Genomic DNA, 72,089 nt, shown 5'->3' on the forward strand with positions numbered 1-72,089 from the left:
CCCAGCATAGTGCTGAAGTGATGTGCAGGGTTCCGAAGTGCAAGAAGGCAGTGATGTTCCTTATGGAGAAAATGTGTGTCACAAGCTTCCTTCAAGCATGAGATGTATACACCACAACCTATCAAGTGCTGCTGAAGGGGGGCACTTGGGTGGCTCGTGGGTAGAGCATGTGACTCAATCCCAGGGTCATGAGTTCAGCCCCTATGTTGGGCGTAAAGCCTACTTTAAAAAAAAAAGAGCCGCAGTACTTTTTAAGCAGGGAACTGACTTCAAATTTCCATTTTAGCACTTTGGCTTCAGTGTGGAGAACGGATACGGGCAAGGAGACAGCAGTGGAAACAGAGCAGTAGCAGCAGGACCACTTGAGGACTAGGGACTTGGAGTGGGGCTCAAAGGGGGAGGAGACCAGGCTTACCCTCAGGCTTGTCACTGGTATGAAAAGACAAAAGGATAAAGGATCACATTCGTCAGCATCCCCCAACCAGGTAAGGACACACTGGGGAAGAGAACACTGGGCTGCTCCATTTGACAGCTGCCCAAACACCTTTAGGCTCAAGATGAGCACAACTCATTTGGCAATTTCACTGTAAGATCTAATAATTATCTTGGGGTGCCTGGGTGGCTCAGTCGTTAAGTGGCTGCCTTCAGCTCAAGCATGATCCCAGGGGTCCTGGGGTCAAGTCCTGCATCAGGCTCCCTGCTCAGCGGGAAGCCTGCTTCTCCCTCTCCCACTCCCCCTGCTTGTATTCCCTCTGTTCACTTTGTCTCTGTCAAATAAATAAATAAAATCTTAAAAAAAAATACATACTGTTTAAAAAAAAAAGATCTAAGAATTAACTTAAAAAACCAAGTATATTTGTGGTTTATAAAGCATTTCCATATTGGCAGACTAGGTAATACAAACCAATGCTCCCTCTGAAAACAAAAGGGTTCAAAGTATTAAAAAATCTGCTTGAAGGCACTGGGGAGCTAATAAGGCATGTGAAATTATGGGGCCAAGGCGATGATTTGGAGGAAGACAACCCTGAGAAAAGAGCCCAGTATTTGAGGGTCAGTTTTCCCCAGGGAGTATCTTCAATATGTGGAAAACAGCCACAGGGATGAGGAACTAGAAACAGAGTTGAAAACCTCTTGGAGAAAAAGTGACAAAACCCAGAATTCAGGGCCTTCCAAGGAAGAGGAGCCCTGGTAAACATCCATGTGGGGACTAGGACCCCCAAAGCGTGACCCTGTAACAGTAAGAGAGTATGGGAAGTATAACCTGTGGCCACTGATGCCCACTCCATCTCTGTTTTAACATGATTTGAGACTTCGAGCACCCTTGCTGCCGGCCAGAAGCAAAAGTAAATCCTGTCTGGAAGAAAACACCATCCAGAGCAGGGCTCAACAAACTCTTTCTCTGAAGGACAAGACAGTAAATATTTTAGGCTTTGTTGGCCAGATGGTTTTTGACACAACACAGCTTTGCCATACTGCAAAAGCAGCCTTGGACAAGAAAAATGAAGGCAGCTTGGCTGTGTTCCAGAAAGCTTATGTGCAAATACTGAAATGTGAATTTCATATAATATCCACATGCCAAAAATATTTCTTCTGATTTAAAAAAAAAAACATTTAAAAAGGTAAAAGCCACAGAACAGACACTAGGCTGCTGGCTCATGGGTTATAAAGTTGCTGACCCCTGATCTAGAGTTTCAATTTTTTCTAGAATTTTTCATATAAACCAAAAATACAATCATAACTTTAAAACATCCTATTAAGGGTGCCTGGGTGTCTCAGTGGGTTAAAGCCTCTGCCTTCGGCTCAGGTCATAATCTCAGGGTCCTGGGATCGAGCCCCGCATCAGGCTCTCTGCTCAGCGGGGAGTCTGCTTCCCTTCCTCTCTCTCTGCCTGCCTGTCTGCCTACTTGTGATCTCTGTCAAATGAATAAAGTCTTTAAAAATAAAATTAAAACATCCTATTAAAATATATATTCTAGGGGTGCCTGGCTGGCTCAGTCAGTTAAGCATCCAACTTTTGGTTTTGGCTCAGGTCATGATCTCAGGGTCGTGTGATCCATGCTGAGCTCCATGGTGGAGCCTTAAGATTCTCCCTCTTCATCTCCCCCTCCCGTGCTCACAGGCATGCTCACTCTTAAAAAAAAAAAAAAAAAGAATAAACCTATATATATTCTAAAAGAGCCCATGGGTTAAATAGTAGAAATCACAGTGGAAACTTGAGATATTTTGAACGTAGTGAAAAGAAAAATACCATGTTATCGAAACTGTGGGAAACAGCTAACGCTATGCTCAGAAGAAACGGACAGCCTTCAATGCATCTACTGGAAAAGGAGACAGGCTGGGGGTCTGGGTGACTCGGGAGAGCATGCAACTCTTGATCTTGGGCTTGTAAGTTTGAGCCCCACACTGGGTACAGAGTTTACTTAAAAAAAAAAAAAAAAAAGCTGAAAATCAGTTAACTATATATCCATTTCAAGGAATTAGGAAAAATAACAGCAAATTAAGCCCAAGGAATAAAGCTGGCAGCCAATAAAGGAAAAGGTATCATTCATGAAAAAGAGGCAATCAACAATGCCATGTGAACTGCATAACTAAACGTGAAAGTCAAAACTTCTGGAAAACAGTATAGCAGGTATCTTCATGTATCTGGGTAAATGAAAATTTAATAAAACCCAACATTTAAGAAAAGTACTAACTATAAAAGATTGATAAGGTGGACTAAAGTAAAATTAAGCATTGTGTTCACGACATCATTTATAGTGAAAAAAAAAGCCAGACTGGGAGAAAATAATTGTTAACACACTGGGACTGTATTGTATTCAGAACATGAAACTGCTCCTACAAATCAACAAGAAAAGCACACTCAACCCACAGGAAAACAGGCATATCCACAAAAGATATCCTAATGGCCAATACACATGAAAAGGTGTTCGATCTCATTATCAGTCAGAGCAGTGTGACTAAATCACGTCATAACACCGCACACCCACCCAAATGGTTAGACGAAAATGACTGACACTGAATGTTAGTTGAGGACATAGAGCAACAGGAGCCAGTTAGTAGACTTCTGCTGCGAGAGTAAACTGGAACACTCAGGCTGGAAAACTCTAAGTGGGCTCTATAACCCAGCAACCCCACTGCTAAGTGCATGCCAACCAAACACAGGCACATGTAATCAGACACATCTACTGAAAATCTTCCTATCAGCATAATTTGTAATAACTGGAAACCTGGAAACCACCTCGAGGTCCATCAAGCACCGAATGGACACATAATTCCTGGGCTGGTCATACGCTGGAGTATTATACAGAAATGAGAACAAACGAATTACAGCCACATGCAACACCATGAAAGGATATCAGCAACGTAAACATGCTCCGCAAATGCAGGCAGACACAAAAGAATCTTATTGTATATGCATGGCAGTCAAAAATAGGCAAGACCACACAAGGAAGGGTGTTAGAAGTTTAGACAGTAGTTACCTTCTGGCAGGCAAAGAGCTTCATGACTGGTAGGGAGCTGCCCAGGATCTTGTGAGTGGGGGCAACACTCCAATTCTGGATCTGGTTAGTGGTGATGCAGGTTTGCTTTGTAACAATATATAAGGTTACATTTATGTTTTGTGTCCTTTTCTGTATTTCTGTAATATTTACATAAACTGCAAACAACAAAATCTTTGGAATGCCATTCTCATGTCCCTTTCACATTCCCCAAAATAGAATTTCAAATTAAATCTTCTCAAATTAATGGCAGAATTCAGTTTTTCTGGCTAGTATACATAACTGCATGCAAAGAAGATGTATTTACTTAGTACTAGGTATTCTCTTCATGAAATAAAACACTTTCAGAGTGAAATCAAGAGAACAAAGTACACTGCAAACTTGGGAGATTGGCTATAATTTCCAAATACATGAAATAAATGTGTGATTGTTGGTGAAGACTATCACTGTAACATAAATACTATAAAAATTTAGAACCATAGTTTTTAATAGTTTTTTGGTGACTACCTAAATTTTTTTTTTTTTACCATCTTAGAACAGTGGATGTGAAGTTAGGTTCCTAGGAAAAAACCCCATGTCGCACCATAGTAAATTAATGACGTTACCTCTTAAGTTTTACTCTGTAAAAGAGTAAAACCTTAAAAACATCATCTTAGAATAAACAGTGCAACTTACCTGAACTTACAAAGTATACCCTGAAAGAGGTATAGACACTTAAGACTGTATCATGGTGGGTCCAGAAATCTCTCAGTGGCTTAAAAAACAGTCACTAGAACCTTAAAAGCAAATAAAACTTTCTGCTATGATGTAATAGTTGCTCTAAGCATCCTTGAACTCCGTAGTTGGGAACTCAAATATACTACCATGGGAACTGCTCAGTGATTTATTCCTACAGCATCGTTGTTATTAAACCCTCATAAAAAAAGTTCCTAAACTGATGTTTTAGCAGCGAGTTTTAAAAAGGGTACTTCTTATCACTCATTATGCATGTGAAATGTTGATGTGGACACTAAAAAAAAAAACATTCCATGAGATTCTAAGAGTGTCCAATGCAGCATCATAGCAATTTTACAGAACAAATTAGATGATGTGGGGTTTGAAGAGATGACCAACGATGTAATTATAAGCAAACTCTTTCCCACATAAATGTAATACTTTCGAAGATATAAGTAGCTAATACACCTTCCTTCCAACTTCATTCTAATTCTTAGGCGTGTAAAGCACATAAAAGTTATTATTCTAATTTTTTAGAATGGGAACAAGAAAATACAGTTGACACTTCTTAATTTACGGGAAAAAAAAGAAAATACATTTAAGAGATGGGTACAGGATCAAAACTCAGTTATCTTTAATCCTTTCATTTTTCTCTTCACTATGTCAAGCTAATTCTTCAGGCCTTAAAACATGTAACAGATTGGGAAATTAAAAAAAGATGTTGATTTTTAAGTTTATTACTAATTTATTCATGGAAATAAAGTAGCCATTATCATTAAGAACATTTTTTGGATGGTATACAATCATGTATAGGTTAAGATTTTGGCATTTAAGATAGTAAACATTTTATGAATTAAAATATAATAAATTCCACTTGTGTCTCCACACTTTTATTGGTCATAATACTTCCCACAGTGTGCGTATTTGAATCTGAAGATGAGAAGCACACAAACATCATAATGACCTTTTTTTAAAGTTGTCTAGATATCCATTTTGGACATTGGGTCAATGATTTGAAAACCACTGCATTACACTACATTTATAAGTAAACCAGAAAAATTTTATTTGGAGTAGTAGTGAAGAATGCAGCTTTTCAATGAAGATTGAAAAAAGCAAGGAAATTGTGAGTAACAGCTATTCCTCTGGAAATAATCTTAATAGTTCAAAGTCTTTCATAAAATCTTATTAAGATGGAGGCAACATTAGTTTACCATTTGACAGATATGAAAATAATCCCAATTAGAATCTTGCCTAATAAGTTTAGATCCTGGATTAGTATAATTTCTAGTTGCAGATGTAATCTTCAAAGTATAAATATTAGGTCCAAGTGAACCAAATATATAGTAGTGCTAGAGGATCCCTTACCTTTTTATAAGTTCTTGAAAATGAAAATAGTATCCTTATGATTCCTTCATGAAAGTGTCCCTTAAACCATAACAACTTCAAAGTACCTTGACTTCTATCAGAGAAGAGCATATTCAACTCTTCTCCTTCTATTTTTACTTATCACATGGAAATAATAACAAGAGAATTACAAATTCTGCTTTGAAAAGATGAATACTGTTCTTCCCAACATTCACTTCAAGTTGAATCCCCACTGTCAGCAATACTTAGATTAACCTCCCCGTCAAAGCAATAAAGACTAAAGGCATTAAATTAGTATCTAAAATCAAAGTATAGGTTTACCTATAAAATTGTGTGTTATATCCAGACATAGGACAGCAAAGGCCGTATAAAATATATTCAGAGACTAATGTCATTATGAAAGGAAAAGGTTTTAAAGGTTTCATATATATATATTTCCCCTAACAACTTAAAACTCAATTTTTAAAAACTGGCTTACAATATCAGGCAGGTGTCCAAATGCTTAGTTATAAATTCAGCATTATCTTCTCTCTTCATAAAGATAAGTTGTTATACAAACATTCAAAGTGCAATAAGCTAAAACCACAACAAAGTAAAACACCCTTGGTTTAGTGTAACTAAAATTAATAATTAATAAATAAAGCAGAGCACTAAATGATCTAAGAACTTGGTCACCAGAACAGAGTATCAAACAACAATGAACAAACATTACAGCCCAAAGAAAGCAGCAGAGAAATCTCACAGTTGGGTCGTGTTCCCGTGAATATTTTTTAACACCACTGTTCCCACACTTGATGACCCTATCCTAGACAAAAGTCCATCAATAACAACTTAAGACCAAGAAATTCTGAACTGATATTTAGCAAAATGCAGTTTGGCTGACTGCCCAACGTGGTCAGAAAATAAGTTCAGCAAACACTACAAAGCTTGAGCTAACCTGGAAAACTAAACAAATCTTATTCCGGTTACAGATCAAGAATTCATATTAAAAAAAGAAAGGTTTAGCATTTAATCCATTACATTCTAAAGGTATACGGAAAAGGCCAGTAATGAAAAAGTGATGACTAAGACAGAAGAAGCAACCACAACTGAGATATACTTGTATGAAATAAGAGTCCACAGATTGACAGAAAATATTCTGATTTCAAAAGTCAACTATATTACACCCTATTTGCCATTACTAATTCCATTAAGATTTCTAGGATTTCAAAAATGGCACTGGCAAAAATGATACTTCAGGATTCAATCCAAAAGCCCAAACCAAATAATACAAGAAATTAGATGACATTTAAAGTAGCCTCAACAAATGTGTGATATTTTCCCTTACCATTGATACTTTAGTTTTCTTTCTCAGTTCTTAAAAACAGTAGTTGGAATTTCTAAAGCTTCAAGACCATGCATTTCTTATTTACCTTCTCTTTTGATACAACAAACACTCAACATAACACAACTTAACAGTATCGCCTAAAACACTGTTCTGACACAACCGAGCATCTGCTTCTTGGCTCTTCAAACTGGTGGTGCTATTTTGCTCAACAAATATTTGCTTTTGCGTATGGTCATTTGGTCCTTGGACAACCTATTCACAATGTAGTGGACCGTAGCTCTAAAGTTTACCTCATTTCTCAGCATCATCAGTGATATTTTACCTGAATGTGTAAGAACAAGGAAGAGGGCCTTCCAAGTTCACCTTCCTAATAATCACAGTTTGAAATGGTCTGGAATGGTTGATTACATTTTTAAGATCTAACTCAGCACACTTAGACAGAGGTAGTAGATGCTTTTGGTGAATCACAAGGACTGGCCTAGCACAAGCGTCTCTCAATCTGCTCGCCAAGTCTAATCAGGCCCACCAATGAGAACAAATTTCAAGTTCTGTTTCATAATAAGAAAGTGTACAATCAAGTTTTACAAACAAATTATGAGCTGTACCACCTATATTCTGGAGCAAAGAGAAAAAGTCAAATTTAGGAGCTATGCTCATAGTTCAAAGCTTATAAAAAAAACACATAAAACAAGAACAATGTATCTTGGGTTCAATGTGCAGTGATATCGCAAGTGTTTTGTCAGTATAGGAGCTGAATCAATTTCTATGTCAAGAAAATATACGTGCATACTACCATTTCTCTATCAAATACATATGCATCTCACAGAAACACATCCTCATAGGAAACACTGATTTTACATTGTCTTTTTGAAAACAATTTTGCACTGAATTACAATACAATTACAACTCATTGTTCATATCTTAAATTAGAGATGTTTACACAGAGAACTGTAGTAATATACAAGAGCACTTCATTAAGAACCGGATGAACAATGCTTAAAGTAAAAAGTTTTTATAACCAAGCCGTACGAACATTAGGGGGCTTAGGTCTTAGTAACAGGCCACTGGACGTGTCAAAAACTGGTCGCTCACTCTTACAACTGAGACCACTGGTAGCACTGGATGTTCTAGAAGCTCCTCCTGAAATATATGAAGAAATAATTTTATTTAAACTAAATACATACATCATCACCTGATAAACTTCCTTTCCTAAAGTTCAGAATAAATATTTCTTCCCTCACATGCATTTTTATTAGTCTAATATAATTCTCAAACAGGAATGTACTTCAGAATTCCCTGTGGAAATTAAAAATATATTAATAAACATGCCCAGACTCTATACTAGGGGATACTGATTCAGTAGATTTGAGATGGGGATAAAGGTTTTAAAAAGCTCCTCAAGTGATTCAAGTGAAAAAACAAAAAAACTGTATTAACTATTTATGAATTTATTCAACAATTTATCACATTCAAGGCACAATGCTAAGTATGAATTACTGGAACAAGATCCTCCTATCTTAGTCACTAACTATACCAAGGAAGTGATGCTTGAAGAATGAAATTAATGAATGGAATTACTAGTCATGTGAGTGTTTAAGACTCACATGAGCACTGGGGAGTTGGGACTTTTTAAAAAATTAACATATAATGTATTATTTGCTTCAGGGGTACAGGTCTGTGAATCATCAGGCTTACACAATGCACAGCACTCATCATAGCACATACCCTCCCTGATGTCCATTACCCAGCCACCATATCCTGCCCACCCACCACCCCAGCAACCCTCAGTTTGTTTCCTGAGATTGAGAGTCTCTTATGGTTTGTCTCCCTCCCCAGTCCCATCTTGTTTCATTTTTCCCTCCCTTCCCCCCACCCCCGCCCTATGAGTCCAACTTTCTTCTAACACTCAGTTGTCTTTTTTATAGTTTAGAATGCATACGTGAAGTAACAGCACAGACATCTGTATGTGAGGATGTCCAGCCTTTCCGCGATGTCACACACCCTACCGCTAAGTGGTCACCGGATGCTACATTCTCTGGGATCCACCACCAGCTGGGTGTGTGCTGATCACAAATCAACAATCAGGAGGGATTATATCTGATGACTCTACAGACTAATTCCTGTTTTAGATATCCAGTATTGAAGACAAAATACATATAAAGGCTGGATGTTACTACCAATAATTCTTAACTGGTTAGGGGGAATGTTTCAGCAGCTTTTAAACAGTGTTATCTACTCATTTCTTCCTTTAACAAATGTAATGAAATTCTCTCCGTTATCGAAGACACTACTGGTATTTTCAATTTTTATCTCCCTGTTTCTTTCCTATGCTGCCATTACACGCTGTGCGTGAAGCCTGAAATTAAGTGAACTAACAAAAGACAAGGCATGCCAGTGAAAAATAAGAGTGCATTCCAGAAGTTGGCTTATGTATATGTTATATATAATATACATATGTTATATATATGTTATATATAATATAATAAATGTTATATATTTTGTTATAAAATAAATAATATGTTATATATTTTTAAAAGGATGAAATACACAAACATAAGTACAAAATAATTCTGAATATGCTTACTTAAAGGGCTGTACTGGCCAAGAGTTGATCTCACTCGTCTTGCGGATGGTGATGAGCTGAGATAACCCACGTTGCGATGATAGTCCATCAGCTGGTCAGAACGTTTCATACCAACTGTTGGCTTCACAGCTTCAAGCCTTTTCAATAAAGCCTTCATTTAAAGACAATCAATTTGAAAGTCAATGTTAGATAAGTATCAATAAGCAGTAAGTTATTATAATAACTTAGCAAAACAGCAGTAAGTTTTTAAGAAGGCAAATACTTTTTAAATAATTTTATTTTAATTCCAGTATAGTTAACACAGTGTTACATTAGTTTCAGGTGTACAATATAGGGATTCACCAATTTTATACATTATTCATGTACTCATCATGGTAAGTGTACTCTTGATCCCCATCCCCTATCTCATCCATCCTCCAACCCCCCCACTCTGGTAACCATCAGTTTGTTCTCTATAGTTAAGGGTCTGGTATTTTTGCTTTTTTGTTCTTTGTTTCTTAAATTCCACATGTGAGTGAAATCATGTTGTCTTTCTCTGACTTTTTCGTTTAGCATTATACTCTCTAGATCCATCCATGTTGCAAGTGGCAAGGTTTCATTCCTTTTAATGGCTGAATAATATTCCCTTGTATAACGACATCTTTTTGTCCATTCATCTATCAGTGGACACCTGGGCTGCTTTTGTAGTCTGGCTATCGTGTGATAAACATAGGGGTACAGATATTCCTTCAAATTAGTGTAAAATAGGAAAATACTGGATAGAACCTGACAGTTATGAAATAAAGATTTTAAATCATTTTTGAGACACTATATGGAAAATATATACTTTCAGAAAAATCTAAGGGTCCACCTATCCTGTAAAACCACTATGATTTTAACACCTGATCACAGGTACATCTCTCTTTTATATAGCCTTACTGTCTCAGAAAAGGTGCTATAAGCTGAAATACGCCGAACCACAGAACAGACATAATGGGAGTAAAAAGCCCAGTGTGGTCAACCCTAGAAATTACCATAAACCTATCCAGACTACTATAAATTCTGTATATGATTACTGGGCCCTGGCTTTTAACCTGTTCACTTTCTAGTTGGGCCCCAACATTGGGCACTGAAGAGAGGCCAAGTCAGCAGGGCTCTCAGGTCCCCCACTCCTAGCTTCTACCAGCCCCTCTATGCTTTCTTTCCACATTGCCTGTATTATATACTAAAGATTCTGCATCAAATTTAATTTGGAAAAAATAAAAATAAAAAAATTTTTTATTGGTAAGAAGTCTGAAAACCAACTACTCTAGAGTGTAAAACTTAAAAAAAATATTTTATTTATGTATTTGACAGAGAGATAGAGAGCACAAGTAGGCAGAGCTGCAGGTAGAGGGAGAGGGAGAAGCAGGGTTCCCACTGAGCAAGGAGCCTGATCAAGATCTGAGCTGAAGGCAGACATCTAACTGACTGAGCCACCCAGGTGCCCCTAGAATGTAAGGGCTATATAATATCCAATAATGTGGTATTTTGATATGATTCAGTAACAGAATCTAATGAGTAACATTCCAAATTTTTCTTTCTTCACATATTAGAAGGTGGAAAGAGTTTCTTTTGCTTGATTTTGCCAGGCATTGTTAAGAAAGGAATATTTAAGAAGACCAAATGGATCAAGGAATTGATTTATGATTGTTTATGATCTCTCTACTGAGTTAAACTATCTCTGTAGCAAGATGATCTTTCCTTGAAAAGAGAATGTTGTTCAGCACTCAGATTCAGCCTCCTGAGTTCAGTCATAGGACAAGTTTTCTCACACAATCTGTTTTTTTCCTTCTGCCTCAACTAAGTTTTTCTTTCTTTCATTTTTTTTTTGATGGCAAAATATACATAAAATTTACCATTTTAACCATTTAAAAGCATACAGTTCAGTGGCATTTAGTATATTCGTGTCATTATGAACCATGACCACCAATCAACTCCAGAACTTTTTCTCAACTTTGTGTTTGTTCTTAACAGTCTCCCCCCACCCTTCTATTCCAATCAGTGTTCTGAGTAATTCCAGAGGTAGAACAAGTCAAAATATCCCAGAGAAGAGCTGTTCAGAGAAAGGAGAAGGTTTTACAGAAATGAACTGAGCCTGGAGAAAAATGGCAGAGGTAGAGAGCACAGGAAGCAGCAACCCGACCAACCGAGACATCTCAGCCTGCCAGTTTTGTTTTTGTTTTGTTGTTGTTGTTGTTGTTGTTGTTTGCATGAAATGGCCTTTCTCAGTTCTTAGTCTTTCAAGGTTAGAATAGACCAAACTCCCTCAGGAAGCCAGACCCAACTAGAGTAAGTGGTTTTCTTTGCTGAGCTGAGAGTTATGATTTAAACACGGTTCTGTGTATGGTCTATGGTCTTGCTGCATTATAACATGCTGTCTTTCTCTCGCTGCATACAGAGAAGCTGTATAATTTAGGGGCAAAACCTCCTAAGATTATGCCTTTTCTACCTACAGTTTGTAATTGCTCTGAGCTCTGCAAGACACTGGAAGGAATAGAAAGAAAAAAATAAAAAAAAATATGCCCTGTAAGGTAATTTATAGTTTGGGAAGAGAACACTACTGTGTGCCTGAGTGAGCAAGACATCTACATGAATTCTATGAATTAAAAAACTTCCTATATATCACATTGCCAATGTATTTTACTGGGCAGAGCAACATTTGCTGTGCTGATTATCCTATTAACTACCTATTGAACTGTGGAGGGTGGGACAGACAGGATAGAAAACTTGTTATTTTCAGTTAACTACCAATTTTGATTTTTTGCTGGTATTAGCCTCATTATTTTTTGGATAAACTAATTTCCTAAATTTACTTGGCTAAATGTATTTTTTTTTTAATTTTAAGAAAACTGCAATGCTTATTTATCAGATGTAAAACATATAAAGGAATTATGATCAAAATCAATTCTGAGATAATTTGACAATAAGGCAAAGAATACACCTATTCCGTTGTCCTGATAATGACATTTACCAAGTTTATATGCAGAAACTTTGGGAAATAAGAGAGATATTAATGCTATCCAGACCACATGGAACATATCCCATATTGAGTTTGTACGTCTCATAGGAATATAAGGAGCTAAGCAAAAGCTAAGGGATAGCAAACAGAAATAGCTCGCGCTTATAGAGACTATTAAAATACAAAGCAGTGATTACGGTATAAACCATAAAGTCAATAGTTTAGAACTTCTGGGTACAACTTTAAAATGACAGTTCAAAATATTTTAACATTTGTATTAGTGACCAGAAATGTAAGCTATCTAGTTAGAAAGGCCTGGATTTAAATCCTGGCTCTGATACTGATTATCAACAATATGACTTGATATGGATACTAACAATGAAATAACCTCCAAGAGTCAGTTTCAAGCAGTGAGATAACGCATATAGAATGTTCACAGCAGGGGCGCCTGGGTGGCTCAGTGGGTTAAGGCCTCTGACTTCGGCTCGGGTCATGATCCCAGAGTCCTGGGATCGAGCCCCGCATTGGGCTCTCTGCTCAGCCCTCTCTCTCTGCGGGGCCTCTCTGCCTACTTGTGATCTCTGTCAAATAAATAAATAAAAAAATCTTTAAAAAAAAAAAAAAAAGAATGTTCACAGCAATACCTGGCATACAGTACAGAGTTATTAAATATTAATGCTATTATTAGTACTGTTTTATGTATTTTCTAGTTGTCTGACATAAAAGAGTATTACCTTCTTAGCTACGTTATAAATTATATGGCAGGGCAATATTCCATATTTTAATATTCCTTCCAGTGTCTTACACAGCTCATAGCAGACATTAGGCAAATTTATGTTTCATCAACTGAGAAATGGTAAGATTGGTTACTTAACCAATCTGTAGTTCACAAAATCTTAGAACTGCTACTCTAATCAAATTCTAACAATGAATCCCAAAATAGTTTGTCCAAATATTTATTTTCTCTTTAGAAGTATCATTCTTTTTCAAAAGAAAACTAATCCAGCCTGAATCCTATCCTCTTTAGGAAACAGAAAGTTAAAACAAATGACTATTACGTTAATGTTTCTGCAGTTGTCAGCAGAGGAGAGGTGATTTATCTTTCTGAAGTAATAAAACAAAGACCTTAAAGGACATTAAAGGGTAACAAGCCTCCTACAGTCAGGGAAAACCAGGACTGTTCTTATTTTTCTATAACTGAAGTCAAACTTAGTTATCACAGCTTTTTTTCTTCTATGAAAGGAGACAGACAATAACCAGAGAAGAAGGAAACCCAGACTGATCTTAGAGCAAAGGTACTGATTATTCAACACTCACACTTGAATCCTTACACTAGAGATGAGACTTACTATAAATCTTCATTTTTGTGACATGATCACTCTCCCCTTAATTCTTTTTTTTTAAGAAAGAATTTATTTATTTGAGACAGAGTGCGAGCTTGTGGGAGCATGCACATGTCCAACGGCATGGGAGCATGGGGGAGGGGCATCACTTTTACTTTAAAAATATTTTGGGAGCACCTGGTTGGCTCAGTGTCTGCCATTCAGCTCAGATCATGACCTCTGGGTCCTGGGATGGAGCCACATCAGGCTTCCCACTCAGCAGGGAGTCTGCTTCTCTCTCTCTACCCCCCTATGTCCCTCCCCATGGCTTGTTCTCTCTCAAATAATTAAAATCTTTAAAAAATATATATATATTTTAACAGAGGAACTCCTGAGTGGAAAGACTGTGTTCTACTTTATTGCCTACATATTTTAATTTCTTTAAAATTGTCTAATTACCTACACATGTAATTTATGTGTATATGTATATGTATTCTCAGAAAGTAAAAAAATAAAATTAATAAATTAGCTCCATTTGAACTCTAGGCTCTAATCCTTATGTCTTCCTTCAGGAATCTTACTTCCTTCCCTGATCTGGCTTCCATTACTCCTCACACCCTTTTTTCACAGTTCAGGAAACTGATGTACATTTAAAATAATGAAATAATCTCATTTCTTTTAGATAGTAAAGTGAAATATAAACTAAGTACCCTCACTCACATGCTGTCCTTGCCTTCTGCTAAGATTATTCTGGTGCTCTTTCATGAAAATAGGATTCATATTATATTCAAATGGACATAAGGAAATATGCTTTAATAAGAATATTTAAAAAAAAAGAATATTTCAAAATTCATGTATTAAAAAAATGAGCCCCCCTTTTGGAAATTAACAAATTCTGAGTCTTTATGTAGCAAGCACGCCCTCTATTGGATAAAATTACTTTTTCTTTTTTATTCCTTTTACTTATCTCCCTTGTGAATGAGGAGACAATTATTTGCCTCTTGAAACATATAATGAAGACTGTGAACTTCACCAGAAAGATTAACAGTATGCTTTTAACTATAAAGCATAGCACACTCAGTTTTATACAGTATCTCTGCCCTTCTTTTCTACCTACTCAGCACAGAACAATTTCTTTGCTAATGTGGACCTAAATAAGGATTTAGTGGGTGGCTGATTATAAAATAAATAAAATCAAAAGTTTACAAAAGCAAGCAGTTAGAAAATGTAATAAAATATCTCATGCACAATAGCATAGAGATATATACTTTTGAAGAAAACCACAAAACTTTACTAAGGTAGAATATAAGAACGGTTGAATTAAAAAAGAAGAAGGTAGGTCACCTGGGTGGCTCAGTGGGTTAAGCCTCTGCCTTTGGCTCAGATCATGATCTCGGGGTCCTGGGATTGAACCCCACATCGGGCTCTCTGCTCAGCAGGGAGTTTGCTTCCCCCCACATCCCCGCCTGCCTCTCTGTCTACTTGTGATCTCTCTTTCTGTGTCAAATAAATAAATAAAATCTTTGAAAAAAAATTAAAAAGAAGAAGGCATGAATAAATGGAAGGACACACTACAGGAAGGTAGTATTTTGAAAGTGCCAAATACTTTCCAATTAAAATATAAATTTAACACAATTCCAACAGAAACTATAATAAATTCAGAAGAAAAATTAATCAGTCATTATGAAGAATGACTGTAGAAACAGCCAAGAAGTTTTATTTTGGTTTAGAGAATGAAGAGTTAAACACAAGTGTGAAGATGAGTTCTCCCTGCAGTAACATAATGATATTTTATAATAAAATGTTTATTTTGCTTTTTCAGCTTTAAGTTACTTTTTTCACTTCTGCATGAATTAGTTTTTGATTTAGAGCTGTAATGTCCAAGGTCACTAGCCATATGTGGCTAACACAGCATTTGAAATACGGCCAATCCAAATTGAGATGAGTTCTAAATGTAAAATATACTAAGATTTCAAAGACCGGGTACCCAAAAAAGAAAAAAAGAAGTAAAATAGCTCATCGTTAATTTTTTACACTGGTTACATATTATAACATTTTGAATTTATTCAGTATATAAAATGGTTTATCAGAATTTCACCTGTTTCTTTTGACTGACCCTCTCAATGTGACTACTAGAAAATTTTAAATTATACACGTGGCTCACATTATATTTCTACTGTTTTCAAGTATACCAAAGATCTTACTGTCAAATGGGACAAAAATATTGCTCACATAGGCAAACTACTAAGTATGCCAAGTAAAAAGAACAAAACAGTGGTAGTTCTTCAGTGTATTAAAAGAGCTGAAATGTACAACTGACCTGAGGGATGACAGAAGCCGTAAACAGAAGCTGCTAACAGGGTTCATCCTAATAATATACAGAATAGCCACTACATAGTAATGGTTTCAACTGTTCAAAAGTAAACCCAGATTCCTCAAAAAGATAAGCAGAATTACCATATGATCTGGCAATTCCAGTCTTAAGTATACACTCAAAGGAACTGAAAGCAGGCACAAACAGATACTTAGATATCAATGTTCACTCCAAAATAACTCAAAATAGCCAAAAGGTAGGAATCACCCACATGTCCATGTACAGATGAATGGATATTCAAAATGTAGTGCATAAAGTGGAATACTATTTAGCCAGAAAAAGGAATGAAGCTCTGATACAGACTACTACATGAATGAACCATGAAAACACTATGCTTTGTGAAATAAGCCTAACATAAAACAATGAACATTGTATCACTCCATTTACATGAAATCTAGAATAGGGAAATTCATAGAAACAGAAAGTAGATTAGAGGTTACTTGGGGGGAGAGGGAAAAGAGAGTTATTAATAGGTAAAGGGTTTCCATTCAGGTGATGAAAAAAATTTTGGAAATACTGATGGCACCACTGAACTGACCGCTTCAATCAGTTAAAATAGCAAATTTTACATTCTATATGTTTTACTACAAATTAACAAAATTAAATATATCAGAACCCACTGAATTATACACCTTAAATGGTTATGGTGTGTGTATTATCTCAAAAAGCTGTTAAAAAAAAGTGACCGCAAAGCTGGCAGCCTGCATATGATTGTTACCTTGAGCAAGTCCCTGTGTCCCACTCAGTGTCTCATTTCCTCCACCATGACAACAGTCTCTACATCATTTGGTTGCTATGAGGATTAAATGACCTAAAATTTGTAGACTAGTACGGACTACGCAATTACTTGTTAAATGAAATAAGCACCAGAGTAAACCCAAATGTTCATGACATAATTTCAAATTTTCAAAAATCATGAATCTTGAATGAATCTTGAAAAACTGCTAGTCACGTGCAGAAAGCTATACTGTAGCTCATTACCCATCAACCTCACTTCAACTTGTTTTTCTGGTCCCTACTCGTTACCACATGTAGGGTAAGCCTCCTGAGGGTTTAAGACCTTACTGTTTTCTGTAAATACACCTCTCAGCTCCCCAACTCTTAAAACTAGTGATAGCAAAGAAAAAAAAATTAGTGATGGCAAGAAAACATTTTTACCAGCGTTGGTACAGGTTTAGGTAAGCACGTGGTGAAGCAGGGCTGTACTGGTAATGAAATATCACGAGGATGGGTTCTGCAAACTGTTGCAGTCATTTTAATAGCAGCTTTCTCAATTATTTTAGCTCTGAATTTGTGCACTCATTAGGGTCTAATTTTAGTTTAAGACAATACCTGTGGTTAAAATCTTGGCTCAGCCCTTTACTCATTCGCTCTGTGTCCCCAGGTTAGTTACCTTGTCCCCCTTGGCCTCAGTGATTCTATCAGTAAAAAGGGGATGAAAACAATACCTACCAGAAAGAAATTGCAGGATTCAAAGAGCTAATATTTGGAGACACTTGGAACAATGGCATTTAGTTCAGAGCCCAGGAGACATCGGCAATTATGATGAGTGTAATTTTACGAAGAAAATCACAGGCTACGAAGAATAGCTTTTAATGGGAAGATTTTCAACAGTCCCCATATACCTTAGAACACCGAAGTGTTAACTTTGGGATTTTTAATAATCAATGTCTTTCACACATTCAAGTAGCAGCCCAGCAAGGATATAATACAGTGAAACAGATATGGCTAGTGACTGAACACTTCACAGAAGATATGCGTATCTGATCCTTGGAATACCATTTCCTGTACTACTGTCTGACTTAACACACCTAGCCAAGTAAGAGAGCTTTCAGTATTTTCATTTAACATTCCCTTAAAATACAGCTTGATGATGAAAAATAAAAAGCACTCATAGCTCATTATGTATTTTATACCATACATATCTATACTTACTTTCACATTATTAAAATGTGGCTGTAGCTCGTTTCCTGTTAAGTTGGCCTTACAAATCATTACAATTCATTTTCTTTGATGACTAAAAATTTTTAGTTACTTACCAAATTTTCTCTTTCAATCCTTTGCTGTTCCCTCTGTCTGTTGAGGGCACTATGGTACAACTTAGGGGGATGAACAATCGATCTTCTAGGAATCGTACTTTTGCTTCCTGATTTTTCAGCCTGTCTTGACAGTTCTTTCAAAAGCCTCTGATTTTCCCTATCAATCTGTCTCACCTCCTCTCTTGTGAAAGAGTAGTTTTTCCTTGGTGCTACGGAAGGCTGATCAAAGTGATGTTTTTGTGGTCCTTTTTTATCTAATTGCAGAAAAGCTATAGAAGTGAACAAGAAAAGGAAAAATGACTGAAGGAGCACAGCAACATGGTGGTGTGTATTGATGCTTAACTCTTAAAAATGCAAACTATTAATTCATGGAAAGGTATGTATGAAATAGTGTTAATGACATCCAGACTACAACTATGTTGAAAGAAATTCAGAGGCAGCTTAGAATTTTAAGTTTTGTTGGATTCTTTGGGAATAAAAGTTACATGCTGAATGGTGAAAATATTTTATTAAGAAATGTAAATGTTACGAGTTCTATGGCAGGTATAATTTATAGAAAATGCCCTTGTCGTGTCCATTTTATGTTTCCTTAAGGCAGCTCAGTAGTTGGGGAGGTTAGAAACCTCTGGTTAAGTGCATCAACACACCAATACTTCCAACTTGGACTGTTTTTATTAACTGGAGGGCATACTTAAAATATAAAATGTTCTCAGCAATGACTGATGGAAACAAGGGTTAAAAACTGGCAAAAACAAATCCAGAATATGCTGAAACTTTCAAATTAATCTGAAAATACTTTATGGTTTTTAATATTAACATTGAAACAAATTCTGCTACAGTAAAAGTCAAACATTTTATTCCTAATTAAACATAAACCAAAATAAATACATTATATAAAAAATAAAATATTTTGCATACTATTGTTAGCAAATGAAATTTTATTAACATGCTTAATTTTTAAATTTCTGTAACAATTTTCAGCAAGTCACAATTACTAAACGTTTGTTCAAAATTTCTAAAAATATTAAACTTGCTGAATGTTTCAGCTTAACTCTGTACTAAAAAGGAGTATAACCTATCAGATTAACTGACTGGAACATTTGTTAACAGTATTTTTTTTTAAGAAGTAACTATTATTAGTTTGCACTTGAGTTCCTTTAATTTTTTTACTTGCTTAGCATTTTACACTGTTAAAAGCAGAGGGCTTGAAGGGGAAGAATCCCTCCCCTTAAAAATTGAACCCCAATTTTAAAATGTGACTGTGCAGAAAAGTCAAATCTTTTGAACAAAGTCAAAAGAACTGGAAGTCTACCTCCCTATGTTTAAGCCAAAGACTATCAAAGATTACAGAAACTTAAAAAACTTAAAAAGATTTTTAAAAATGGCTTTCTGATAGGAAAAATGAGAGAATTACTGGTTGGTAATTTGTTGAAAATCATACCAAGTTAATGGCAAAACCTGAAGAACATATTTAGAAAGATCCAGGTGCACTGTACATAATTCAATCATCTTGCTTCCAAGAAATGCACATTTTGTAGAATTTAATAAGGTTCCTGAATTAATTTAGCCACATATGAAAGCCTTTAAAATTAAATTTTAAAGGGATTAAAAGCTATTTTCCTAATGGCATTTAAAAAAAGTTTTTAGAAGCAAAATAAGGCAATAGCAAAAAAAATTAACAAAGGAAGTTCAATCTAATTTATTAAAAAAAATAGTATTCTAACTTTCCACGACAGAAAAAGTATATATGGAGTACTACTTATATACTCAGACCAGATATCACTATTACATTTTTCTAAAGTGGTTATATGCTTTAGTATGAGGCAACCTCAAATACTTGGCTCATTATTTTTTCAATTAAGATCTAAAAAAGTTAAGATCTAAAAAAGTTTAACTTGAATAAACTTTCAGGAATACAAACATTTATATAAATATGTACATACATATTTAAACTCACGTATTTAAGAAATATTGTTTTCCTAATTTTAACAAAACAATTTTGTTCCAACTCTCTATAGTGTTTCAATATCATGCCCATCATCACTAGATCTACTTACTGAGTCAGTCATCTAACACAAATCACTCACTAGTGGTATCAGCTTTACTTTCATCTAAGCTGAGACACAGCATTTAAAAAATTTACATTATGCTATCACCAGAAATTCTATTCCATGCTATATTAAGTCCTTACTAATATGTTAATTCTTAAAAAAAAATCCATTGTAGGCATGTTTATGATCCCTATTTAAAAAAAAAAGACCAAAACCACTACCAATGGTTTATTTTTTAAAGGTTTAAAGAAAAAGTCCAATACTTGTAGTTGGGGGGTCACAATTCAAAGAATAATGATCAAATTTACTAGATTTCTTTGTCTTCTTTATGAACAACTTGTCAGATAAGGAATTCTGTGACATTCTTCCTATCCCCTTCCTTTGAATCTGGGCAGGCTTGTGACTGTGTGGACCAAAATGATACAGCCCAAATTGTGACTTTCAAGGCTAGGGAAGGAGGAGATGCAATACCCCACCACCCTCCCACCTTGTTTGCTGGAATACTTGTGCTTGGGGCCCTGAGCCACCCTCTGTGTCTGACTAGACTGAGGCTGCCACCTTGTGAGGAAATAAAACCACATAAAGGGGCTATGCGCACGCATTATGATCCTAGTCCTCTGAGTCATCCTAGGTTGCTTTACACATCTAAGCTTTGGGTTTTGTTATCAGAGCAACAGTAACTAATACAAAATCTGGTACCAGGAATTAGGGTACTACTGTAACAAAAACCTAAAATACGAGGTATTAGCTTTGAGACCAGGTGACAGTAGAGCTGGAAGGGTCTGGAGGAGATGGTCGATGTAGAAGATGAAGTGGCAGAATTTTAGCAAAACTGTTGGCTGTGGCAACAAGGAAAATGGGGAAAATACCTGCCACTGGTGGATCTGGCTAAGCAGAATCCCATGAAGGATGCTCAAAGGACCAATGGTTTACTTTATCCATACTAATGAAAGGGGAGAGGGATAGGCTTAAAAAAAAAAAAGGAACTGATCAATTATCAGTCAAACTATAAGGAGAATATAAAAGAACCAGGACTTAGGTGACTTGAAAATATATCTACTACTTCCTAATCTCTCCTGGAGGAAGACTGTCCAAATACTCAAAGAGCTATGACTGAGGAACCATGAGTGAGGAGGTTTAGCTGTACTTGGACCAGATTTAGACCCTTGATGTCGAGGTGGGACATGGTAGGGAGTGGGATCTTCAGAAACGGGGAATGTGCTCTCGTATCTGAAGGAATGCAAATCAACGTGTGGCCATAGGTTGAAGAGGTTTTGAAACCTGTCCATAAACTTGACAGTCCTCCCATTAGGATGGAAGGTATGTGTCCCTCCCTCTTAAATTTGGGAAGGCTTATAACTGTTTAATAGAATATGGAAGAAATGATGCTATGCGACTGGCATGGTCACATTCTGAGGCTAGGTCATAAAAGGTGATGAGGTTTTTGCCTTGTCTCTCTAAACACTGTACTTGGAGCCCTGAGCACCATGTTAAGAAATCCAGCTGTACTGAGGCTGCCATATGTGAAGAAGCCAGGACACATGTAAAGCCGCATGTGGGCCCTCTTTCAGCTGTCCTGGTCTTTAAGTCTTACAACCCTAAACACCTGACATGTCAATAAACCAGCACTCAGAGGGCTCCAGTCCCCACTGTCAAGTCACCCAGCTTCTGAGTCTCTCCACACCCCAAGTGTTGGGGTGATTTGATTTTTAGCAATAGTAACTGGCATTTCATCACTTAAAAAAAAATACTGTAGGGGCGCCTGGGTGGCTCAGTCATTAAGCGGCTGCCTTCGGCTCGGGTCGTGATCCCAGGGTCCTGGGATGGAGCCCCACATCAGGCTCTCTGCTCAGCGGGGAGCTTGCTTCCTCCTCTCTCTCTGCCTGCCTCTCTGCCTACTTGTGATCTCTGTCTGTCAAATAAATAAAATCCTTAAAAAAAAATACTGTATAACAGACAAAATACAGCCCATACATAGGCTGTTAATTTTGGTGTGTACAATATAATTATCAATCAGTCTTCCAGAGTGATTATGGTTTTGCTCATCTCATGATCTAGTTCTGATCTACTTTTTATCACAAATTTCAAATCAATGGCTGTTCAATCATTTTTGTAGATTTGGTCAGCTTATTAATGTAAAACACTTCTTTGTCCCTTTTGTGCTTTTCCCATCTTGAATTTTATTTTGTAAACTATTAGGATTGATACTTCCATTTTCTCCTCTTTATTTTCATTCCTCCTATACTACTTAAAATGTCTTTTTAGTTTGGATTTGATTTAAATTCTTAAAGATGCCCTGATGGTATCTTCTGGTAAGTTAAAACCATCTACTTATACTGTTTGAGCTCTTTCTCCAATCTTCCTTTTTTAAAATGCTTTTTTGTTGTTTTTTCCCTTTTTAGGAAGATTAACTATGTTAATTCTTTCTCTAATACACCAGAAATGATTAATTCTAATTCTATCCTCCTAGAAGTTCTTAAATTTCTTGATCTCGGGACCCTCCAAAGAATGTTTATGTGAGTTATATTTATCAATATTTACCATTTTAGAAATAAAAAAAAAACTTTAAAGACATTAATTCAATCACTTCTCGGCCTTTTGGCTAAGATCAAGTGAAGACATTAATTCATCTGAAAATAAACCAATGACAGATAAACATCATTCTTTTATAAAAAACGAAAAGAAATTAGTGAGGAGAGGGGCAGAGTTTAACAGTCTTGCAAATACTAATGCCTGGCTTAAAAGAAGACAACTGGATGCTCATATCTGCTTCTTTGTTCATTGCAGAGTGCTGTCATTGTAGTGTAGACCCGGAAAACCACTATGCACATGTGACAGGAGAACATAAAAGGCAAATCATGCCTTAGTTTTATTAGTGAAAAGAGTGTTGTCCTTGCAGCCTCTCTCTAAAATCACTGAGCTCTGTTTCAAGTTTATGTTCTTCATCTGTGAGTCTGGTGCCTCTCTGCGGATTCTAGCTTTTCTCAAAAGTTGATAAACACTTGGTGTGAGTTGAGAATATCTGACATTTCCTACGCCCCTCTCTGAATCCTGTTTGCTGCAGCCTGTCAATAAAGGGCTAAGATGTGCCACCAGGGAGGATGGGGTAGCAGCCCATCTCAGGACAGGCAGCCTCTTCTTTATGGAGTAAAACAGGATCCAGACCTTTCCCTCGAGTAAGGTACTTCGCTTCATCCATCCTGTGTTGGTGTCAGTTTAGCAGTAAGCTTAACCACTTTCTTTACTCATCAGGGTTTCCTTAATCACATTTCCGCCTCTTATATTACTTTTCCTTTTCAGAATACATCTCTAATGAGCTATCTAATTATTTCATACAGAACCTAGGTGGTAAAATTTGAGGAGGAGCATTTCTAAAATGTGTCTATTTTGCCATCAAGTTTCTTCCTAAATTGACCTGATTTTATCTATACAAAGACTGAAACACACCTTCAGATCTAGTCATGTCAATTTATTTATTGTTCTGCAAATATCACACTCATGTCATAACCCAATATATAAACTTTTGTTTACTCCACTATTTCATTTTTTAAACATTCTCTCTGCCTGCCTAGTCAATGCTTTACAGCTCAAGGCCAAAGAACCAATTCCAACCACACCTTTTCAACATAAATATAGCAAAGACAGGCTTGGGGTGGGGATAGGAAGTCCCCCAAATCAGTCATGTTATTGAGATAAAAGAAGCTGAAATATTTAGAAATTCTACTAAATTTTCAAGATCTACTTTAAAGTCAGCTATCAGATAAATAAAATCAAATATCTAATACTACTAGGCTACACTAATCTTCCCTTCTAACAGTTCTTACAGAACCCCAGAACCCTGAATTTAGAATACACCTTAGCCACCTATCAACTGCCTCATTCTACAAATGAAGAAATTGGGGCACAGAATAGTTACTGCTTGTCTATGGTCACATGGATAACACTCAGAAGCCAAAAGTCTTCTGATTCCACTTCTAGAATTTTCTTCACCTCACTGTTCACTGTAACCAAGTTCAAAACTGTTTCCTATTCTCTGGCCTGTAATTGGGATGCCTGATTTTACATTCCTTGATTAACCTTTGTTTTAGAGGCTTAATATTTTATAGTTCAAATTTACAAACCTGTTAACATGTTATTTTAAACCAATAAATAACATTAATACTGTTGGCTCTATAGGCATCCCTCACCATCTGAACTGTGGCCCAATATTTTAATAATTAAATTTTTTTTTCTCAAAACAATAAAACTATTTCATTGCATCTTTGCATTGAAGCTAGTGACAATGTTTAAATTGAGAGGGTGCAGATTACGCTATGTTCCCACCTCAGCTGTTCTCTGATAGGATCACATCTCCTGCTCATAATTTGTAGGATGTGCTATGCATTATCACTCTTGTCTTCTTCAGGTTAGGTGGAAAAGGTTGTGAAGAAATTAGCTCAGCCAAAGAGGTCTAGAACAGCCCACAGAACAGACGTTGAAAGTGATAAAACATATTGAGAAATAAGTGCACAAAAGGAATAGCTTGGCCATGCACACATCTCCGTCTCACAAGGTCCAACAATTTAGTTTTATGAAAAAAAGAAAACTTAGGAAATTATTCTTGGATCTGAAAAACAGTGGATCAACAGTATGAATCACAACTCTGAAAAACTGAAGTAATACAAAGAAATGCTTTATGCAATAAACTGATAGCTATAATTAGTGTATACAATCTTTTACTATTATAAAAAACCTTTGTGGATTGTTGTATTAAGGACTCCAGTAACAGATGGACCAAGTGGCAAAATGCCACCTTTGTTCCTGTGCCTTTAAAAGCTCTGAGCAGTACTTAGAATCAGGTCACTCAGATCGGGGCTTCCTACCTTGCAGCATTATGAATAAATTTTCCTTCTACATTTAGCTTAGTTCCTGTGCTGAACAGTGTTTCACTACTTCATTTATATTTGGAGAAATTGTTTAGGGATTTTGGGTGGGAATAATTCTTAGGCTTTCCATATCCAACTAAGTTTCAAAAATGAATTAGATAGGAATAGTGAGGGATACATCATTTATTTACAATGAAACCAAATAGATTTTTAATGTCTTGAAACTCAACATTAAGGTCCTTGAATCGGCTTTGGTATCACCTCTGCATTGACTAGAAATGTGGCTCTTTGGGTTTTCTACTCTAGATTTAATGAACCAGAATCTGCTTTAAGAGGCTCTCCAAATGACCTGTATGCATGCTTTTTTTTTTTCCCCCTGGGAGAGAGGGCAAGGGACATAGAGAATCTTAACCAGGCTCCTTGCTCAGGGCAGAGCCAGATGAGGTGCTCAATCTCCCAACCCTTAGATCCTGACCTGAGCCAAAATTAAGAGTCTGTTGCTTAAACCACTGAGCTATCCAGTGCCTGCCCTTGTATGCAATGCATATTAAAGCTTGAGAAACTCTGGCCTTGTGGATAAACACAAGGAGTCTGCTTGTCCCTTTTAGCATACATATTGACTTTCCTCCTAAGTCTTAACAAATCTCCCCGCCTCACTTTTAAAGACACCTACCTACCCCATGAAGCCCTGTCCCTAAGGGAAGGCTGACCTCCCTCCTCCTGATTCCTACTCCTAACTTCAGGGGGAGTCAGGCCCATAATAATCCTATTCTCTCGCTAATGACTGTCTTACAAATAGGAGCATAACCAATTCTGGGCAATGAGACTTCAGTGAGTCAGTTGAAAGCATTCTGAGAGCCAGAGGAAGAGACAGTTTCCCTTTCTCTGGACATTCTCATGTCTAAATGTAAATACTAAAAACTGCTGCAGACATCCCCTACTAGCATAAGAATGAAGCAATTACCACAGCTGGGGGAACACAGTGGTAGAACCTAGGTCTCTAATGACATTTTTGAGCCACTGAATTGGCCAACTCTCAAACCTGGTCTATCTCTGGAATTCTTGTTAGGTAAAAAACATTGTTTCATTAGGAATTTCTGTTTCCTGCATCCAAAATCATCCTAATACAAAGAGATGATCATTGACAGTCCTGAACAAAAAGCTCAGGTATCACAAATTATTTTCCATTAGGTGGCTTTTAAAAATCTGACAATTCCAAAAGTGTGAAGTGTTTTCTTCCTACAAGAACCTTGTTATTGGATGTGTCCCCTCTCTCTCACCCTCTCAGTCCTAGGATAGAGCGGAGTGGTCCTTGTAATTTGTGGAATCGAGAGGCATCTGAGTGGCTTAGTCAGTTAAGCGGCTCCTTCTGCCTTCGGCTCAGGTCATGATCCCAGGGTCCTGGATCAAGCCCTGAGTTGGGTTCCCTGCTCAGTGGGGAGCCTTCTTCTTCTCCCTCTGACCCTCCCCCAGCCCCTCTTATGCGTTCTCTCTCTCTAGCAAATAAATAAATAAAATCTTTAAAAAACACTAGTAATTTGTGGAATCAAAAAGTACTTAAGAAATGGAACAGTGGGCCCTTAAAATGCAAATTATAATTTAGTCAAACAGTATTAAAAAACACAATAAAACCTGCAAGTCATATTATACATTTTAACCAATTTTCTATAACATTGTTTTCAACATCCATTTATACTGTTTTTAACCCAATTTTATTTTATTTTTTAAGATTTTATTTATTTGACAGAGAGAGATAGAGACAGTGAGAGAGGGAACATAAGTAGGGGGAGTGGGAGAAGCAGGCTCCCCACTGAGCAGGGAGCCTGATGCGGAGCTTGATCCCAGGACTTTGGGATCATGACCTGAGATGAAAGCAGACACTTAATGACTGGGCCACCCAGACGCCCCTCAACTTAATTTTAAAGAAAAAAAATTTTTTTTTTTACAAATTTATTTATTTGAGAGAAAGGGAGAGCACACGTGGGTTGGGGGTAGGAGTAGAGAAAGGGACAAGCAGACTCCATACTAAGGGCTCAATCTCATAACCTTGAGATGGTGACCTGATATCAGGAGTGCCCCAAAGACAGTTTTATGAGATACTTTATATGCCAAATGTTAGGCTGCTACTTTTAAAGACATATACATCACATTTGAAATTAAGAACTCAGCACTAGAAATAACACAGAAGAAAAAAAGCAAATATATTAAGATGTACATTATTAATACAAAGCATCAGTGACCAGTCTACATTATCTCATCAGATAAAATTTTTTTTAAGATTTTATTTATTTATTTGACACAGAGAGACAGAGTGAGAGAGGGAACACAAGCAGGGGAAGTGGAAGAGGGAGAAGGAGGCTTCCCACTGAGCAGAGAGCCAGATGCGGGGCTCAATCCCAGGACGCTGGGATCATGACCTGAGCCTAAGGCAGAGGCTTAATGACTGAGCCACCCAGACGCCCCTGATCAGATACATTTTAATGATTTAATTTCAAACACCTTCCAATTTTTATACTGCAGAAATTATTTTTAAAAACAGAAATTCTGTTGCAGTGTCTGGTTGGCTCAGTTGGTAGAGCATGTGACTCGATCTCAGGGTTGAACCCAAGTCCCACATTGGGTGTAGAGATTACTTAAAAAAAAAAAATCTTTAAAAATAAATAAATGAAAATTCTGTCAACTCCAAGGAAAACAACTGACAGTATTTTTTGGTGAAAATAAAATCTGAGTGTTTTAGTATAAATCAGGATTTTTTGCAAACTTGAGTTTGAAAGCTTCCCAAAAGCCTCCTTATGAGATTGGTAGTGATATTAACAACTACAATTTCTATATAGTGTATTATGAAATGTCATTTGTAAGCTCAACGAACCAGTATTTTCCAAATAACCTATAAATTCTGTTATAAAACTATGAAAGGGTAAAAGACACATTCAAAATATAAGATCAATAAGTTATACAATAATACACTATGAATTAGTCTCAAATGTCACATTGTAACTAACATTTAACAAATTAATACCTGTGGAATCTTGCTATCAAAGAATATCTAAAATTAACTGAAGGGGCATTAAAATACTCCTCCATTTTCTAAAGATCTGTGTGAGGCCAGTGTTTCTTCATGTACTTCAACCAAAATATCACAACAGATGTATACAGAAGCCAATACAAGAATCCAGCTATCTTCTATTGCCATGCATCAGAGATTAGCAAAAATTACTCATTTTTTTGAAAGACAGTTATGTTTCATAAAACATCCTTATTACCATTATTGGTTTATTACCATTATTCTTAGATGAATTAATACTGTTTAAATTTCTAATATGATAAGTATTTATAGATATAACCCACACAAAAAAAGGCTCTTTGGGGTCCTCAATAATTTTTAAGAGTGTGAATGTTTTGGTCCAAAGGCCAAAAAGTTTGAAAACTGTTGTGGTAGAGCACTGGGGTGTGCGCTGGCAATCTGGAAGAGTTTAAGACAGGTAAGTCCTCAACTTGATCAATCATCAACCTCATGAATCATACAACTGATCTTATACACTAGAAAGTGGCTGTAAAATTTTTTTTAAAAGTGAAAATTTTTACAGTGGATGGCTTGACAAAGATTTTCCCTAAAAAAGAATATTAATCAAATATATTAGCAATTTTAATTTTGACTACGGCACAGATGTATCCTTTCAGATGCCAATCTAAGAGGTAATTGTTAAAAAAATCAAATGTCAGCGAAGCATATGAAATACGCTTCCTGACCATTGCAGCTATGCAACAACAGAAGTTTCCCTTTGTTCCTTCTCTAACAAATATTGCCTATTTTGTGTCAATAGCTGCTAGATTTAAAGATTCTAGCAATGACTAAGATCCTGCCCTCATGTGGCTTATACCGTAGTGGGAGAAATAAGCAAATTACACTAATTCCAGGGTCTGATAAGTATCCTGATGGAAGGAAACCAGGCTTTTGTGACAGAGAGCCAGGGGCAGGAATGTGAAGCTACTAAAAATAGAACGTTCAGGAAAAAGTATCTCTGAGGAGATGAATATATACCATAAAACTCAAAACCAAAGGTGTCTATGCAAAGAAAAAAGGCAACAGCAAGTGGAAATAGCCCATAAAAACAAAGTATCTGGGAACAGTAAGGAAGCACTGTGACTGGAGCAAGGTAATAAAAGTTTTTTTTTTTTTCTTAAAGGAGATGCAAGAAATATCCACACGATGTAGAGTAATGGTTTTCATCGACTGTAATAGCCTATTAGACTAACTGCATCAAAATTTCTGTGGCGCCTAGGCATCAGTATTTGTTCTGTGTTTGTTTTAATATTAGTCTCCCAGGTGACACTAATATACTGCCTGGGATGAGAATCACTGGACATTGACTCTGTTAGGCTACAATAATGAATTTGGATTTTATTCTTAACGTAAGAGTGAGTCCACGGAAGAGTTAAGAAAGAAACTAGTAAGGCTGATTTTATTTTAAAAAGATCACTCTGGTTGTTAGTGGAAGAAGCAAAGGGGCAAGAACAAAAAAACTCAATCCTGAAAGTTTTAAGAGATTGAGTGGAGGGGGTGGAGACTTAACAACTACATAATGGCCAAATTCCAAGAGCCTGATTTTTCAGACACACTAAACAATCAATAGGTACACAATCAGAGCAGAGATAAAAGAAAACCTATAAAAAAGGGGACAAGTGTAAACTCCTCCAAAACACTTTACCCATCTGACTATGAGAATCATTTGATTACCTAAGGGATTTGTTTATACTCTTACATTACCACCATATGTAAATTATGTACCAAAAGATTTATTTTTTCAACTGCATTTCAAACAGAGAATACAATTTACAATTTAAAAATGTTATCTTCAAGTAACTATTTTACAGTTACATTTACTAGAGTAAAGATAAAGTTTCAAGCTATTTTTACTTCACCTGGAAAAAACTGTTTCTTTCACACTAAAGAATAATAATAATAATGAATTGATATGTCCAAAAAATAATAAATTGATGGAAGCAATAAAAATTTTTACTAATTAAAAAAAACCTGTATCTTATAAAAATATACCATGCTCATGGATTAGAAGATTAATATCCTTAAAAAGTCACACTACCCAAAACAATCTACAGATTCAGTGCAATCCCCACCAAAATACCAATGGCATTTTTCACAGAGCTAGAACAAAGCATCCTAAAATTTGTATGGAACCACAGAAGATCCCAAATAGCTAAACCAATACTGAGAAAGAATTAAAAAAACACGGTATTACACTTCTTTCTTTTTTTTTTTTTTTGGTATTACACTTCTTGATTTCAAACTATACTACAAACTATACTACAAAGCTATAGCAATCAAAATGGTATGGAGTGGCACAAAAACAGACACATAGATCAATGGAACAGAACAGAGAGCCCCAAAACAAGCACACGCATATACAATCTATGACAAAGACGACAAGATTATACAATGGGGAAAAGACGGTCTCTTCAATAAATGGTGTTAAAAAAACCAGACAGATACATGCAAAAGAATGAAACTGGACCATCTTATACCATATACAAAAATAAACTAAACATGGATTAAAGATTTGAATGTAACACCTGAAACCATAAACTCCTGGAAGAAAACATAGGCAGTAAGCTCCCTGACATCAGTATTTGCAGTTTCTTTTTTGCACTAGTCTCCTCAGGCAAGGGCAATAAAAGCTAAAATGAATACGATTACACCAAACTAAGAAGCTTTTGTGCAGTGAAGAAAACCATCAATGAAACGAAAAGGCAATCTACTGAATGTGAGAAGATATTTGAATCATACATCAAGGGGTTTGGTTTATATACCCAAAATATATAAAGAACTTAAACTTTCAAAAAATATAAAAAAAATAACCTGATTAAAAAATGAGCAGAGGACCTGAGCAAACCACAATGAAATATTACCTCATACCTGTCAGAATGGCTAAAATGAAAAAGACAAGAAATAAGTGTTGGTGAGGACAGGAGAAAGAATCCCTCGTGCACTATTGATGGGGATGCAGAACGGTATACTCACAGTAGAAAACAGTAAGGGAGGTTCCTGACAAAATTAAAAATAGAAATAGCATATGATCCAGTAATTCCATTACTGGGTATTTAATCCAAAGAAATAAAAAAACATTAATTTATGGGGCACCTGGGTGACTCAGTTGGTTAAGCATCCAACTTCTGATCTCAGCTCAGGTCTTGTAATCAGAGTCATGAGTTCGAGCCCCACATTGGGCTCCATGCTGGGTGTAGAACCTACTTAACAAAACAAAACAAAACACTAATTTGAAAAGATGTATGAACCCCTATGTTTACTGATTATTTATTATTTACAGTAGTCAAAATAAGGAAGCAACCCAAGTGTTCATACATAGATGAATGGATAAAGAAAATGTGGTATATATGTACAATGCACTATTACTCAGCAATAAAAAAGAATGAGATCTTTTCATTTGCAACATGGGTGGACCCAGAGGGTATAATACTGAGAAATCAGTCAGAGAAAGACAAACACCATATGACTTCACTCATATGTGGAATTTCAGAAACAAAATAAACAAAGAAAAAAAGAGACAAAAAAACAGACTCTTAAATACAGAGAACAAACTAGTGGTTATCAGAGATGAGGTGGGTAAGTGGATGGTGAAATAAGGAAAGGAAATTCACAGTACACTTGTCACGATGGGCACCGAGAACTATACAGAATTGTTCAATCATTACACTGTACACCTGAAACTTTAACAGTGTGTATTAATTACACTTTAATTTAAAAAAAAAGGGCAGAGACCTGAATAGCCATTTTTCCAAAGATGACAGGATGACTTACAGACGGCAAACAGGTACATAAAAAGATGCTCATCATTACTAAACCTCAGGGAAATGCAAACCAAAACCGCAATAAGGTGCCACCTCACACATGTCAGAATGGCTAAAATCAACAATACAAAAACAACAGGAGTTGCTGAGGATGCAGAGAAAAGGGAACCCTCTTACACTGTTGGGAGTGTACATGGCGCAGCGGCTACAGAAAACACAATGGAAGTTCCTCAAAAAATTAAAACCAGAAAGGCCATAAGATCCAGCAATCTACTTTTGGGTATTTATTGAAAGAAAATGAAAACACCAATCTGAAGAGATATGCACACCCTATGTTCACTGCAGCATCATTTACCATAGTCAAGATACGGAAGCAACCTAAGTATCCATAGACAAATGAATGGATAAAGATGTGATATATACATACAATGCAGTTATTACTCAGCGATAAGAAAGATATCTTGCCATTTGTGGTGCCATGGACCTAGAGGGTATGATGCTAAGTGAAATAAGATGAAGACAAATATACCATTTGTCTTTCACTTGTATGTGGAATCTAAAAACCCAAACAAAAGAACAATACTAAACAGACTCAGATATAGGAAACAAACTGTGGCTTACCAGAGGAGTGGAAGGGTTAGGGGTTGCGGGGGACAAAAGAGGTGAGGGGAATTAAGAGGTATAAACTTCCAGTTATAAAATAAGTCACAGGGATGTAATATACAGTACAAGGAATATGGTCAATAATATTGTAATAATTTTGTACGGTGACAGATGGTAACTAGACTTATCATGGGCATCCTCTCATAATTTATAAAAGTACTGAGTCACTGTGATATATACCTAAAACCAACAGACTACTGTGTCAATAATACTTCAAAAAATTTGTATCTTAAAGGAACTGACACCTGAATTATGCTATTTCATCAACTTGGTAATTATTTTTCAAGTAATCCTCTTTAACCTTTAAAGTCTGAATAGTTCCCTACAGTTTATTCCACAATTTCATTTGGTAGCATTTCTTGCCACTTTCTCTGATATGAAGACAACAGGTCAGGTTATTTTTAGTACTGTTGCCTTTCTTAAAGAAGAAAGTGAAATATATCTCATGCCCGTATCTCTCAAATGTGAAAAACAGCTCTCTCCATTTCTCTCATTTCTGTCGTCTATATGGTCCCTCCAGACTTTGCGACTTTGTAAGACACTAAACAAAATTAGGGTAGTAGTTACTAGTCCTAATTCATTAGCTTTTCAATATTATAACTAATGATATTCCAAGTATTTTTAGGTAAAATAGGATATTTAGTAAAGTTATTACATCAATTATCCCAAACAATAAAATATATCTAGTAGAAAAATCAGTGCAAATTCACAGTATTTGATATTTAGCTGAATATACCATGAAGTTTACTATCTGTCCAATATTTATAGCTTTTAAAAAGAAAATTACCTTTCAAAAGATGATTGAGGTCCATCGTGTCATGTAAGGCTTTTTGTTTGTATCTGTGGTCTGAACTGGAATCTAACACTGAAGATTTTGAAGTGAGATCAGGCCCATGTTTTTCTTGCCCTTTTTTGGTTGATTTCAAAGATTTTGAATTATTTTTTAAATCTTCAACATTTCCATATACTTCTTGACTCACGTTTTCCTGCCTTTTAACTTTTACTTTTTGATCATTTGATGCTCCCAGTTCAAAAGACTGAACAGGGCTGATGTCTGGAGTTGACAGAGGAGTGACATCTGTCACAGTATCTTCCGATTCCTCAGGGTAGTCATTGACTTTTGGTTTAGTGCTTGAAGGCTGTATTCCTGCTGATTTCATTCCTGGTTTATATTTCTGTTTTGGTGATAAGTGGGTTACACCACATAGACGTTTCTTTAATGATGGCGATGAATCAGAAATACAGTTATCGGACCCTGCATCTGAACAATCTGTGCCTGAACTTGAAGATGAGGAAGACAGAGAGGAAGAGGAGGAAGAGGAATTATTTTTGGAATACTTTTTACTTATGCTTTTTTTAAAGTTATTAGATGGTTTAGCTGACTTGGACCTGACATGTTGTTTTTTCCCATCATCACTGCTTTCCTCTCCGTCTGTATAATAATCATCCTCACCTTCTTTTATAATTTTAGGAATTCTCCTTGGAGTGGGCAAGTGTACTTTATGCCCTGTTGTAGCATCCCACAATTTTTTTGATCTTGGAGTGGTCAATGATAAAGAATTTCTGGTTTGCATATTATCATTTTCTACAGGGTGTTCTTCTGGAGGAATTTTCTCCTTTTTTTCATTTTCCTTTTTTTGTATTCCAAATTTCAAGTTTACATTTTCTGTATCTTTATCTATTCTCTCTTCAGAGTGATCATTTTGCTTGCCAAAAACTGTGTTACTTTCACATTTCTTTGCTTCTTCAAAGTCACTGTCAAAGAAAGAATGGTCCACTTCACCTTCTGATACATCTATAAACCGATCCATGGTGGTAAAAATATATCTGAAAAAGAGGCCAGTGTTACCATCAAACTAAAGAATAATTTCCCAGTACTTTTCACTTTTTATAGTAATTACATATCCCAAACTGAGAAGTTTGATTATAGAGAAATGACAAAAAAAAAAAAAGCCACCAAAAAAAAAAACAACTCAGTAAGCGATAATCAGGCACAAGGGTAGTAATAAATTGTACCAGTGATTTTAAACATAAGCTCAGTTCACAAGAGTACTCAAGGCAAGGATATCACAAACATATACCTCAGTAAATAGCCATACACCTAGGTGAACCCTAAGTAAAATCTGCCTTCTATAAGTACAATTAGAGTTTAGAATAAGAAGGGATGGTGTTAAACCTCCCCCAAAGCAGCTAAGCCATCCTGAATTTAGAATGTGACCTCTAATACTATTCTCCATTTAAAAAACAAAAACAAAAACAAAAACAAACACACACACACACACACCAAACAAACAAACAAAAAAAACCAATCAGTCAAAAACCTCTAACGACTTGGAAGGCAGTTGATTCTATTTCTGGAGGTAAAGAAAAACAAGGGCTTGGGAGATTTTACTGTTATCAAAAGGTACAGTATTCAAATATGCCTGATATGGTGATAATACAACAAAGGCTCTAGTTTAAAGGGGTTTCCACTGTCCAAGTTGGAAAATTTAGTACTGGAAACCAAAACACACAAAATACTCTTAAAAATGAAAAAGTACTTCTATGGAAAGCTATTATATGATATTCAAAATTGTAATGATATTCAAAAGGGCAAATAATATGAGGTACATTAAAGGAAAAGTACGTATAAATCTCTAATAATATACAGCCAACAATCCAATTGTGCATACAGTATATCCAAATTATGATTAATTCTACTACAATAAAAAAAAATGTAATCTGTATTCTCAATCAACCATGATACTCTGGAGCCTTTTATTGCTTAAGTGATCCTGCAACCTATAAAACAAGTACAAACATGATTTAAAAATCAACCAAACTCAAACTATCAGTACTAATGCAATAGGTTAATAAGACAGATGAGAGGTATGTGTGGTAATACATCTTATCATTGGGTAACTTACTCTGCCTTAAAGGTTTTGAAGGATTTAAGAGATTCTGACATAATAAACATAAAAACTTAACTATTCAAAATCAACTTTTAAATGCTTATTTAATAACATACCAGATTTATTAAAAATGTCTAAGTGCTTAGTTAGACTTCCTTTATTAGATACATAAGTATCCCTTGTCAGATGTTCAAGGTACTTGAGAAAATAAAATATACTAAAATTGTAATTGTGCTGTTCATATAAATTAAATTTGCAAGTCTGCAAATGGTATAGAATGTTCAGGGAAAATCAAGCTAAGTGAAGATTAATCAAAGTACAGGTGGGTTTTATTTTATTTATTAACATATAATGTATTATTTGCCCCAGGGGTACAGGTCTGTACAGGCTTACACATTTCACAGCACTCACCATAGCACTAATACTCTAATACTCCCCACAATGTCCATAACCCAGTCACCCTATCCCTATTCCCTCCAATCCCCAGCAACCCTGTTTGTTTCCGTGAGATTAAGAGTCTCTTATGGTTAGTACATGTGAGTTTTAAAATTCTAACACATTATTATATTTAAATTGAGATAAGATATGTAAGTAGATCTTAAAAGTTTAAAGAAAAATCAGATGTATTTTTATACCTAAACAATAAATACAAGAAATATTATTTCCCATAGCACAGATCAAAGCCCTCATAAGTTTCAAAACTCTAATCAACAGAAGGATGCCTTCTTCACAAATCCTCAAAGATATTTAATAGGTTTTAGATGTCAAATTAAAGTCTACTCTCTTAATTTATAAAAATTGGAACTTATCTCCTTGGCATTTGGCTATTAATTTTCAGAGCCATAAAAAACCCATAAGCCTTTTGAATCAGTACCTTCACTTCTGAAATTCATCCTAAGAATATAGTACTAAAAAGAATGGTATGCATTATAGTATTACCTGTAATACTGAAAAAACTTAAATGGAAAAATACTATGACTCCATTAAAAAAATTATTTACATCAGGGGTCAGCAGGCTACTGTGCATGAACCAAATCTGACCTGCCATCTGTTTCTGTAAATAAAGTTTTACTGGAACACAGCCACAGGTTTAGATATGGTCTCTGACGGCTATCACACTATACCTGCAGAGTTTAGTAGCTGTGACAGAGACTATACAGCCCACAAAGCCTAAAATATTTATCAACTGACCCTTTACTGAAAAAGTTTGTGGACCCCTGATTTAGGTGATATATCAGCATGAAAAATGCACAGTACAAAACTGTTTATCCATACCGGATTAATAATACAATTTACGCATTTAAACAAAAACCAGAGGGGAAAAGGGCAAAATTAAGTTGACCTGTTCGAAAAAAACCAACAATTTCACTGCATTTTTAATATTTCCATTACTGTTTTTATACAGTGTCCCTGCAAGAAATTAAGCAGACTGGGAGTCTGCACAATGAAAAAGAATGAACGGAGTCAGGCACAAACTTGGTTTTGCCACTTACGAACTATATTTTTGGGCACATGTAAAGGATGTTCATCACAGTACTACTGTTTTTAACAGCAATGAGTTAGGAAAACCGCAAAGTCTAATAAGAGGAAAATGAATAAGCAAAATGTTGTATATGATATACTATATGTCAGTCAAAAAGGATGAGCTAAGATCTACAAAAATAGTATTTACTAAAGAGAATTAAATGAACAATTATATAAAACTTAAAACACACAGGATACTGAATTCCTCATGGGAACAAAATGACATAGCATGGGATGGAAGGACCAGTTCTTAGCTATTAAACAGCTAAGAGTATGAGGCTGTGAGGGAAGAGGAGGAATGAGGGTGAAGAAGCCAGTAGAGGGTAAAAATAAAGAGCCTGGCATAGGCCTGTGATCATGGGTCACCACATCACAAAGAGTATGACTGATCATTGTCAATCCAACTCTGCTCACCTGAGTTCAAAAAGGAAACCAACAAATCAAAACAGCCACAGCATGCTGGCCAGCTCTTACAAACATTATTTTGCCATTAAATTCCCAAAAGTTACCCTCTTTTGTAAGGTAATTAACTCTTTGATCCAAAATATCAAAGGACGGAATAAAAAAGGGTTACAGGTAAATTTTTTTTTTTTCTTTCTCACTTTGTTACATGGTTAAAATGCCTTTGAGATTTAAAAAATTGGGGGGGGGGTGTTGCCTGGGTGGCTCAGTCTGGTTAAGCGTCTGACTCTCAATTTCTGCTCAGGTCATGATCTCAGGGTGGTGAGATCTATGATCCCAGAGTTATGAGACAGAGCATAAAGCCTGCTTAAGATTAGCTCTGTCCTGCTCCCTCTGTCCTTCCCTCCACCCCTGCCTCCCTGTGTTCTCTCAAAAAAAAAAAAAAAAAAAAAATTGTTTTTTGGGACACCTGGTTGGCTCAGTTGGTTAGGTGGCTGCCTTCAGCTCAGGTCATGATGCCAGGGTTCTGGGATGGAGTCCTGCCTTGGGCTCTTTGCTCAGCAGGGAGCCTGCTTCGCCCTCTGCCTCTGCCTGCTGCTCCCCCTGCTTGTGCTCTGTCAAATAAATAAAATCTTTAAAAAATATTTGTTTTTTTAAGTTTCTTCAAAATTTAAAAACAAATGGTTTTATGGCATTGCCTGGAGCATAAATTTTCCTAGTTTAGTTTAAAAAACAACTCTTTCGGGGCGCCTGGGTGGCTCAGTGGGTTAAAGCCTCTGCCTTCGGCTCAGGTCATGATCCCAGGGTCCTGGGATTGAGCCCTACGTGGGGCTCCCTGCTCAGCAGGGAGCCTGCTTCCTCCTCTCTCTCTGCCTGCCTCACTGCCTACTGTGATCTCTGTCAAATAAATAAACAAAATCTTAAAAAAACAAACAAACAACTCTTTCAAAAACAAATCACCAAATCATTCTATCATGCCTCAGAAAAACTTGTTTTTCAGGAAATACACAAAATTACTAACATAACTCTCATTGGTATTAGTGCTACTATTCTAGTACAACTAATAGCTAAAACATATATAAGGTTAAGAGGTTTTTATCATTCCCATTTACCAATGAGAAAAATGAAGCAGAGCAAGAACTTGCCCAGAGTCACACAGCTTGGTAAGTGGCAAAGCCAGGATTTGCAGGCAGGCAGGCAGGCAAAGTTTAAAGATCATGTTATTAATCACTGTTTATTCTGCTTCAAAATAAGGTCCTTAACTAAGATATGGGTTTTTTTTTAACCTTTAAAATACATTGCTATGATATCTATGATTTATCTAATAGTAAACTGCAAGATAACAAGATCTTCTCATCAAGGGGACTTTTAAAGGAAAATGGGACCTATTTAGCAATACGGTTTTAGGAACAGTCTGTGCAGAAAAAGAGGGTCTGTACAGTTAAAATTAGATACACACGTCAATGATTGCCACACATTTTGCTGGAATTTATTTGCTATGTAGCAGTTTTCCACTAACAAAGTAAATTGGAACAAACCTCATGGGAACCACAAATTAAATAAACCAGTGGTAGCCTCGAGTCAATTAAAAAGTGTTAACCTAGGTAACAAGAATTCAGAACTTTAACTTATGACCCTCTCTATCCCAATCTGAGCGTGTGACTAAACCACCTGTCCAAAGACGGTAGTGAATTACAAAGGTATTTCTGACAAGGAGAGTGACAATTGTGGAAGTCACTAAATTTGAAATGTTTCCAGCATGCCTCCTCTTTATGCGTTTGGCATATCAAGTCAATTTTGTGATCCCTGATAACCTTGAGTGAGACCTATGTAAAGTTCCCTATGAAGGTGCATGGCAAAATAATTCAAGTTAGAGCTAATACCCTTCCATACCCTCAGAATTTCCCAACAGTCCTGAAAGGAAAAAATTTTACCACCTTACATTAGGTATGAAGAGACTAAGTCCTAGCAATTCAAACGTTTTTAATAATTTAAATTGATTAAGTGTCAAATATGCCTCTTATGACTTCAAGCTTTATCAAATTTGTGAATTAAAAAAAAACTGATATGGACAGTTGAAAATAAGGATTCAAACGGATAAGTGGAAAAAAAGCTAACATTCACACAGATTTTATGATGTGCCAAGCACTATTCTAAGCACTCTTTCATCGATCATTTGCCTGATTATTTTCACTGACCATTTAATACTGGCAACGACAAGGAAACTGAAGCACAGAGGTTAACTGACATGTTCAAAGACCGTATGGCTAGAAAGCAGTAGAGTCAGGATTTGAATCCAGACAGTCAGCCGTCTTACTGGTTATGCTGTATTGAAACAAGCAGAGGAAAATTAATAAGCCAAAAACCTAATGGGGAGGTATACTATGAAATAGCCAAATAATAACACAATAATAGCACAGACACAGAATGAGGGAAGGTGAGGAGGGCAGGTGCACTGAGGAGCCCAAGTTCAAAGAACGTTCACTGAAAAAAGACTTGGAGCTTTACCAAGTGGCAAAAGCATGACTGAGAAATCAAAAGATTAAAATGCTCTTAAGTCATCCCAGGATAGCAATATGCAGTCTTGGGGTAACCTGCATTACATTCTGCTTGGTCAAACTACTTCTTGAAAAAAGCAGTTAGCTCTCAGTGCTATGGTGAAGAGTCTAGAATCTAAGTCATGATCAATGTTTTATAGAACAAGGGATTCATAGTTAGTAAAAGTAATGGCTAAGAGAAAGGGTATGCTCAGTTATTTAAAGGACCGTGATATGAAGATTTTAGAGCTGTTATTTGTAGTTCCAGATGTAGAACTGGCATCAACAGATGTAATATATAAGAAACCTGTCCTTAATAAAATTAAAAAAAGAAAAAACACCTGTTCTTTTTTTTTTTTTTTTAAAAAATCTTTTTTTTTTTTTTTTTTTTTTAAGATTTTATTTATTTATTTGACAGACGGAGATCACAAGTAGGCAGAGAGGCAGGCAGAGAGAGAGAGAAGGGGAAGCAGGCTCCCTGCTGCCCAGAGAGCCCGATGTGGGGCTCGATCCCAGGACCCCGGGATCATGACCTGAGCTGAAGGCAGAGGCTTTAACCCACTGAGCCACCCAGGTGCCCCAAGAAACCTGTTCTTAAATCAACATCAGAATTGCTCAAAATGGAATGGGCTACTTTCTAGGATTATGAGCCATGAGTCACTGGATAGATTTTGGAGCAAAAGCTCAATGTCCACTTGTTGTGATGCTACAGAGGGAATTCATGCATTAGGAGGACATGATTTTCCCAACCGTAACATTTTATCAACTAGGTCTAAATCCTAACAAATATTTGTAATCCAAATGATTAGATAGTTCTTTGAAATCCGTTTTTCATAGCTAACAGTTTTGTGCCTTATCTCCTTACTAAACTGGGAACTCTAATATTAGATATTCAAAGAATGTTTATCTGATGAAGGAGTTTGGAGCCTTAAGATTTTCTGCTATGTAAGCAGAAAATTCCCTGCTTTTCCCTGAACTAGTTCCCTTGACAGTTTTCCACAACTGTTCCCCTCCAACACCCATACCCCCTACCAGACACACCAGAATTAACTATCCTCTTATCTGTATTTACATGGTTGATGTAACCCTCAACGGTTTTAAGGACCCACCTTACTAAGTGCTCACAGTTCATGAGAGGTGGCGCTTAACACCTGGGAGACTTTTCAGGCATAATACCCAACAGATAGGGTTATTGTAAGGATTTAAGCACTCCGGTAATTTAACTGAATTTATGGAAAAATTATCCAACCATCCCACCCACTAGGCAATCCTTCCCATAATATTTATTTCAAAGTTAGTGAGATTCAATTTACATTGGAAAATGAAAATGTGGACTTATGATTGTCACGATTCTCTTTACAACATACTGGGAAAGGATAAAAATTAAATGATAATTCATTTAATAACTCTTCTGGGGCTCAGTGAAAACCTGTATTTGTCAAAGCTGCCTGGGCGTCACTTGGACACTTACCATTTGTATAACTCCCACAGAGCCAGCAACAGAAATACTAATGCTTTTTAAGATACAAATACCAAATAAGAATCTGGCATTTTTTAAACTGTCATTTCGTTACTGTGACATCATATTATTTCTGTAATTAGGTGTATAATACGGTCCTAATAAGGTAACCGATTGGGTATGAAAATCCCGGCCCTAAGTAAAAATCCGTTTTCCAGGACTTGAGTCAAGGGTCCGTTCACCACCTCTTCCTGACCACCCTCTTTCCCGCCCCCCAAGGTAGCAGAAGATAACTGAGAGGAGGCCCTCAGGCTCCGGAGTTCAGAGTCAAGTCTTCAGAGGGGGGCGGCGCCGACCCGAACCCGGCTCCCAGTTACCACCACTTCCTGACTCAGGGCCGACCCCGGCCCCCGGCCCATCCCCGAACGCATCCTGGGGGTAGGCCGGGCCGTTCCCACAGGGGTCGGCTGAGGTGCGGGAGGCTCCACGGACCCTCCGGCCAGGGGCTCGGAAGCCTTTGTTGTGGTTACACCCGCTACCGGAGGGGCTGGTTGGGCAGCAGAGCCCACGGAGCAAAGGGGTAGGGTTCCCGGCCAGGCCGCCTTTCCTAACCTCCCGCGCTGGATTCCTCATACCGACCCTGAGTACTCGCCGCTGCCTGGACTCCGAAGATAGGAAACGGACCCCAAACGTAGGCGAGGGTGGCGGGCGCGTCGCGGCGGGGGAAGAAGGGGTTGCTCGCGCGCCGCTTACCTGTGTGCTGTGGCCGTCGCCGCCGTCTCGCGCGCCGCCAGCGGCGTTCTAGGGTCGCGCGCACGCGCTAGCGCGCGCACGCACTCCCCGCACGCCGCTCCCAGCGGCATGGCTCGAGCTTCCGGAGGCGGAGAGAGCGGAAAGGGAAAGGTGGGGGGTGCAGAGGGGGCGCCGCGAGTACCGCGGGAACTGGGCGGTGGCTAAACGTGCGGCGCGGCGGCTTCTCGTGGCCCCTCGCGGGGGGGCGTCATAGAGCGCGGTGGGCCCGCCGGAGGCCTAGAGAGGCTCTATGTGCCGCGCCCCACTGCGGGAGACCGGGAGGGGGAAGACAGGCCCACGACTCCCGAGTGGGAAGGCGCACGTGAAGAAATGAGTCTTGGAGGCGGTTAGTTGCCCAGCGCACCGTTAAGGTCTTAACCGCTACTGCCCCCCGCTATTAATGGCAATGCGGTGGACCTAGTTGTTCCAGTGGCTAGTTGGCAAAGTGGCTTCAATTATCTTGTAAGTCCTTACCAAAACAACAACAGTAATAAAGGGGGGCAGCTGTGACTTTGTGATTCTTTTTATCAGCAGAACTCAGACCAAAGAACTAGTTGGTTCTACGATTCAAGAGCCGGTAACACATTCTGACTCCTGGTGAATGAGGTGGGTGGTTAAAGGAAGAAAGAAATGATCTCTGCGGAATATGTTAATGCTATCATTTTTTGGTTTTGAACTCACAGGCACATAGTAGTTGTGATGGAGTAATGGTGCCCCAAATATGTACCCTTCCTAATCCCTGGAACCGGTGAATAGGCCATTTCACGTGGCAAAAGGAACTTGGTGCAATGGGGTTAAGGATTTTGTGTGTGTGTGTGTGATTAAGGGTCTTGAGATGGGAAAATCAACCTAGATTATCCAGGGGCGTTCGGTGTAAACATATAGCTTCTCACAAATGAGAGTCAAGAAGTTTGGAGTCGTTAGTAGGAGTGATGGTTGTAGAAGCAAGAGGTTGTAATGTAGAGCACCGTGACTTCAGTTAACAATACTGTATTGCGTATTGGAAAGTCAATACAGTAGACCTTAAACGTTTCTCATCACACAAAAAGTTCTCAGGGGCGTTTGGGTGGCTCAGTTAAGCCCCCAACTCTTGATTTCCTCTCAGGTCACGACCTCAGGGTGGTGAGATAGAGTCCTGAGTGAGGCTATTAAGGCTTAAGAGTCTTAAGGCTCTTGAGTGTGGAGCCTGCTTAACATTCTCTTTCCTACTTCCTCTGCCCCCCCTCTCACTCTCTCTCTTGCTCCAAAAAAAAAAAAAAAAAAAAAAGTTCTCATCTCAAGGGAATAGGTAACTATGTGAGGTGATGGATGTTAACTAGATGTATTGTGGTATTCCTTTCATAGCTGTACATCCTAGACTTACATGCTGTTATATGTAAGCTATATCTCAATAAAACTAAAAAAAAATTTTTTTTTAGTAAAAAGCAGCAAGAGGTCAGAGTGATATAAGGGGACCTTGAAGCAGGGAAAGCAGGCACCTCTGGAAGCTGACAAAAGGAAGAAAAGGTGTTCTCCCCTGAAGCCTCCTAGAGGAATGCAACCCTGTAAATACCATGATCTTAGACTTCTGACCTCTAGAACAGAAAGAATAAATTTGTGTTGTTTTAAAGCACTAAATTTGTAGTAATTTATTATAGCAGCAGTAGACACCTAATACTTTGGGTAGTCAATAACAGTTTTTACATGAAAGTGCAAAGAAATGAGGAACTAAGGGTTATCCATATCCTAGAGAGTGTCACTAAAGAACTGACTGTATTTTTGTTCTTTACAGTGCGTTTTGTACTTTTGGGTTATAACTACCAGCAAGTACACAGTATCCTCCTGTTCTTTTTGTAGGTTAAAAAGTAGGATTTCACTTAATTCTGCCTGATGAAATTTTGCTGGCACCATTTCCCAGGGATGATTTTCTACTCTGTGGTCAAAAGTTTGTTATACAAAGGATTTGAATAAACATTTCTCTGAAGAATATATACAAATGGCCGGTAAGCACATGGAAAGATGTTCAACATGACTAATCGTTAGGGAAATGCAAACAAATCATGAGATCCCACTTCACACACATTAGGATGGCAATTATAAAAATAAGAGAAAAAAATAAAAGGGATTGGCAAAAATGTGGAGAGATTGGGAACCTTGTATATTGCTCATGGGAATGTGAAATGCTAAGACTGCTGTGGAAAACCATGGCAGTGCCTCAGTAAATTGAACTCAGAGCTACCATATGCCCCAGCGATTTCACTTTGGGTATGTACCCAGAGGAGTTGAAAGCAGAGTTTCAAACACAGATTTGTGCACCCATGTTCACAGTAGCAGTATTCACCAAAGCCAAAAGCTGGAAATAACCCAAATGTCTATCAACAGATGGATAAACAAAATGTGGTACATTCATGCAGTAATATTGTTCAGCTGTAAACAGGAATGAAGTTACGCTACATGCTACAACATGGATGAATCTTGAGAACATTATGCTAAGCGAAATAAGCCAGGCATGAAAGGACAAATATGACCCCACATGTATGAAGTACCTAAAATAGGCAAGTCACAGTAACCGAAATTAGAAGTAGGTGGCCTGACTAATTCAGGTGATGGAGTACGCAATTCTTGATCTTGGAATTGCGGATTTGAGCCCCACATTGGGTGTGAAGATTGGTTAAAAATAAAATCTAAAAAGAAGAAAAAAGAGACTAGTGGGGGTTGGGTTGGAGAGGGGAGGGGGAGTTCTTGTTTAATGCGTACAGCATTTCACTACAGGTTGATGAGAATGATCTAGAGATGGATGTACAACAGTGTGAATGTACCTAATGCCACTGAACTGTACACTTAAAGATGGTAAAAATATTAATTTTTATGTATGTTTTATGATTAAAAAATAGCAAAAATGGCTTATATCTTAAGCTTTAATTTTGGCTTTTTTTGAACTACAAATTTGTAAAAATTTTGCCTTTTGCCTGGTTTTCTTTTCCTACAAAGAGCACATCATCAGTAGTCTATGTTGAATGAATCAATAAGCGAATGAAATAGATGGTAAATAAGCTTCTTCAGGCCAGGGATTTTAATTGCTTTGTGCCTCTTCATAATTCTGGTCATAGAGGGTCATTAACTCATAGGTGAAAAAAGGCTCTTCCCCAGATTCATTAAATCTGGACTCTTATCAGAAAAGATGAAAATAATATCCCCTGGCCCCTTTTCAAAAATTGTTTTTCACTTATTGTAAACCTCTTGGAACAGAATATGGGCTTTACTTTCTGTAGAGAGCAATTAAAAGATCTTTTTGCATACTAGCTGGAGGTTTTTTCATGTATGCTAAACTTTCTTATGAGGAAATGTTTTTTTTTTTTAATTTAGGAATTAAGTTTTGAAGGATGAAGTCTTCATGGAGTTGAAGTTTACAACCAAATTGAAATTAAATATAGTTTCATATTTTTTAAGTTTCTAAAGGGGGTACCTTCAAAATATCTAAGTGCTCTAAGAGGAAATTGAGAAAGCAAAATGACTTAGATTCACATTTGAATTTCCTGTACTTCCACAAAGCAGAATTAGTAGCTCTCTTCTTACCACCGTAGAACTTTGTAATACCTTAGTTATATATTACATTGCTTTATGCTTTCCCCCAAACCCAGTTAGAATGTGAGCTCTTCAAGGACAGAGACCAAAAAATTTTTTTTTTTAAAGATTTATTTATTTGAGAGAGGGGCAGAAGCAGAGAGAGAGAATCTCAAGCACACCCCACTAAGCAGGGAGCCTGATGTGGGGCTCGATCCCACAACCCTGAGATCATAACCTGAGCTGAAATCACGAGTGGGATGCTTAACCAATTGAGCCACCCAGGCATCCGCAGAGACTATGTTTTACATTGTTTTCTAACAAAGCACCTAGCTAATATTTTTGTACTGAATGAAAGAATAACTAGAAGTCACATACTACCTTCTAGGAGTTCACAATATATTGAAGAGCTGGATGATTGCTATTGTACTGGTTTAGTAAGGACATTATTTGTTTTGTCCTTTGACATTACTTTTAGCTATTTGAAAGATGGCTTCGTGGAGGAGAATCTTATAATTTAGGTCCACCACCTACTAGCTTTGTGATTTTGAGCAAGTCATTTAATTTCACCGAGTCTCAGTTTCCTAGTCTGGAAAATGGGATTATAAAATTTACCTTATGTCCTTTGTAGAGTTATAGTGAGGAACTTATGTTTTAAACAGGATTTCCAAAAGTTGAAGTTTCCATTAAGGGATACCTGGGTGGCTCAGTGAGTTAGGTGTCTGCCTTTGGTGTCATGATCCTAGGGTCCTGGCATCTAGCCCAGCATCTGTCTCCCTGCTCGGCTGGGCGTCTGCTTCTCCCTCTCCTTCTCTTCCCCTCTACTTGCGCTCTCCTGCTCTCTCTCTCAAATAAATAAAATCTTTTTTTTAAGAAGAAGTTTCCATTAAAATATGAGGTTATTATTTTTTTTACTTTTTTTTTTTGGTCTACTCAATCTAAATATAGTATCATGGAAGAATATCATTTATTCATTCAAAAATATTTATTAACGGCCTACTCTGTGCAACCCCTATTCATACTCTAATACTCTAATACTAATTTTTATTGTCTATAGGTATGTTCTCTTTCCTAGAGCAAATAAATGACAAATGGCTTCTTTTTGGTAGTATATAAAAGCTTTATATAATATTAAATACATAGTGTTAATCTGAAAATATTAAAAATCTTTTCCTAATTTATGCAAGTATATTTAATCAATATTGTGTCCTGCCTACTTTATATTTTATTCTGTTCATAATACATATCATGAAAAAGTATCAAGATCAGTTCAAAAATTTTTTTGCCCACATGCATTTTGGAGAAATTAGTTAATAACTGAATACAATTTATATTCTTTTTAAATAATCTGCTGCCCAATAATACTGGATATTAAGTGACTGTAGAATTTTTTTTACTCTATGTTTCATAACTTGAAAATATTAGAATAAAATAAAGCTAAATGATACAGCTATAATCACCAAACTCTTTACTGAGAAACATAGTTGTATACTGTCTCCCTTCCATCTTCCCTCGCTCCATTTGTTCATTTGATAAGTAAATGGGATTAGATTATGAGGAACTATCAATTCCAAGAACAAGAAATGTGAACTTTAACATATTTACAGTGCTAGGTCACAGGATACCACTGATTTTGGTGACCAGCCAGATGATCCACAAGAAACTGGTTAGTGTGTTCCCTCAAAGCAAATGGTGGTAAGTTGTTAAACTAATGAAACCAATGAATTATACTCCCCTTATTTAAGCCCATGTGTAGGCCCCTCCCCACTTAATTACTGGTTGGGCCATGTGATTTGCTTTGGCCAATGGGACATTAGCAAATATAACCTAAGCAAAAGCTTAAAAAGAACTTGCACGCGGCATTCCTGAGACTGTCATGAGAAAAAGGCCAAGTTGACCTTTTGGAGGGTAAGTACACAGGGAGCAGAGACAAGCCATCTCAACAGAGAGTCCATAGATCACACAGCCCCAGCCTATGCATCAAGGAGGCCATAGTTTCATTAGTGACCCCAGGCAAGAAGAGCAGAATTGCCCAACTGACCCCAGTCCAAATTGTGACCCACAAAATCATAAGCAAATGAAATGGTTGTTATTTGGTGGTAGTTTGTTATGCAACAATAGATAACTGGCACACCATATTTCCAGTATGTCTTCTTTTGGATAATAACCTCTTGGATAATACTTTGTTTTAAAAGAATAAATAACTAACTGGAATTTAAATAAAAACTTGAAACAAACAAAAATATTCGGTAGGTAAAAATCCAATTGCACGGCTCAATGTATGTAAATTATTCTTCATAAAACAATTACAAAAAAGAATTGAAAATAAAAAAAATCCATCAAATATCTTACTTCCTATAAATGTATTTTTCCTTTGTTGAAATAATGACACAGACGATTCCTTATAGAAAAACAGTATAGTCACAGTAATTTGAAAATACATTTTAATGCTTACTTTTCTTCACTACGCTCCCTGGAAGGCAGGATATAACGCATTTTATTGGACAACAATAGTGCTGTTGAACTGTTGAAATTCTTCAGGATTGCTATGAGAAGAGAGTTCTGACACTTCGCTTTTGTTTCCCCCTATCCTTTATTTCTCACTGCTTTTCTCATCTATTTACTTCTTCCCCTTCTTCTTTCTATTCCCGGCTGGCCCTATCACCCGTCCTTTCAAATCATTAATCTCTTCAGAGTTCCATCATTTCCTTTACAATTCTTTCATCTATCAAAGATACAGCTGCTTCTTTACTGCTCTTAGTAGTAATTACTAGTATTTAGCATATTAGCATCTTTTCAGTAAACATCTATATATTAAGCATGGGATCATGATAGGAGAATAGGAAACTAACGTACTCTAGAAATTATTTAGACCTCTTTTGCTCGTGTAGGTAATAACACTTCTATTGACTCTTTGTAACAAAAACATAGGGGCTTGGAGCCAAAGTGATTATGGCAGCTGTGTACACCCTCTGGCACCAGGCCGACTTTGGGGGCCTTTCCATAACTAGCAATTGCAGGCTTCATTACTCTTCCACGTTCGTCGGATTCTTTCCCTGAAGGGAAAAAAAGGAAGGTTGTTGGGGGAAACTGCATGAAAAGCGAGGACCAGGAATGGTTGCCGATTTTATCTAAATAGCAGGTGAAAACAAAGCAGAAATTTGGGGAACCCTAAGCTTGGGAGATTACTTGTCAGTGAAGAACGGAGAGCGAGGATTAAGGGATCACCTGAGCCGGAGAATTACAAATGCTTCTGACACCTGCCGCAAAATTTTCCATCGCGGACGGTACCCTGCTGGGAGGGGAGCAGGAGCGCCGGCCGGAGCAGTTACCCAGGCGATTGGTCGCGCCCCCTCCCCTGAGGGGCGGTGGCGGTCCGACCCCGCCCCCGCGCCGCGGGTGGGCGGTGGGGGCCGGGCGCGGCCGGGCACCTCCCACCTGTCACTCAGCGGGCCGCGGTCGCTCTCCGCCCCCCGCCTGACAGGCACCTCGGGGCCGCCCCCGCCCCCGCTCCGCCTCAGGCTTCTCCAGCTTAAGTCACAACAAGGTCCGGCTACCTGGGCGCGCCCGGCCGGACGGCTGCGGGGCGGGCGCCGGGTGGCGGCGCTGAGGGCTCGCCGAGAGGAGCTCCGCCGCGTCTGTTGGAGCCGTTCCCTCGGTGGGTCGCCGGCGAGGGCATGAGCGCCGACTGCCCGTGCCTCAGGAGCGGCGGCGGCGGGAGCGGCGAGGGGAGGAGGCGCCGCGGGGAGGCCACCGTCCAGGGCAGCGCCGGGGGACAGCAGGGCAGGAAATGTGCCTGTCCTTAGCGGCTCAGGAGGCAGCATGCACCCCGATGCCACCGACAGCAGCCTCGCCGGCCTCAACCTCACGCCGGCCGCAGCCGCCGGCGGCCGCCCTGCCTCGGGCACCCCGGACGAGCGCCGGCCGGACCCCCGGGAAGACGCGGCGGCTCCGGGGGCTCCTGGCGGCTGGAGCTGGCGAGTGCCAGTGGCCGTGGCCGCACTCGCCGCCGTGTGCCTCTCCTGGCTGGGGCCCGGTTGCTGGCAGGCGACCGGAGGCGCGGGGCCGTGCACCGTCCTGCTCAGGCTCTGCCTGTACCTGGGCTGCGCCGCGGCAGCCTTCCTCCTGGGGACCCTGTTCTCCCTCGTCTGCCGGAGCCGGCGAGCCCCTCCGCCTGACTTCGTCGCCGCCTGGAGACGGCTGGCCGCGGCCGCCCGCCGCGGGCCGGGGGTAAGTACCGGTCTCCCCACTGCCTCGCGCGCCGGGGCCTCCGCCCGGCCCTCCGCGCTTCCGGTGCCCGCCGCCCGTCTCAGAGCCCCGGGTGGCGGCCGCGGTGTCGGCGTGGCTCGTCCTCTCCGCCCCGGCTGCCGGAGAGGAACCGGGCTGGGGTTAGTTGGCCCCGCCGGTAGCTGCGAGCGGTCCCCGGGCCCCCGCGGAAGGCGGGCTCGGCGCTCCTCCGGGCTTGCGAGATGCTCGCCGAGATGCACATTGTTAGGCTGTGTAGTTGCTCCACAACCACCCCCAGGCACAACCTCGGTAGCTGAATAATCGCTCAGAATCTTGGATGCTGCTCTGCAGTTGGCGACGGGGCCACTCACTGTACGCACGCGCTGCGCCCTGTATCGGTCACTGTATTTCTAACCGTTCTCTGGGGGAGGTAACTTTTATGACCTTTTACAGATGGGGAAACTTGTTCAGAGAGGCTGACTTGGCTTAATTCTCATCCTGCCAGTACCTCTCATCCAAAATCTGGTGCACTGTGTAGATCAGTGGCGCAGTCCCAGCTATTTTCTGTGATTTCGAAAAGGGATGTCAGATATAATTTCAGTTTGCAACAAAAGGAACCATATTCCCAGTGGGTTTGGGACAGCAGGGCGGTGATTAGGGAAGATAGGAATGAGCTCTTCCCTTCTTTGGTGCCAAACCATTGCTCGATCAATGTCCCAGCTTCCTCTGATAACCTTATCTAAGTGAAACTTGATTCTGATGTAGCTTGTTAGCTTGTTGTGTTTGGGGCACATTATGCCGAGTCTGTGATTTGTTTCTGCCAGTAATTTATTTAACATGGGTTTACTAAGAGAATTATAACTTAAATTTCATAAGCCAATAGGATACAGGATAATGGCTCTAAACAAGGCAGTGAAGAAATAACATACTCCACAAACCAGTGATAGATGAATACACTATTGTTCTAGAGGATGGAGAAATAAAGTCCAGATTCATTCATTCATTCATTCATTCATTCATTCAGAATTGGTTCTTGGTAGAATCAGTGCTTTCAACCAAAAGTTGGGCATTAGCTGCTGGGACACAGAGCTAGTGGACAGTGGCATTGGTGTTGGTAGGCAAGGTGAGCTGCTCTGAAGGTTAGTACTTTAGGGACAGTTACACCGCTTGCACCACTGCCTATGAGAAATAGACTCACCACGGCAGAAACAGATGTTCCTTTCCCTCCTGAGACTGCTGCCTGGTTTAACACCCTGCTGACCGGGGCGCCTGGGTGGCTCAGTGGTTTAAAGCCTCTGCCTTCGGCTCAGGTCATGATCGCAGGGTCCTGGGATCGAGACCTGCGTCGGGCTCTCTGCTCAGTGGGGAGCCTGCTTCCTTCTCTCTCTCTGCCTGCCTCTCTGCCTACTTGTGATCGCTGTCTGTCAAATAAATAAATAAAATATTAAAAAAAAAAACAACAAAAAAACAAAAAAACACCCTGCTGACCAAGAGTTGCCTGACCACAGCAGGAGCAAGTGTCTTGAGATCTACAGAGAGCTGTTCAGATCAGCAAAGGGTAGCCTTGCCCAGATTGAATACTCTGGGTTAAGTCCACACAAATTACTGATATTTAAAGTTTAAAGTGTCCGCTACATCATAGTTATTCTTCCATATATTTAGATGGATAAGCACTCTAAGAGCACAGTAGTTTTGCAGATACCATTTTGGCACGGTTTCTCAAATTCACCGTCCGATCAAAAGAACTTCATTTAAAAACGTGAATTTGAAATCATAACCAATGATAGCATAACTTGGCATTCACTGCTTGACTGAACGATATTGTCATTAAACTGAAATTGCCTAGCCACTTTAAGCTAAGGGAAATGGCAGTGATTGAGCTTCATAAAAATATTTGTTAGAGGGAACATTGCCCTCTGGGTTTTGTATTTGCTTATACTATGATCTGCTTATAATTTTGTAAATATCAAGCTTTTCATCGAAATTACCCTGTCCTGAGTCAGTCTCTTCTGAATGTACCCTTTAGTTAATGGCTGGAGGGTTGTAGGTAAGGAAGTCAGGCATCCTCACTCTGTAAATTCGGTATATTAAGGAATAGGAGCTTCTATTTTCCTCAGTGGTCTCAAAAATTAGTAATGTTTATTTCTTTTAAAAGTCTTCATGAAACAGTCCTTTTTTTCATATCTAATTTAGCAAGAGTTGATGGGCGGGTGTATTTTTCCTCTTGATTTTTCTCTACAGTGGTAGAAAATAAGGATCCCGATTTTGCTAGCTAGTTTATTGATTTGTAAATAATGTCCCAATTCTTTAGAGTATTGTAAGAAATTATAATTCAGTCAGTACATATTAAGTGTTTTATATGAGCCAGGTATTATTCTGGAAGCTGGGATTGAATCAGTGAGACACTTAAGAGACCTTCCTACTCCCTGGAGATTATATTCTTATGGGAGATCAGGCCATAAATAAACGCGATATTTTTAGATAGTGATAAATGCTTATGAGACCAAAAGTAAGAGTTAAATGATTAAGAGTTCCTAGTAGGTGAGAGCAGGAAGTTTAGATGATGAGGTCAGGGTCAAAACCTAGTGTATTGCATTTTACCTCTGAAGTCATAGAAGTCTCATATTGTGGGTTACCACTATTTCTGGGAAAATACATTTCCCCAAACCGCCTCCCTCCACCACCAGCTCATTTAGACCTCTGGGTAGATAAAACTTGGATTAACATCGAGAAAGATGATTTAGTAGAGGAATTTGAGAAAATAGTACCTTAAAGGTGATAGAAAACGAAGCAGTATATGTAATTCTTCATGTATACAACTGGAAGATTTCAGTTAATAGAAATGAAGCATAAATTTAAGGAAAGTAGATTATTGGTTATTCTTTGGAACTTGGATTTGTGTAATAGTCTTAAATGAGAAAATAAGGGCATTGGGAAAATGTAGTTTCTAAGCTCTAAATTGTAATTGAAATGCATATTCTTCACATAAAATGTTATTTTTTTGACAGTACTGGTGTTATTTACTCAAGCCTTAAGTTGTGCTGCATTGCTTATTTTACCCCTTCTCCTAGTTGTGCTATATTTCTAATTTGTATTTAAGTGGTTTTTTTTAATGTTCTGTTCTTTATGAATGGAAGCATAAGCATGTGGTATAGTATAAAATATGTCAGTTCTGTGGGGGTAGAAGCTGGACCACACAGGTCATCTAACATATGTGGAGAGGGAGGGTGTTTAGTAGTGAACCAAATGGCGCCTCTTATGATACAGTGACTATTTTACTACAGAAATTTTGATTCAGCATGAAGAAAAGAATCCTCATTCGCTCTTACACATTTTGGATTCTTCTAGTATGAGTCAGACAGGTCAGAGGCTGGGATCTATCCTTCTAGTTGCCTATCCTTCCTTCCTCTTTTTTTCCTTCTTGATCTCCTTCTATAGCGAAAAAAAAAATGTATACACTGTTAAAATAAGCAACATCAAAGAAGCCCAAACTAAAAGTGACAAGGGGTTTTTGTGTCTAGAAGTGTTTAAAATGCTTCTGCCTGTTTCACAGTGTACCTACTGGTTAAAAACTCCATGTAATTAGCACCCATGATTGACACCTTTTGTCATTACCTTGCACCTAGCAAGAGCTCAAGGAGTGTTTGCAGATGATGACAAAGAAAATTGTTCTCTCATGCTTTTCCGATCCTATTAATCCAGTATTAGCATTTACTGGGCATCTCCTATGTGCGTGAATTTTTATTTTGGGGGTGGGGGATGGGAATTACTATTGATTAAAGTAGTAAAAATAATTTTCAACTCAAATAGAAATAATATGTAATAATATATACAGGTACTAAGGAGGCTTTCCTGTAAGGTCAGAAAGTCTTAGAGTTGATATCTGGGCTCCGCTTTAGAAAAACTTAGACTTTGTTACGTGCCAGCAGACTGGAGCTGTAATGCCCTGGGGCTGGCCTGCTCCTGGGGCAAGTGCTGTTAGTCCGGCTTTGCGGAGCAGGCTGTCACAGTGTGTTCTATCTTGTGCCAGGTCAGTTAACTTATCTAGCTCAAGAGCCTCAGATTCACTGGCCACAGTTACTCGACCCTAGTACATCATCTAAGCAAGGCAACAGAAAGAGAAATATGACGAAAGTGAATCAGTAGTTTAGAAAACACATTTTCATTACTGAACTCACAATACACAGCTCATCTTCATATAATGGAAAAAAGGAAAATAAGTTTTACATTTTGACGATAAGAAGATAAGAGAATAGCTTCTTTAGCTATCAGTTATTCTCATAGTCTATGGATTTTCTCTTTTACATTGTAACTTACTAGATGTTTCTTGATTTATGGTTCATAAATTCAAAAAAAAATGTAAGTAATTCATGATGATCAGAAGGCTGATACAAGAAAGTCCACCAAAGTGAATAGTAGCATATGGGAAACCAAAGTCCACTGCTCTATGAAGAAAACATTAATGAGAGACTTTCCAAAGTTCAAGCAGATAGAAGAGTTCAAGTGGCTTATCAAATCCAATTAATAGGCATTTACTGAGTATCTGCTACATATCTGCTATTATGGTCTTATTAGATCACTTTTTGCCTAGTTAGCTGCTGAGTGCCTGTGTCCGACACATAGTAGGAACATAGCAAGCTCTCAGTAGATCAATTTTGCCTGAATAAATGGATTATTGTTTGAGACAAGAGCAAACTTAACTATCCTACTTTCATTTTTAATTGAAATTTTAACCCCAGCATCCTAGAGAATGGTCAGAGCCTTGCAATAGGTGTCACCAAGAGCTTGGGAAATTGGTCTCTGGAAATGCAGGGCAATGTTTTTAGTGTTGGGGAGGATTCAGAGATGAACAAGAATCTCCCTGTCCCTGCCCTCTCAGGCTGAGTAGACAAGAGTGATCAAGAAGACTAGATGGGAGGCCAGATGTTTATAGAGACAGTAAAATATTCACATAGCAATCCATGGTGTCAGTTGGCTTGAGTAGGACTTCAAGAATTCCTAAATGAGTTCTTTTACAAATACAAAAGTTCTTTGAGTAAAACAAACTTAATTTAGATACTTGAGGGGAAAAAGGAAAAAGAGACAGTGATTAGGGAGCCTATATACAACCTCTTTGTGACTTTCCTTTATTATGCTAATGTGATAAACTAACCCTCAATAATTTGATAATGGATAATGACATAATATACTTACTATCTTCAGAATATTTGCATTTTAACCAGGGGATTTAAGTCATGGTGGCTAGTGGGAAAAAACGTTCTTGAGGAAGATGGCTTTTTGAGAACCCCTTAAATCACAGGGTCCTCCCTAGCTCTCTTTGTGATCTAAAGGTTGTTTTCCTCTAAATTCACACTATTAATAATTTTTAAATTTAATTTTTTATGTAGATTATAAGTTCACATGTTTTTTTAAAAAGCATATACAAGGGTATACGGTGAAATTTTCTCTTCCCTCTAGATAGTTATTATTGATAGTTGTCTATTCTTCCAGATATATATTATGCACATATAAGCAAATACAGATATGTATTTAAAGGGAAAATTTTGTACAGTATTTAAAGGGAGAAGTTTTGTACAGTAAATCTGTAATTTACCAATACAAGAACAATGATTACACATAAAGGACAGTTTTTTTCTTTTTTTATATCTTCATTACAAAGGCACTATCCCTTAAGCTTAGGAAACACAAGAAGTTATATCTGAATGATAAGTTCAAAGTATGAAGATACAATACATGAATATACCTGGAACAACAAAAAATGCTCATCAAAAACAGGATATGAATGCTAAGAAATACAAAAAGTGTGATTTGCTTTAGCAGGACTCTAAAGGAGGCAATATTTATTTTAATAATTTATACAAAAAATAAGCCAACCAAACTGCTGACAGAATGCCTGTATCATTTAGGATTTGAGTTGCCACTGAGTATATGAGATGAATCATAAGAGCTAGGATTGGAAAGTTAGTTTGGGTCATGTTGTGGAAATCTTCAGTCAAGAGAATAGAACTGGATTTTAGTCTGGAGGCTTGGCAGCTGCTGACCCAGGAGGAGGAATGCCATGTTAAGTGCAGTGATAAAAAGTGAGAGTTAATTGCGCGCCTATGTAGCTCAGTCCTTAAGCGTCTGCATTCAGCTGGGTCATGATCCCAGGATGCTGGGATGAGCCCCACATTAGGCTTCCTGCTCAGCGGGAAACCTGGTTCTTCCTCTCCCACTCCTTCTGCCTGTGTTCCCTCTCTAGCTGTGTCTCTCTCTGTCAAATAAATAAACGAAATCTTAAAAAAAAAAAAAATGAGAGATAAAGAAGCTGTGTGAATGGAGACGAGAGAATAAATTTGAGTGAGATTTTTTTCTTTGACGTAAAATATCATTATCATTACAGTTAGGTTTAATTATCTTCTCCAGAGTGTTCCAACATTCTCTTTAAACAATAAATTCAGTCCCAAAACAAAGGGTCCTCCTGTTCACAAAATGAAGACCACAGTTTCCAAGTTTGAATGTTTGTTCTTTTTGGAGCCCAAATTTTGGTCCTTTCCCGGGAGGTTCATTTCAGTCTTGAATCTCAAGTTGTTTTTGTTTTGTTTTTGATGTCACCCTTGTAATTGAATGTTGCCTTCTTGAAAGTATCTTAGGTTTTATTTCCCAACCTTATTGTTTTGGGGTAAGGAGTACCCCCAGACTCCTGAAAATGTGAGCTCTTGTAGTCAGAATGGTGCACACAGTTGTATAAAATGGTGACTCAGCAGGTTTAGTGCTGAAGGCTCAGGCTTAAGAAAATGAACATTGCCCATGGAAGGCTTTAAGTATTAAAATGATAGCATACGAACTTGTGGCTTTAAAAAAAAACGCAACTTTGCTTTCGAAAGAAAAATACTGCAAACTTGGAATTTATTTTTTTACCCCAGTATTAGGTCCCTTTCCAAATTAGGGTTGGGTGAGTGGGTGGGAATGATGGGAGTGGTAGGCAGCTCTTCTCCAGGGTTCTCCTGGATATCCTGAGCCTCGGGCCAGGGCCTGCATCCATGATTCATTTCTGCATCTGTGTTAGACTTGAGGAGTGTGCTTATATAGTTTCTGGAAACACAGTGAAGGTTTCCAGAAAGTCCAGTGGGTTTGGTTGTATTTTGATGGGTTTCCCAGCTCAGGTCCTGCTTTGGTAGAATGTACTTAGGAGTGTGAGATGTGCCTGCTCTGTCCCTGGGAGTGACCTGTGCTGGTCAGTTACTATAGGCACTGGTCAGTCCAGTACATTTGTCAACCATACTGGGGTTTCCATGTCTGAATTGCCATGAGCTGAATGTGAAGAAAAATGTCTGTGGGGGCTCTAGATAAAATGTCTCTGAGGCCAAGGAAGGAAATGAACAAAGAGTACATTTTTAGGGTAAGAGACATGAACTTGTTTAGGCCACTAGGATCTATTTAATAAGCTTCCAGTTTTGGTATAGAATACTACTCTTAGAAAATTAGATAAGTTTCTACAAATACTTATTTCTTTAAAAAAAATTTTTTATTATATTAGTCACCATGCAGTACATCTTTGGTTTTTGATGTAGTCTTCCATGATTCATCGTTTGCATGGAACACCCAGTGTTCCATGCAATCCATGCCCTCCTTAATAACCATTTTGGGGTTCACCCATCTCCCCACCCCCCTACCCTCTAAAATCCTCAGTTTGTTTCCTGGAGTCCATAGTCTCTCATGGCTCTTCTCCCCCTCTGATTTCCCTGTCCTTCATTTTTCCCTTCCTTCTCCTAATGTCCTCCATGCTCTTCCTTATGTTCCACATATAAATGAAATCCTATGATAATTGTCTCTCTGCTTGACTTATTTCACTTAGCATAATCTCCTTCAGTTCCATCCATGTTGATGCAAATGGTGGGTATTCAGCCTTTCTGATAGCTGAGTAATATTCCATCGTATATATGGACCACATCTTTATCCACTGTATTTGTATCTCTGTAGAAGATCTACAGTTTGGCTGTTGTGGCCGTTGCTGCTATGAACATTGGGGGGCATGTGGCTCTTCTTTTCTCTACATCTGTATCTCTGGGGTGAATACCCAGTAGTGCAATTGCCGGGTCCTAGGGTAGCTCTATTTTTAACTTTTTGACGAACCTTCACACTGTTTTCCAAAGTGGCTACACTAGCGTGTATCCCACCAACAGTGTGAGGGGGTTCCCTTTTCTCCACAACCTCTCCAACATTTGTTGTTTCTTGCCTTGTCAATTTTCGCCATTTTTATTGGTGTAAAGTGGTATCTTAGTGTGGTTTTGATTTGAATTTTCCTGATGGCTAATGATGTTGAACATTTTTTCATGTGTCTGTTAGCCATTTGTGTATCTTCTTTGGAGAAGTGACTGTTCATGTCTTCTGCCCATTTTTTGACTTGATTATTTGTTCTTTGGGTGTTGAGTTTGAGAAGTTCTTTATAGATCTTGAATACCAGCCCTTTATCTATAGATATTTGCAAATGACACTACAGATACAAATACTTATTTCTTAAGTAACCTGCATTTCTGTAGTTCTCAACCACCTGTATGTGTGAGTGACAGTATATATATGACTGCCATTGATGGCAGGAAGTAAAATTTTATAGGTGTTTACTTCTGTCTGCTCATGTAGAACCTTGGTCTACAGTGCCCCTAACTGCCCCTCCCCAGTATTTCTGAGAGTCCATTGGCAGTGTCTTCTGTATTTGTGAATAAACTTATTTGTGTTCTTCCATTCGTGGTACCTGCAAAGCATTTGAGAGTGGCTTTTCTGCCATCACTGCTGGCAGTCTGTGAAAAAGCACATTTCTCGTTGCACTACTAGTGTCTCAGTCCCCTGAAGATGGATATCCAGGTGTGTGTATTTAGTCCTTTTTTTTTTTTTTTTTTTTGTAGTTCATAGTAGCTGAGTGTGTAGCCCTGTTTCTCTTGGATATACTTTTAAACACTTTTTTCCCACCCTTATTATAGAAGCCGAGGAGCTGATGCTTCTGTTTGCATTTCTTGTGAAGATAGCTCTTCCCTGTTGTCCACCTGGCCAGGAGCAGCCCTTGGAGTCAAAGCTAGAGTTCTCTCTGTCTCCAACCTTGAACCCATACATACAAGTCACCTCCCAAAAGGCCTCTTTATCCTCTAAGTCAGCTCTTACAAATACCCACCTGAGGGCTGCATGCAGGCTTTGCCAGTTTGTTAGACATGAAGTTAACATTTTAACTATTCCAGAAATTTCACTATGTTTTTTCTGAGGCAATTAATCTCTTTCTCCTGATTTTTTTCAGTTTCACTAAACCTTTCTGAGATAACAATCTCTAGATAAACTTAGGAAGTTGCTTTGTTTTCAAGATTTGAATTATGGTTATTTTTGGATCTCTTTTTTAATTATTTTAGGTAGTCTCATCCTTAAGCCCTCTGTAATAACCATCTCTACACTGAGAAGAGATTTATTCCTCTTTTGGGGTCTCAGTCTCATGTATTCAACTGCTTGACTTGGCATTTGCTGTGGTGCCTAAAACTCAGCTAGTTCAAGTGTCCTCATCCCTCTTCTGTTGTCTTTTATGTTCTTGACTAACACCTCCTTACCTTACATCAGGTACCACAGCCAGAAGGCTTTGAGTTCCCTGAACATCTCCTTCTCCTCACTCTCCATATGCCGTCTGTCCATCACCAAGTCCTGCCTTCTTACCTCTTGAGCATCTTGCACCCATCTTCTTCTTTCCATCTTTCCTGCTTCATCCCAACTGCCATCATATCCCACCTAGATGACCGCAGTAGCCTCTCAACTGATCTCTCTGTCTCCTTGTTGGCATATTAAAAATGCAAACCTAATCAATCCATCTTCAACATGTTTAATTAAAATCCACCAGTAGCTTCCTGTTCTTCCCAGCTCTTCAGCCTCACCTGTCTTCACTACCTTCATCCTTATGTTCCATCCTCAGTCCTCAAAGGGCCATGCTCGCTCCTTCACTGGTGACCTTGTATCTAGCTTCCTCTGCTTGGAGCAGCCCACTGCCCCCTTGCGTAGTTAATTTCTTTCCCCCAGACCTCAGCTGTTGTTTCTGCAGAAATGGTCTCCCTATCTGCTGTGTATATTCTCATGACCACATACCTTTTCTTTATTTTTTCTATCACAACTCTAATTTTAGATGCCCTTGGATGATATCTTTCTTCTCTTTCTTGATCTCCATGAAGGCAGAAACTCCCCCAAATCTTTAACATTTAGCATGATTTATTTTTTTAATTTTTTTTTTTAAAGATTTTATTTATTTATTTGACGGACAGAGATCACAAGTAGGCAGAGAAGCAGGCAGAGAGAGAGGAGGAAGCAGGCACCCTGCCGAGCAGAGAGCCCAACGCAGGGCTCGATCCCAGGACTCCGGGATCATGACCTGAGCTGAAGGCAGAGGCCTTAACCCACTGAGCCACCCAGGCACCCCACATTTAGCATTATTTAATAGGTAAATGATAAATCTTTCTTGACCGAATAACTGGGAATCAACATAATGGTTTTGGAACCAGTCTTCTGAATTTGAATCATGGCTCTGCCCTAATAACTATGACTACGGGCAACCTGCTTAAGATTTCTAGACCCCAGTCTTCCTATCTGAAAAATGGAGATAAATAATTTCTAGGATTTTGGGGAAGAATGTTATGGTATTTGAAAATACAAATTCTAGTATTTGTAGAAGTGCTTTGAATATAGACGGTGTTAAATGGTAGAATTTACGGTATCTCTTTTGAAAAGAACTTTTTATTATAAAATAAAAAATGCAGGTTCAGAGAATCACACAAAATGTATAGTTGGATGAATGATCATAAAGAGAATACCCTTGTAACTTACAAAAACCTCAGAAGCCCCTCTAAGCCCTTCTCTATCTCCACCCCATTTCAGCCCCTTCTCTTACACCTAAGTAACTATCTTGACTTTATTAGTAGTCACTTCCTTGCATGTGATTATAGTTTTATCACTCAGATATGCATCAGTGAACATCATGGTTTTTTTCTTGCCCATTTTAAAAAAACCAGTTTCCCCTCTCTCCTTTTCTTTCCTTTACAGTTTATCTGTGAAGAACCTGGAGCATCTGTCCTGTGGCATGTCCTATAGTTTGGGTTTTGCTGATTGTGTGTGAATGATGCAGTTCAGCATGTTCCTCTCCTTTGTATGTCCTGCAAATTGGCAGCTGGATCCAGAGGCTTGATTAAACTTGTGTTTGATCCCTTTGGCAGACCAAAGGTGGTGGTGTGATCTTTCATCAGGAGGCACATAACCTCATTTTTCTTTTTTGTTATATTAGTAGCTGTTGATGCTTGATACCAAATTCCACTAACTTGTTGGGGGTGACAGAATGGTAATGTTTTAATTCTGCCATAGAGTGAGTCTGTAGTACAAGCTACTGGAACCTCTTATGCTTCTGGGCAAGGGGTGATTTGCTGGGGTGGACATCTGAGTCCGAGTGAAGGGTGGTGGTCACGTGGCCCAGATTTACAATCTGCTGGTGGTGATCCATTATCAGAAATATGTGGATGGGGGAAAAAAAATAAGTGGATGAGGCTTGCAAGAAGGAGATCATGTTCATTTTAATTTCATCCTTTCATTTTTATTTATTGGTTTGAATATTTTTTAAAAGAGACATGTTTCCCTCATCTATTTGGTTACACAGTAGTACAGTTCACATAGAAAAGCAGGGTAAATGCTAGTTTTTTCCCCCATTGCTTCTAAAATAATGAGTTGATGGGGGTTGGAGGAGTAGGTATAGGGTGGCTGGGTGATGGATGTTGGTGAGGGAATGTGCTATGGTGAGTGCTGTGAAATGTGTAAGCCTGATGATTCACAGACTTGTACCCCTGGGGAAAATAATACATTACATGTTAATATAAAAAAATTAAAAAATTAAAAAATTTTTAAAAAATCTCAAAAAATAAAATAATGAGTTGATTCCCCATCATCATCTGAAGGTGATTAGTTGTTTTGTATTTTGAAAAAAAATTACAAAATTACGGATTTGAAAACAATAGATGGGTTTCAATCAGTTGTAATTATCTTTTTTGAAGCTTAAATAATCCCATCTTTAGCTATTTGGCATAACAGGATATTTCAGGTTCATCTTGAGCATTTTCTGTTCTCACACCTGCAATTAGCCATTTCTTCAAAAAGAGCTCTGATTTCTTTTAGTGGGAGGTGGAATTTCAAGAACCCATTCTGCCTCAGCTCTGAGCAGCACAGCCAGACCCAGATCCAGCTGTTGGAACTTCATTTGCTTTATTGGTTTGTAGGGTGACCAGTGGACCTGATTTGCTTAGACCTGTCTTAGTTTTAGCACTGAAAGTTCTGTGGCCCGAGGGGAAAAAAAAATAAAACCAAAAACTTGTTCTAGGTGTTAGGCTCATAGCTATTAGTTCGGTCATTGTTTCTTGGCTTTCTCTTTGGAGAAATCTGGAAAAATATGCGTGAGATCAGTCTTTTGCAGAGAATTCATCCAGTAGTCAGATTTATGTACTCTGTATGTCTTCTTAAAGTCAAGTAGCACTTATTTTGGACAGTGCTTTAATCATTTTGCCGCTTGCTTATCAGAGCCTACACTGGCATTGTTCATGGGTTCAGGGAAATAGTTTCTGTGGTCTCCATTGAACTCATTGCACTCCAGTGCATGATTGTGAATACAACAGACAAATATGTGCACTACGGAGTCCCAATGTGAATGTTAGAGAGTGAATGCCTTAGTAATTATTGTAGCTAAACTTAACATTTATTGTACTTACTGTATGCTGGTGGCTATATGTATGTATTACCTATTTAATTTTTATACCTACCATGTGAGATAGGACTGTTATTTTACAGATGGGAAGACTGAGGTTTAGAGGTTTAGAGCAACTGAATAAAGTACCCAGGCCGTGTAGCATGTGGAGGAACTAAGCATTAAACCCAAGTCTCTTTTAGTCTGGAGTCTGTACACTTAACCACCTTATTACCCTTGTAATTATTAAAGGCTAGTGTTACCTAATTCAGGTTAAAAAAAAAAAAACTGGATATTCTCTCTGAGATGGTTCTAGGATCTGTTTAGGAATTAGTGTCACTTTAGAGCTCTCAGGTTGAATAGAATGGTGTTCCAGCTGCCCCTTCTGTGCTCATGACAATCATTACTAATCAAGTATGGCCATATTTTGTTTATGTTTTCCTGCTGGATCTGGATGAGGTCTCAGAATCCCTTTCAATATAGTCTTCCGGGCAACCACTAAATATTTACCAGAGTTGGCACATAATGTGAAACCCATCTGCCATTCTGAGTGAGAACCACCTAGAAGGGCAGTGATTTCTCTGGATTCCCGGAGCACATTTCTGTATTACTGTCATCACTTTACTATATGATAATAGTCAGTTATAGAGTCTTCTCATCTGCTCTGGTAAAAGCCACTTTTCCAAACTACATTCCATTAATATTTAATTTCTGGGAGATGCTTTTAGGTACACTGCAAAAACAAGAGGCGGGATGAGAGCCTTGTTTGGTCACATAATTTCAAAAACTAAGTTCTTGAAGCTTGCCTTATTTATTTATTTATAAAAGATTTTATTTAGTTATTGGAGAGATAGTGATACAGAGAGCGAGCACACAAACTGGAGGGAGAGGCAAAGGAAGAGGGAGAAGCGGACTTCCCATTGAGCAGGGAGCCCAATGCAGGGCTCAGTCTCAGGACCCTGAGATCATGACCTGAGCCAATGGCAGACACTTAAGCTACTGAGTCACCCAGGTGCCCCATTCTTGAAGCTTTATAATGTGCATTATTGTGTTAACTTCTGAGAAGTCCTATCTTAATGGAATCTATTAAACTGTACTTAATCCTGTTTTCTACACATGTCTGATCCCTATATCCCCACTTTTTTTTAAATAATAAAGAGATTATTAAGAAATAATATACAATCTATAGAGGTAGGACAGGCCCAGGGGAGGGCAGGCCCCTGTCAAGCTGCCAGCACCATTTCTTTGTATTTTTCTGCCCTTCTCTGAGGGGGATTAATTCTCAGACTAGTGGCCAGATGATTGTAGCAGGCACAGGTATCGCAGCCACGCAGGATGATGTCCAGAGGAAGAAAGTCCCTTTTCAGAGCAAGGGAAAAGTTACCAGAAATGCCTCTGGCAATGTTCCCTTCACATCTTATTGACTGGACTTGGGCAGGTATCCTTTCCTAACGAATTGTTGGCAAGGGGGATGGGATTTCTGTGAGTGACCTGAGTGGATCCTTTAGGAAGGAAAGCAGTAATAAAGTCAAAACAATGAGCATTTCACTTCACCTCACAGGTCTTTATGACTAGGGCTAACTTCTCTTAGCCTGTCTTCCACACTTCCATTCATTCTTAAAGCTACCTTCTATTCCTGAATAGGAATTTACCTTTGTGTGGTGGGTGTGTGAGCACCCAAATGCCCCTCGGAAGGCCACTGCCCCATCTCTACACGGTCACTTCTGCTTGTTGGTAAAAGTCCACTTCAACTGCCCTTCCGTTCAGTCCACTTTTCATGCCCTTTGGGTCTGCCCAGTAAACGTTTATTTCAGTGAGGAGAGGGAGAAGTCTAGGTTAATTCCAGGGTCTGGCATGGGTGGCTGAATGGCTTTAGGTGCCATTTGTGCAGTTTTGGAATGGGGGAGGGTAATGAGTTTTTGCCATGTAGATTTTGAGAGGCCCATGGATATGTTCAGCCTGCAGTGAGGTATGCTGGTGTGCAATTTGAGGGAGAGGCCAGGATGAAGCAAGTAGATTTGTTGGTGGTCAGGATGCAGGCGGTAGCTAAAACTACAAGGATTGATTGAATGAATGATTGAATGATTGAAACCAGGGAGCCAGAGGGTGGGTGGAGGAGGGGCTGCTCACGGAGGTGTGAGAGGAAATATTCCAGGACTGGAAAGAAAAGCCCAGAGAAGCAGAGAATCAATGGCAAGTAGCATCAGGTGTAGGTTCAGAAGAGGTCCAGAAGGAGGTCAGAAGGTCCAGAAGGTCAGAGAGGTCCAGAAGGAGGACCAAGCAAGAGGTGTCCACTGGGTTTGACTACTGGGAGATCTTTGGAGATTTGTGCCAGTGGTGTTTTGGGAGGCAAAGGCGGATGTGGGGGCAAAAATCATATTCTGGTAGGTGAAGAGTGAGCAGGAGGTAAGGAAGGAGAGACAGTACGTGGACAGTGCTCTCTAGAAGCTTCGCTAAGGAGGAAAGAAGAGAAGGCAGCATTTATAAGAGAGAGAGAGAGAGAGAGAGAGAGCGTGTGTGTGTGTGTGTGTGTGTGTGTGTGTGTGTGTGTGTGTGTGTTTGGGGAACTTTTGTTGAGTGGAGAGATGTAAAAACATTTTTGGGTTAAAGGGGAATCTTGAAAAGTAGAGAGAAAGGGCCTGAAAGCCTCCGAGCTAGAGGATGATTGATAGGGCAGTGTCCAGGCAGGTGGGATCAGAGCACAGGTGGAGGGTTTAGGCTTGAGACTAGTGGGAAGGAGGAACAAAGGGGAGGGTACAGAGAGAGAGCCTCATAGGAGGTTGGCAGAGAACTCAGATGTTTCAAGCTGACCCCTACTTTCTTGGTAAGTAGGAAGTAAAATTAATTGCTCATGGTTTAGAGGATGACAAATGAAAAGGTAATTTTAAGAGAGGTGGTAAAAGGTTTGGAAACCACTACCACCACCACCACCACCACCACCTCTTGGAGAAAATAACAGCAAAATTTTTTGTTGAGCCCTTACTGTTGTACCTGGGCCCTATACTAAGTACATTCTCATTCAGTCCTCATAGTGACCACATGAGATAGTTACTGTTATCCCCATTTTATGGGTCAGGAAACTGTTTTAAAGAGATTAAGTGACTTGCCAAAGGTCAGGTTGTGAACCAGTGATCCAGGCTTTTTCTGACACTGGGACCAGCCTCTCAGTTTTTATGCTCTCCTGCCACAAGGGAGAGGAAGCCTAGCAAAAGTAAGTGGGCATATTGTTTTATTAGAGTTAAGGGCTAGATGTGGGTTGGAGGCCAGGAGAATGTGGTGACACCTATTGGCTTGGTTGTGATACATTTTTTAGGAGGACCACTTAGCTCCTGCGATGGAACCAAGATGGAGCCAGGATGTGGAACATGTCAGGGTGCAGGAATCCTTGATCATGAGAGTTGCTCAGGTGTCAGCTAAGCCAAGGAAGGAACAGAGGCCATGAGGGAGCTTAGAGAAAGGGGAAGGGTCAAAGAGATTGGTAGTCTCCTAATGCTCATGCCAAAACCTTCGGTGTGGCTGCAAGAAAGGGGGTGTGGAGAGGAAGGTCCTGGAGCTGAGGAGCCAAGACACTGTGTTGTGGATGTGATGTGCCTGGATGTTCCACGTGGTTCATCTTCCTATTTCTCTTGTGACTGAGGAGTTGCCTTCAGGACCTCTCTGGTAAAATGTTGTCTGAGGAGAAAGCTTGCATTATACATTATGAAATCAGAGACAATGGGAAAGGCTATGGGTGGAGAAAGTGGGGTTGTTGTCTCCTGACTGTTTTGACCAAGTCCAGCCCTGGCAATACGAGTGCCCTTCATGGCATTTGCTTTGAACTATACTTGGGTGATTTTACCAATTAAATGCAATTAGAAGTTAGGTAATAGAGTTGTTTTTCTTTAGAAGAGTATGTCTTCGACAATTTAAATTTCCAAGAATGGTTTCATTCAGTGCCTGTACTCAGTGTCGACCATTCTAAGAATACAAATAATTTTTGATTCAAGAACTGCATTTAAAACTAGCTCTTATTACTTTAACTGATTTTTCTTGTCTCTTAAAGTGAATAATGGTTTGTTAATATTGTGGAATAGAAATTCTTTGGAGAAAGAATTCTTTGAGACTACAAATGAAATACTGTAATTTTGGGGGCATCTGGGTGGCTCAGTGGGTTAAGCATCTGCCTTTGGCTCAGGTAATGATCCCAGGGTCCTGGGAGCGAGCCCTGCATTGGGCTCTCTGCTCAGCAGGGAGCCTGGTTTCCCCTTTCTTTCTCTCTGCCTGCCTTTCTGCCTACTTGTGATCTCTGTCTGTCAAATAAATAAATAAAAAATCTTTTAAAACATTTAAAAAAAATATTGTAATTTTCATTTCAGTTAACAGAGCAAAGTCAAAGTTAGGAATAAATCTTCTGTGATTCTGCTTCCACTAATGTAAAATGATTGCTATGTTCTTAAAATCTTCTGAATAGTAAAAAGTCTCAGTTTTTTCAGGTGTCGTAACTTGTGTTACCATGATCATTTAGCATTTCTCCCTGTAGTCTAAGGGTCCATAAGTAATTTAGAAATTTTTGTTAAAAATATGTACTTATTTCAAAGACACACCTTAAGCTTTCTGAATTAAGAATCTTGGGGGATTGGACCAAGAAATCTGCATTTGAGCAGATTCCTCAAGTGATTCTTAAAAACTGAGTTGGTGTGTTTTCAAGCAGTGGATAGCAGCTTCTGGGTGTCAACAAGGGCAAAGGAAACTCAGCTGCATGTGGTATTCGTATATGTTAATATACCCACATGTACCAGCATGTCCCCTCTTCTCGAGGATGGAATGGCTGCTGCACAAAGGCCTATCTTTAATACTATGTTTCTTCTCAGAAGAAGTTTTATTCTTTGACTTTCAACATTTATTTTAGATAGGAATGGAAGAAATAATTTGTATGATTTGGATCTAGGCAGGGACAGTTAATTTTTTACTCATCTGTTTAGAAGGGATGAAAAAGTCAGCCTCTGAGTAGTTTGCATTTAATTGTGTTTTCAGTTTTATACAGCCAGCATTTTTTATGGCAATAATTCATCTCCTACATTTCAGTATCTTGTATATATTTGTTATCTGGGCCACTCTACATGGAGCTCAGCTTTTTGCTTTAAGCGAACTATGGAAATAGAGATCCTACTGAATCAAATTACTAATGTGATATTTTTCTAACTAGGTATGTACTAAATATTTAATCATCTGTTTTAATTTAAAAGCTAGCCAGCAAATTAATAATGGTATTATAGTGTTTCAGGACAGTAATGGAATATTAAAAAAAAAACCAATAACCGTGATTGCTTTCATTACTAAAGATCTCTGTGAAAAAAGCAATTCTATGTGACTCATGTATTTCTTGAGTTACATGAAGCAGAGGTAACCACTCTGACTCCTTTTATTTGTAGTGAGTGGTTTCAGTGAGAATTTTGGTGAGATGAGAGTAATTCTTGTAATATACTTCAATATGTATGAACTTCAAAATTCTTCTGAAATGATTTCCTGTGTTGACTGTATATTAAGTAACTTTTCTTCCATGACCTGGGCTGGAGAGCAAAATGTAGAGAAGATACCAGACTAGGAAGAATATTAGAATTCCTCAGCACAGCCTCCCTCTTTAAAATGGTTTCCTGATCCATAAAATGGGAATAACAGTAACTATCTCATGGGGTCACTTTGAGGACTGAATGAAAATGTACTTAGTATAGGGCCTGGTACAATAGTAAGGGCTCAACAGTAGTTCTTTTTTTTTCCCCCCCAAACCTTTTGCCACCTGTCTTATTTGATTGTGAACTTCCATCAAGAATAGATTAAGGCCTATGAACCCAGAGAATGTAATTTCTTTAACTTTGTCTCTGTAGTACCCAACTAAGTGGCAGCAGACACACAGAATCCTCAGTAGATGTTAGATGATTGAATGAATGGATGAAAATGTGATTCATATCATGGAAGCCTGTGATTTCCCTCATGGACTCAAAATTACAGTGGAAGCCAGTGATAAAATGGTTATGGAATTTTCATTACACAAACCTTTTCAGGAATGCACAAAGCTAATGTCAGTTTTCAATTACCCTTCCTAAGCCGATTTGCTTTTCCTTATTCTCCTCCTTCCAGCCCTAGTATCAGTTCTACACTTGCCCATTTAGGCCAACTGCTGCTGCCTGTGTACTTTTAAGTGCATGTTAGAATTTCAGTTTCCAAATCTGTTCTGATTTGAAATATACTTAAATTTCTCTTAAAATCAACTGAAGTGTGTTTTCTAAAGATCTTCAGATTTAAGTTCCTGACATTAGAAAGGAAACACATTTTTCTTCCCATTAGTCTAATTCTTCTGAGTGGAAAAACAATCCTAGATATATTAATCTACCTCAAAATCTACCTCTGCTGATCAATTAATAAAGAAACACTCATTTTTTCTCCTGGAAAGTAGATTATTAACCAAGAAACCTGCTTGGGACAGTTAGGCCTGAAAGCATGAAAGGTAATACCAGTCACATGTAATAGAACTCATAATTATTTTGGGGTGAAGGAAATTAACATAGTAAAAAAAATTAGACCATGACTTGGAACCATAATAAGAATCTGTTTTTGTAAACTGCTTTATAATTTTAAAGCACTTTCACATTGCGTTATCCTTCTTGAAATGCAGATTAATCCTTTTAATATAAATAGAGCAGAAATGATTTCAATTGAATTGAATCTCAGAAGGTGGATATGTTCACTAGAACTCAGTAAGAAAATGGCAAAGAACCAACCATAGCCTATGGTTCTGGGTCTTAATTTAGTGCTCTTGTCACTGTAATGTCATGTCCTATGCTTTTGCCATAGTAGTAACAGGGAGATTGTGCTCCAGCAAACAGTATATTTGAATTTCATATTTGTTCAGAGAAAAGTTCTTATTTCATACTCCTTTATAGGATCTAGTCTCAGATCTATCCCAACTGAAGAAGTTCTTTCGTTATAGAGATATAAACAGAACCTTGATTCCTACATTTGATGTGTGCAGGCAGGGCTGACCTTTAGCCTGACACAATAATACTTTGATAAATGGTATAATAAGCTATAGGAGCTATAGGTAATCTAATCTACCATTCATCTCTTGCCAAGTTCATTTTAGGTAAAATCACGATAGGGATTTGTATTTCTGGAGGCCAAGTTGGCTTTACTGAGTATTCTGCAGGCTAGAGAAGGCCCTCACTTGCTCCTGTCTCTGTGTCTCTTCCTCATTTCCCTGTCGGGAAATGCCCTGCAGCTTTGGGCTTTCAAGGTACATAGTTTGGAGTTGGCTGAAGAGGCTGGAAAGGGATTTTTCCAGTTCACCTTTGCATAATTTGTGCTTCAGAGCACCCCCCAAACCCTCCCACCATGCCCTGTTGTTCCTTCAGTTTGTGCTTAGCTGATAAAAAACTCTCCCTGAAGCTCAAAATTCTTTTTTTTTTTTTTTTTTTTAATTTTATTTATTTGTCAGAGAGAGAGAGAGCGAGCACAGGCAGACAGAGTGGCAGGCAGAGGCAGAGGGAGAAGCAGGCTCCCCACAGAACAAGGAGCCCGATGTGGGACTCGATCCCAGGACGCTGGGATCATGACCTGAGCCGAAGGCAGCTGCTTAACCAACTGAGCCACCCAGGCGTCCCGAAGCTCAAAATTCTTGAGGTATACAGTCCTTTGAAGGAAGTCAGAGTCTAAATCCATCTGTATATTTAATAGACACTTAGTATTTTTTTAAGAATGTTTCTGGTGGCACTAAGATCAATAGCATAGAAATGAAATATTTTTTTCATTTAAAATAGGAAAAAATGGTGGAGACAAAGTAAATGTACAAAATAAATAAGAGATTAGTTACATTGTGGTATAAGTCATTCAAAACCATATATTCCAAATCTTTTATTTAATGAAAGATGTTCATAATGTAATATTGAGTATGAAAAGCCAGTTGCAGAGCTGTGTGAATACTATGATCCTAATTTAAAAAAGAAAGTATGAAAATGAAAAAACTACCAATAATAATTTGTTTTTATTATTGTGTTACCAGGCTCTCTTATGTTCATGTGTGTCAACTCATTTAATGCTCTCATCAACCCAAAGAGGCAGGTACTATTGTTATCTTTATTTTAGAGATGAAGAAATTGAGGTACAGAAAAATAAGTTGCCCAAAGTTACTTAGTAAGTGTCGGAGTCACCCACTAAGAAGAAATATACCGAAATGTCAGTAACGACTATCTCTGAATTAATGGTGTTATAGGCCAATTTAATTCTTTACATCTATAATGTAGAATGTGTCTTTGTTCTTTATGTTATTGGAAATAGCATTTTGAAAAGAAATTAAAGCATGTTTGGGATCTTAGAAAAACAATATGAGATCATTTGTAGGTTTGAATTTCAAAGCTTTTTTTTTTCTTATATGAGAAATAGGAATTATACTTGGTTAAGGGCGGGGGGGGGAGACACAAATACTACTACTTTCCATGAGTACAATCTCCCTTAATCCTTAGTGTATATGTTTGACAATTTTATCAATAAGGAAAATGAGACCTTTTTGAATTCCTGATTAAACATTATAAAGCACAATCCAGGAAACTGGCTTCTGATCAGACCAGGTTTTGTTTGAATACTCAAATACTTCACCAGTAATAGAAAGTGTAAAGGCACATACACTGTAGAACATCTCAAGGAAATGTACACTTTCCTCCTTTTAAAGTATAGCCTCAAAGATAAACATTTTCAAGAACAATGTGTTTTATTAAGTTGTGTCTTATTTTCTTGTTACTTGACTTTTCAGCCCTTCTTTCTTACTTTCATTTCTACCATTCCTTTCCCTTCAGAAAACCAATAAGCCATCCAGCCAACCCACTGATTAGCCTCAGTTTGTTGAAAGCTGGTAACATTTTGAATTGGGTGCCAGGCACTCTGCTAAGTGCTTTCTGGGAGCAGCAGTTACAGAGTAGAGGACCATGATTTGAAAGTGGCTCATGGTTTTTGGCCCCAACAGTGTAAGCTCACAGTATTGGGAATAAGAATTTCTCAGAGATAGCATCTGAGCTTTTTGATTTCCTTTTTTTGTTGAAGAGAGTTGGAAAATCTAGCTATACAGCGGGGACAACCCCCTTAACTCATTTATATTCCTTACCAGGCTCCTGTTGTCTTTTTTCATTTTTGGACCCTTGGTACTAGTTATTTCATCCTCTGAGATATTCTAAGCCCACTGAAGCTAGAGAGGGAAGTGGTTGGTCATGGATCTACCTTGAGTAAAATGTGCTTCTGGACAGATTTGAGAGCCCGTGTTCTCTCTGCTCTGCCCTGCTGCCCTCCCAGCTCTGGACCCTGGCTACTCAGCTTCCGTGTTAGGCCTGACTTTTATTGCTCATTTCACAGTCTTTTGTCAGT

General features: G+C 38.4%; 2 protein-coding genes across 5 annotated transcripts in view; one reads left to right on the forward strand and one right to left on the reverse strand.

The window, feature by feature from the left end:
• Positions 1-4,932: 4,932 nt before the first annotated feature.
• Positions 4,933-42,225, reverse strand: LOC111144411 (cilia and flagella associated protein 97). 2 transcript variants are annotated; one of them, XM_022498687.1, is made up of 5 exons: positions 42,173-42,225; positions 33,394-34,433; positions 18,203-18,471; positions 9,488-9,638; positions 4,933-8,043 (listed from the first exon to the last, which is right to left on the reverse strand). In XM_022498687.1, exons 2-5 carry the CDS (start codon positions 34,415-34,417, stop codon positions 7,916-7,918), a joined length of 1,572 nt encoding a protein of 523 aa, XP_022354395.1. In that variant the 5' UTR covers positions 34,418-34,433; positions 42,173-42,225; the 3' UTR covers positions 4,933-7,915. The 2 variants fall into 2 exon arrangements, with proteins under 2 accessions (XP_022354395.1, XP_022354394.1); XM_022498686.1 differs by lacking the exon at positions 42,173-42,225 and having other exon boundaries at positions 4,948-8,040; positions 33,394-34,418.
• A 7,248-nt stretch (positions 42,226-49,473) lies between these two features.
• LOC111144604 (sorting nexin 25) overlaps positions 49,474-72,089 on the forward strand; it is a 127,296-nt gene continuing 104,680 nt past the window's right edge. For 2 of the 3 annotated variants that reach the window (XM_022498985.1, XM_022498987.1), the window contains exon 1: positions 49,474-49,984. In XM_022498985.1, coding sequence (XP_022354693.1) covers positions 49,577-49,984 — 408 coding nt within the window. In that variant the 5' untranslated portion in view covers positions 49,474-49,576. Of the gene's footprint in view, positions 49,985-50,318; positions 50,412-72,089 lie in introns of those variants that run through there. The other variant, XM_022498986.1, reaches the window with a different exon arrangement.

Source organism: Enhydra lutris, unplaced genomic scaffold, assembly GCF_002288905.1.
Source record: "Enhydra lutris kenyoni isolate GAN:26980312 unplaced genomic scaffold, ASM228890v2 scaffoldscaffold11, whole genome shotgun sequence".
In the NCBI taxonomy this organism is placed as follows: Eukaryota; Metazoa; Chordata; class Mammalia; order Carnivora; family Mustelidae; genus Enhydra; species Enhydra lutris.

Excerpts from the sequence above, each read along its gene's own strand:
- LOC111144411 (XM_022498687.1), bottom strand. The coding sequence starts at position 34,417 with ATGGATCGGTTTATAGATGTATCAGAAGGTGAAGTGGACCATTCTTTC. Across the intron at positions 18,472-33,393 it reads CCTCAATCATCTTTTGAAAG|CTTTTCTGCAATTAGATAAA; the intron begins GTAATTTTCTTT and ends TCACTTCTATAG. Across the intron at positions 8,044-9,487 it reads TGGCCAGTACAGCCCTTTAA|GAGGAGCTTCTAGAACATCC; the intron begins GTAAGCATATTC and ends CATATATTTCAG.